Raw genomic sequence first — 72,089 nt, 5'->3', positions numbered from 1 at the left:
AATGTGGCTACCCCCACACCTGTGATTACTAGCAAATAATAAAATTCAGCAAACACTGACTAACTTCCAGTTCAGTTAATATTCCTGCAACACAGTTAAAATCAATTTAAATACTGTATTTATTTTTAAAAAAGTGCAGATAAAGGTACTTAAATTCTCTTATACATCCAGTTGAATACAGCTAGTTCTTAGCCGGCCAAAGCTGAGGTTTTTAAGCAGAAAATATTTCACATTGTACCACTTAAATAGGCAAGGACAGGAAATCAAAGAATGTGGCTACCCCTACACCTGTAATTACTAGCAAATAATAACATTCAGCAAACACTGACTTACTTCCAATTCAGTTAATATTCCTGCAACACATTTAAAATCAATTTAAATACTGCATTTTTTTTTAAAAATGTGCAGATAAAGGTACTTAAATTCTCTTATACGTCCAGTTGAATACAGCTAGTTCTTAGCCGGCCAAAGCTGAGGTTTTTAAGCAGAAAATATTTCACACTGTACCGCTTAAATAGGCAAGGACAGGAAATCAAAGAATGTGGCTACCCCCACGCCTGTAATTACTAGCAAATAATAAAATTCAGCAAACACTGACTAACTTCCAGTTCAGTTAATATTCCTGCAACACAGTTAAAATCAATTTAAATACTGTATTTTTAAAAAAAAAAATTGCAGATAAATGTACTTAAATTCTCTTATACGTCCAGTTGAATACAGCTAGTTCTTAGCCGGCCAAAGCTGAGGTTTTTAAGCAGAAAATATTTCACATTGTACCACTTAAATAGGCAAGGACAGGAAATCAAAGAATGTGGCTACCCCTACACCTGTAATTACTAGCAAATAATAACATTCAGCAAACACTGACTTACTTCCAGTTCAGTTAATATTCCTGCAACACATTTAAAATCAATTTAAATACTGCATTTTTTTTTAAAAACGTGCAGATAAAGGTACTTAAATTCTCTTATACGTCCAGTTGAATACAGCTAGTTCTTAGCCGGCCAAAGCTGAGGTTTTAAGCAGAAAATATTTCACACTGTACCACTTAAATAGGCAAGGACAGGAAATCAAAGAATGTGGCTACCCCCACGCCTGTAATTACTAGCAAATAATAAAATTCAGCAAACACTGACTAACTTCCAGTTCAGTTAATATTCCTGCAACACAGTTAAAATCAATTTAAATACTGTATTTTTTGAAAAAAAAAGTGCAGATAAAGGTACTTGAATTCTCTTATATGTCCAGATGAATACAGCTAGTTCTTAGCCGGCCAAAGCTGAGGTTTTTAAGCAGAAAATATTTCACACTGTACCACTTAAATAGGCAAGGACAGGAAATCAAAGAATGTGGCTACCCCCACACCTGTAATTACTAGCAAATAATAAAATTCAGCAAACACTGACTAACTTCCAGTTCAGTTAATATTCCTGCAACACAGTTAAAATCAATTTAAATATTGTATTTTTTTTTAAAAAAGTGCAGATAAAGGTACTTAAATTCTCTTATACGTCCAGTTGAATACAGCTAGTTCTTAGCCGGCCAAAGCTGAGGTTTTTAAGCAGAAAATATTTCACACTGTACCACTTAAATAGGCAAGGAGAGGAAATCAAAGAATGTGGCTACCCCCACACCTGTGATTACTAGCAAATAATAAAATTCAGCAAACACTGACTAACTTCCAGTTCAGTTAATATTCCTGCAACACAGTTAAAATCAATTTAAATACTGTATTTATTTTTAAAAAAGTGCAGATAAAGGTACTTAAATTCTCTTATACATCCAGTTGAATACAGCTAGTTCTTAGCCGGCCAAAGCTGAGGTTTTTAAGCAGAAAATATTTCATATTGTACCACTTAAATAGGCAAGGACAGGAAATCAAAGAATGTGGCTACCCCTTCACCTGTAATTACTAGCAAATAATAACATTCAGCAAACACTGACTTACTTCCAGTTCAGTTAATATTCCTGCAACACATTTAAAATCAATTTAAATACTGCATTTTTTTTTTAAAACGTGCAGATAAAGGTACTTAAATACTCTTATACGTCCAGTTGAATACAGCTAGTTCTTAGCCGGCCAAAGCTGAGGTTTTTAAGCAGAAAATATTTCACACTGTACCACTTAAATAGGCAAGGACAGGAAATCTAAGAATGTGGCTACCCCCACACCTGTATTTACTAGCCAATAATAAAATTCGGCAAACACTGACTAACTTCCAGTTCAGTTAATATTCCTGCCACACAGTTAAAATCAATTTAAATACTGTATTTTTTTAAAAAAAAAGTGCAGATAAAGGTACTTAAATTCTCTTATACGTCCAGTTGAATACAGCTAGTTCTTAGCCGGCCAAAGCTGAGGTTTTTAAGCAAAAAATATTTCACACTGTACCACTTAAATAGGCAAGGACAGGAAATCAAAGAATGTGGCTACCCCCACACCTGTAATTACTAGCAAATAATAAAATTCAGCAAACACTGACTAACTTCCAGTTCAGTTAATATTCCTGCAACACAGTTAAAATCAATTTAAATACTGTATTTTTTTTAAAAAAAAAAGTGCAGATAAAGGTACTTAAATTCTCTTATACGTCCAGTTGAATACAGCTAGTTCTTAGCCAGCCAAAGCTGAGGTTTACATAGTTTTTATCCTTACCTTCTGCATGGGGAACATGTAGCTCCACCCACACGTAACACCTGGCCATTATAACCTTGGTTACCTGGGCTTGCTGCATTTCCTCCACTTCTGTAAGGAACATGCCTTGCACTAATTTGCACCCACTGTTCAGGGCAGATCCCAGATCTCTCTCCTTGGGCTGGTCCCTCAAGTCTCTCACATTTGCCTGACTTTCTTTGATTAACAACCCACAACATTTACATTTGCTCCTATGTCAGCTGCATCTCTTCCTAGTTGCCTTCACACCCCAGCAGGAATGCTCCAGCATGTCTTTTAGCTTCTAGGAATATCTCAGTCTCCTGTTGGTGAACATTATTTTCCACTTCCTGCCTTTCACTATACATAATACATGAAAGGATAACAGTTGACATGCAGAAGGTACACACAGCTAGTCCATATGATGTCTATTAATATATAATGCAATACAGTGTGCATACTGTTATGACAGAATATATAAAGTCAACAACCAATAATGTTGCAATGAATCCAAACACACACTGTTTGCAACATTAGCATTTGATGCTGCACAGAACAATTGTGATGGATGCATGCAAATTATTTTTAACTATGTTTTTGGCATCCATTCATGCATGTATCCACAGTGATTTATTGTAGCCAAAATGTTCATGAAATACATACAAATCACACCATTCACTATGCATGTGCCACCAAGCACTATCATCAATGGCAATGCATAAAGCAATGTACTTTTTCACAGTTTATAGACAAATATCATAAAATATTGAATGCCACAATGCACACATGGACTGGGCAAGCAACTGCGTGTGGTATTGTACACAGTAGCGTGATTGGTAGGTGATCAGTATTACTGTACCATTATATGTCAATGTGTGTCACATATTTCCACCACAATATTCAGCAAAATGGTAAACATCAGAGAGGTAATGACACTGCTGCAGTGAAGAAGAGAAAGAGATATGTTCATAGGATTATTTATCATTTTCTAGAATATCTTAACTTATCACTTCCTTATGTACGTGCAGGGCAAACACATAGGCTCTCATAGGACACCAGTAGTTATGCACCACTTTGAGACCACTCTTTAGGGACCAATGTTAGCATGGAGTGAAATGTCAAGGCTGGGTGGACTAGATATCCAGAGGCTGAAATGGGAAGAATAAATGCAATGTACTCCAAACTCTGCACCGAATATATTATTCACCTTTATACTTTGCATTGCTGCTAACGCTAGGCAGCTAACTAATTTGATGATCCAATGCCAACACTTGATGAGCAATGCCATTTTGCAGAGAATTCTTACCAAGAGTGGGACCAGTAACTTCAGCAATGGAGAGTTCATATGTAGAAGTTCTACTTAAGCAATAATGCACAGCTGGGTGTGGGTAATGCTGTATTTACCCACAGTTGGCGTGGTTTGGTCACAAGGGCAAAGCCCGAGTGACCAACAAAGCCAAACGTGGGTAAATCCAGCATTACCCGCACTCACCCGTGGGTTATTGCTATTTTACAATGGTGTTAGTTTTGTGTTGTGTTATGTTTGTGTTGTTTAGGTTTTTGTTTGCTTTAGTTTGTACTCTTCCACTTTTTGTGAGATAAAATAGTCCACACTTCGTGTTTAGTGTTTATTTTATTTGTCTTTTAATTTAAATACAAGCTATTAATTTTTCAGGAGATCATAGGAAATAATTATATAAGTAAATGTAGTTTTTAAAGATTTTGGTATGTTTTTAGAATTCACAGCGAGAACGTGCTGTAATTGCTTTTTCATTACGTGTAGTTATTTATGTTCTTTACCTTACTCACTGTGTATGAAGGTACAGTGAGTATTTAAACTGTATTTTTGAAATTGTTAGTTATTATGTGAAGACAGACTTAGAGACATATCGAGGTTTACAGTCCAGGGTGATATGTTTTCCAGTAATGCTTTTAAGTTAGTTTTGAATAGCAATGAAAGGGTACTTATGTATTATCGCAACCACATTAGAACCAACACGCAATTAACAGGTCACTAAGCTTCCTGGCTGAAGTCACTGGTGAGTGCTCCAGATTTTGACCTTTGGTTCCAACCATTTTACAAGAAGTGGTGTTCTACATTTTGGAGACCGACTGTATATACCTGGAAAACTAATAGACTCACAGGTTTTTGTATTAGCATGCATCTTCTGGAGTATATAAAGTCCGTAACTGAAATATGTGTCATTATTTAATGACTGAAATCATCAGCGATTTGCCAGAAAAACATAAATTTTATGAGGAGCAGACCAAAATATGAAACAAATCATCAGCAATTTGCCAGAAAACCATTTTTCCATGTATTATGTTTGTTTTTATTTTTTTTTATAGTGAAATACACTTTGCAGGTGGACCGGAGCTTGATGTCTACTGGTAAGGTGTTTTCCATTGGGTTGTCTTCATTAGAATCCCTCACAACATGATACGTTAGTGTCCAGACTTCTTTCTTGGTTATGTTCAATTTACAATGTGCATGCTGGTGGGATTAGTGAATCAGCATACACGTTCCTCGGCTTTGCAAAGTTTCCATTGTATAATGTGCTATAGCATATATTGTTACAGGGAGTATTAGTGGCACAGGTGTTTTCAAAAGCTGTGGACATGCAAATTGTTTGGCTTCATATGTTGTACGAACTGTAAGAGAATGGTGAGACCATGCTGGTAATGTGGCATGGTTTGTTTACATATATATGAATACATATATATGTGTATATGAATGTGTGGGTTTGTGTATGTATGCAAGTGTAAGTGTGAGCATTTGTCTGTCTGCATGTCTCTGTGTGACATTATATATACTAAGGGTTTCTTTTGCAGGCACTAGTGCTGAAACCTGCTGTGTGTCTGCATGATAACTGTTATGTCATAATACTATCTATATATAATGACTGGCAGTGTGCTGGATACACCTATGCTGCTTTAACTGAATGTCACACCACATGTATGTGTATCATAAAATAATGAGATAATATAATATAATATAATATAATATAATATAATATAATATAATATAATATAATATAATATAATCTTCTTCTTCTTCTTTCGGTTGCTCCCATTAGGGGTCGCCACAGCAGATCAATTGTTTCCATTTCTTCCTGTCTTCTGCATCTTGCTCTGTCACACCGACCACCTGCATGTCCTCTCTCACCACATCCATAAACCTTATCTTAGGCCTCCCTCTTTTCCTGTTACCTGGCAGCTTCATCCTTAACCTCCTATTCCCACTATACTGAGCATCCCTCCTCAGCACATGTCCAAACCAATGTAATCTTGTCTCTCTGGCTTTGTCTCCAAACCTTCCAACCTGGGCTGACCCTCTAATATACTTATTCCTAATCCTGTCCATCCTCATCACACCCAGTGCAGAACTTAACATCTTCAACTCTACCATGTCAAGCTCTGACTCCTGCCTTTTTGTCAATGCCACTGTCTCCAACTCATATAACATAGCTGGTCTCACTACCCTCTCGTAGACCTTCCTTTTCACTCTTACTGGTACTTGTCTGTCAAAAATCACTCCTGACACTCTTCTCCACCCACTCCATTCTGCCTGTACTCTCTTCTTCACCTCTCTTCCACACTCACCATTACTCTGAACTGTTGATCCCCAGTACTTAAACTCATCCACCTTCGCCACCTCTACTGCCTGCAACCTCACCATTCCTCTATCCTCCCTCTCATTCACACACATATATTCTGTCTTAGCCCTGCTGACCTTCATCCCTCTTCTCTCTAGAGCATATCTCCACCTCTCCAGGGTCTCCTCCACTTGTTCCCTACTCTCACTACAGATCACAATGTCATCTGTAAACATCATAGTCCACGGGGACTCCTGTCTGATCTCGTCTGTCAATCTGTCCATCACCATTGCAAATGGGGGATGCACAAGCCAGTGCATTTCTTTGTGCCGGTCTCAAGCCCGTATAAATGGGGAGGGTTGTGTCAGGAAGGGCATCCGGTGTAAAATTTTGCCAAATCATACATGCAGACAACAGTACAGAAATATAATATAATATAATATAATATAATATAATATAATATAATATAATATAATATAATATAATACAATATTAGTATAGTATAGTATAATATAATATAATATAATATAATATAATATAATATAATATAATATAATATAATACAATATAATACTACTCAGGACTCTAGTCATGGGGGATTCAATTGTATGACATATTGATGCCCCCCTCACCACCTGGGCAAGTGAAAATAATGGTCAATTGCCTATCCACCAAGTTATGCATACATTCAAGTCATTGTACCACTGGTAACAGTATGATTCATGTGTAGGTGTAAATGACCCGAGACGGACCTCCATAGACTATATGAAGAGAGACATTATGGATCTTTCAGACTATGTGTCATAGGCAGAACAGGTCTAACATGAAGCAGTATTCTACCATCACCAAGGATGATGTCACAATATGAACAGAAGATGATTGACCTTAATAATTGGCTTAATTTTTCATGTCATTCTGAGGGGACACAATATTTATTCACATGGGAGGACATGATTAATAAACCATGTTGTTTGCCGATGATGGTCTTCACTTGTCCCCTCTAAGCTTTCAAATATTGGTTAAAACATTGTCCTCCCCCCATATAGACTTTTTTAGGCAATACCAAATTGACAAACTTTCCAAAATAGCAAAATCTATCCAAGTAACTGCTCAATGCCAGGAGTCAAAGCAAGAAGCTCCACTCCATCCAAACTCCCCTCACCTTGGCGAAAGCGGACATCTGTGCAGTTACCAAGACATGGTTTAAAGCCATACAGAGTACTCCAGCTGAGCAAAGCTTCAGTGCCTTCCACACATTTAGACTAGCAACTGCACAGACAGGGACTAAAAGTGAAGGTGTCTCAGGCTACGTTAATAACAAGCATATCTCTAGGTTGGTTAAACAGGATGATGCACTGGAGTTCCTCCATGTCCAGATTATCATAGATGAAGTTCCATACCATATTCTAGCAAGCAAAAGGCCACCCTCAATGTTCCATGAAATCCATAGCTCATAATTAGACCTATTGAAGACACTCACTAATCAACCAAATGCCAAACTCATACAGGGCTTAAATAATCCCTCTATAAACTGTGAATCTTGCATAAACACAATTTGCAACTGCAGAGATTTCAAGACTTTGTAAACACAAATATCCTGGACCAGTTAATGCAGATGACTACTAGAGGTACAAACATATTCAACCTGATACTCACAAATATGGAGAACACTGCCCTCGCAAGTGTCCTGTCCTCTCTGATAATGTCAGACCACAAAGCAGTGTACTTCAACATAAGAATCTATTGTCTAACCCCAGCAATACTCCAAGGCAAACTATATTTTATTAAGTTATAACCTGTCAAACTTTCAAGCCCCTGCATACCCTGATAACACAGCAGCCTATGTGGAATTATTCACAGAAGTTCTGTACAACCATGTCAATGACCACATAGAGGCTGCTGTGCCTACTAGAAGTAAGTCCAAAACATACTGAAAAAAAAAAACACCCTGGTACAATCCAAAATTAAACAGGTTGTACAAAAAAAGTAAAAAAAAGTCTTAGATAAAACTATGAAGTATAACAACAAGCAAGGTAAAAGCTCTTTCATCAAACTAAATTGACAACTTAGAGGACCAATTAAGTCCAACAAAGCAAATGTTTATATAAAGGAGCATCCAAAGCCAAGGACAATAATAAGACCTACTTTAGCTATGACTGAAACTTCAAATGCAGCCCACAACAGTGTGTCAAACTGCTGGTAGATGGAGCCACATTCACAGAATCGTGAGCTATAGCTAATCTAGTTGACAAATTCAACTCCAACTCTGCCCTGTCTCTCACCCCTGCTGCCGCCCAGAAAATACCATCTAACAAAATTCAACTATCAGCAGGAAGAAGGTCTTAGACACAGACTCTAAGGCTAATAATACAGCTTCAAAGGGCCCTGATAATATCTCAGCATGCCTCGTACGTCACTTGAAATATGACTAATCAGGGCAACTGGTGTCACTACTCAACGATCGTGTCTGCACAAGCTTCATGTCTCATGAATGGAAGACTGCAACACTCATCCCACTGCACAATGGTGAACTATTAGCAGATCCCAGGTGTAGATCAAAGTGTGTATTTTCCTTTAAGAACTATTCCAATCTATGGGCATCTGCATATAAGTACTGAGTACGTGCAAGCAAGAGTGTCATTTTGTAGTGAGTAGTCAAGGTCTAAGCATGCATGTGTGTACTAGTCAGTCAGTTAGTTCATTTAACTTTAATCTTACCATTCTCCATCTTGATGTGTTTGTGTGTAATAAACTTCTTAAATGAACACCCAGCCTCATTGTCTTATTGAATATACATAAGATGAGTGACATGGTGTCAGAATGGGATCCAAAGTAAAACTTTTTCTTCAAGACCATGAGGCAGGCAGTTACTTTTGGAGGAATATACAGGAGTGGATCATCCCTGCTCAAACGACTCGCAAACATGTCAGAAAGACAAATCCAATTACTAAAATGCATTTAAATGTTTTTTTTACTCAACAAATCTAAAACAAAGCATAAAAACCTTTCAAAACAATGTTCTAATCAAATGAAATGTTTGAAATTATGATATATTGATAAAAATGCTCAAAATGCTTATAAAGGTGCTTGAAATAACTTCTGAATCACATAAAATGTACAAAAAGGGGAAACAACCATATTTGTTTTGCTATGTACTTCTTTTTCATATTAACTAAAGCTATCCAAGATATCTGAAGTGTGCAAAGTGTGTGTGGTATTACAGTACAGTTATTTTGCAGAAAATGATCATTTCAAAGAGTTTATGGAAGAGATTAATTATTTTTGAGTACTTGGTGTATATATATGTGTGTGTGTGTTTATACATAATTACAAAAGCATTTTGTTGGCATAGCAGAAGGCTTTTGTAGACTTGTTCCACTTGTATTTGGTAATAATGTTGCTGAAAACTGGAGAGTGTTTGAGCAAGAGTATGATATTCTCAGTCAGGCTTCTTTTTCTAATGAATCCGAAAAACAAATGCTTGGTGCTGATACCCCAACCAGAGAACAACGATTGAGAAGCCACAAAAACAAAAGAACTCTGGAACGGTGCTGTTATGTATCCAAAAATTTTAATAAAACTCTGCCATAAAAAACATACAAACTTCTGAGAGGTAAGCGCTTTCGGGTGTTAACCCTTCATCAGACAAAGATAAAATGGTGCAGAACACAATTTAAATAAGAACACACCCAATGAACAATTAGTGAAATCAATTCAGTAGAAAACCCGCCTATTTTTAAGGTGGGTTTAATAGGAACAACATCATTGAGCCCTGGATTCCTATGTGCCATAAACTCTAGGATCTTCCTTGACTCTATCTGTTCTGTGTAGTGTTTTATATCACCTCCCTCTTGTTAAGCCTTACATTGACTATGGCCCTAAAAGTAAAACAATGTGTAGGATGTTCACTAACATGTCTGAACAAAGCATTATGTGTGTCCTTGTTTCTTATACTAGAAAGATGTTGCAATATTCTAACTTTGAACATATTATTGGTATTGCCCACGTAAAACATGGGCAAGACTTACAATTAGCCAGATACACTATATCCTTAGTCCTGCAAGTGGCTTTAGCTTTCAACATATGGGTCCTATTAGTAACAGGATGTATAAAAGAAACATCTTGAGAAATATAAGGGCAGGCCTTGCATCTACCACAAGGCTTGCTGCCTACAGATAAAGCAGGGGTATAAGATAAACTAACATGTTCCCCACATAGAATGTCTTTTAGACTCTTATTCTTCCTATATCCAAATACTGGAGTCGGCCCTACTATGGTGTTGATTCTATCATCACTAGTAAGAATGTTCCAGTTGTCCCTTATAATTCCAGTGATATCTTTTATATCACTACTATAAGTGAACATAACCTTAAATCTAGCATCCTGTTTCATTTCTCTTGAAGGTATAGCTAAGTCCCTAGCAGGCCTAGATAACCAGGGCTTATATTTATGACCCCTTTTATCTCTATGCTTCTCTATAACATCTTTGACCATGGTTTCATTATACCCCCTCTCTACAAAAAGACCCTTCAAACTCTCCAGTTCATTGTTGAAACAAATATCATCCGTGCAGTTCCTAGATAACCTGGCTAGCTGTCCTTGTACAATGTTGGGAAAAGTGTATCGTGGATGCATACTATCAAAAGTTAAAAATGTATTTTTCCAACACTCCTTCCTATACAGACTGGTAGAAAAACCTTGTAAAGTCTGTCCTATTGTGACATCTATAAAGTCTATCTCAGTATAGGATGTTACTTCTGTAAACTTAAAGAAATCTGTTGTGGAGTGTAGAAAATCAATAAATAATTTAAGGGAGATGGTATCACCCTTCCACAAAATAAAAACATCATCCACAAAGCGTTTATAAAAGCCAATATATGGCTTCCATTCTCTATTGTTAAAAATGTACAAATTCTCCCAATAGGCTAGTACCAGGTTAGCATAGGTATTCGCACAGGGTGTGCCCATGGCTACACCCTGTGCTTGCCTATATGTCTGTTCTAGACCCAAAAATACATTATTTTCCAAAACTAACCTAAGTATAGTTGTAACCTGTTTAATATGATGATCTAGGGCTCCATTTTCTCTCAACAATGTATCGATAGCCATTATGCCGTAATCATTGTGTATAACCGTGAAAAGGCTCTGTACGTCCAGTGTAACCATGAGATAATGTGAATCATGAGGGGCCCTAACTAACCCTCCAAGTGCCTTCAAAAAATCTCCTGTGTCTGTTAATATATTTTCCATTTTATTAACATATGGCCTAAGTGTGGTTTCTAACCATATAGAGGCATTTTCTGTGACCCATTTTCTACCTGATACTATGGGTCGTATCGGGGGGTCTGTCAAAGATTTATGTATCTTAGGCAGGCCTTTGAAGAGTGGTATAACAACCCCTTCCATTCTAAGAAAATTGTATAACTCTTCACTTATGACCATGTCATCCAAGAGTTCTTCCAAGGTCTTGTGGACTTTCTCTATCATATGTTTCACCATTAAAGGGTTCATTAATCTATAGGTATGTGTGTCAGATAGTAACTGGCTTAATTTGTTGTGATATACCAATGTATCCATCACAACTATGGCCCCTCCTTTATCAGCCATCTTAATGGTAATATCTCTATTATCACATACATTTTGGAGGGCTTGTCTCTGTAATGCAGTTAAATTATAATATTTCTGAGTACTACCATTATGAAAGTATGCCATAAGGTCCCTTTCACAGGCATTAATAAACAGTTGTAAAGATGGTGTCAATGGAGGAACAAACGTGCTAGGCTGTCTAAGTGTGGAACTACTATTAACAACATTGCCAAACATATTTCTAAGAGCCACTCCCCTGCAAAAAAGCATGAGATCCATGACTACATCTTGATAATTGCAAGTCCTGCTCGGGACAAATGACAAACCCTTGTTCAACACATATAACTCCTCAGCATTCAAAACATTTCACGGGTACTGGTAGAGTTTTCAAAAAATGTCGTTCTGCTGAAGGAAGCTTCCCATCAGGTGGATAATGCCACCACGTCAGAGACACCATTCGCAGTGGATTCTGCAAACACGACAACAGTGAATGATGAACGCTTGGGCGCACGGCCCAAGATTCCTTCGGCAGAACGACATTTTTTGGAAACTCTACCAGTACCCGTGAAAAAGAAGACAGGGGCGTGGAAACGCTCCTTAAGCGAAGGCAGAGACCCGCAAGAAGCGGAGAACATTAGAGTGACTACTTGTGGTAACTGCGACAATGATAACATTGTATATAATTTGCCCTCATATGTTTTGAATGCTGAGGAGTTATATGTGTTGAACAAGGGTTTGTCATTTGTCCCGAGCAGGACTTGCAATTATCAAGATGTAGTCATGGATCTCATGCTTTTTTGCAGGGGAGTGGCTCTTAGAAATATGTTTGGCAATGTTGTTAATAGTAGTTCCACACTTAGACAGCCTAGCACGTTTGTTCCTCCATTGACACCATCTTTACAACTGTTTATTAATGCCTGTGAAAGGGACCTTATGGCATACTTTCATAATGGTAGTACTCAGAAATATTATAATTTAACTGCATTACAGAGACAAGCCCTCCAAAATTTATGTGATAATAGAGATATTACCATTAAGATGGCTGATAAAGGAGGGGCCATAGTTGTGATGGATACATTGGTATTTCACAACAAATTAAGCCAGTTACTATCTGACACACATACCTATAGATTAATGAACCCTTTAATGGCGAAACATATGATAGAGAAAGTCCACAAGACCTTGGAAGAACTCTTGGATGACATGGTCATAAGTGAAGAGTTATACAATTTTCTTAGAATGGAAGGGGTTGTTATACCACTCTTCAAAGGCCTGCCTAAGATACATAAATCTTTGACAGACCCCCCGATACGACCCATAGTATCAGGTAGAAAATGGGTCACAGAAAATGCCTCTATATGGTTAGAAACCACACTTAGGCCATATGTTAATAAAATGGAAAATATATTAACAGACACAGGAGATTTTTTGAAGGCACTTGGAGGGTTAGTTAGGGCCCCTCATGATTCACATTATCTCATGGTTACACTGGACGTACAGAGCCTTTTCACGGTTATACACAATGATTACGGCATAATGGCTATCGATACATTGTTGAGAGAAAATGGAGCCCTAGATCATCATATTAAACAGGTTACAACTATACTTAGGTTAGTTTTGGAAAATAATGTATTTTTGGGTCTAGAACAGACATATAGGCAAGCACAGGGTGTAGCCATGGGCACACCCTGTGCGAATACCTATGCTAACCTGGTACTAGCCTATTGGGAGAATTTGTACATTTTTAACAATAGAGAATGGAAGTCATATATTGGCTTTTATAAATGCTTTGTGGATGATGTTTTTATTTTGTGGAAGGGTGATACCATCTCCCTTAAATTATTTATTGATTTTCTACACTCCACAACAGATTTCTTTAAGTTTACAGAAGTAACATTCTATACTGAGATAGACTTCTTAGATGCCACAATAGGACAGACTTTACAAGGTTTTTCTACTAGTCTGTATAGGAAGGAGTGTTGGAAAAATACATTTTTAACTTTTGATAGTATGCATCCACGATACACTTTTCCCAACATTGTACAAGGACAGCTAGCCAGGTTATCTAGGAACTGCACGGATGATATTTGTTTCAACAATGAATTGGAGAGTTTGAAGGGTCTTTTTGTAGAGAGGGGGTATAATGAAACCATGGTCAAAGATGTTATAGAGAAGCATAGAGATAAAAGGGGTCATAAATATAAGCCCTGGTTATCTAGGCCTGCTAGGGACTTAGCTATACCTTCAAGAGAAATGAAACAGGATGCTAGATTTAAGGTTATGTTCACTTATAGTAGTGATATAAAAGATATCACTGGAATTATAAGGGACAACTGGAACATTCTTACTAGTGATGATAGAATCAACACCATAGTAGGGCCGACTCCAGTATTTGGATATAGGAAGAATAAGAGTCTAAAAGACATTCTATGTGGGGAACATGTTAGTTTATCTTATACCCCTGCTTTATCTGTAGGCAGCAAGCCTTGTGGTAGATGCAAGGCCTGCCCTTATATTTCTCAAGATGTTTCTTTTATACATCCTGTTACTAATAGGACCCATCTGTTGAAGGCTAAAGCCACTTGCAGGACTAAGGATATAGTGTATCTGGTATTGTAAGTCTTGCCCATGTTTTACGTGGGCAAGACAAATAATATGTTCAAAGTTAGAATATTGCAACATCTTTCTAGTATAAGAAACAAGGACACACATAATGCTTTGTTCAGACATGTTAGTGAACATCCTACACATTGTTTTACTTTTAGGGCCATAGTCAATGTAAGGCTTAACAAGAGGGGAGGTGATATAAAACACTACACAGAACAGATAGAGTCAAGGAAGATCCTAGAGTTTATGGCACATAGGAATCCAGGGCTCAATGATGTTGTTCCTATTAAACCCACCTTAAAAAATAGGCGGGTTTTCTACTGAATTGATTTCACTAATTGTTCATTGGGTGTGTTCTTATTTAAATTGTGTTCTGCACCATTTTATCTTTGTCTGATGAAGGGTTAACACCCGAAAGCGCTTACCTCTCAGAAGTTTGTATGTTTTTTATGGCAGAGTTTTATTAAAATTTTTGGATACATAACAGCATCGTTCCAGAGTTCTTTTGTTTTTGTGGCTTTTTCTAATGAAGATGCACATACAAAGGCATTTATTCTGCTTAATTTAGCTGGTTCAGACATCATTGAAAGGGAGCATTCATTCGTGTATGCCCCAGCTGTGTATGCGGGGAGGGGGAACTGCCATATAGTGGTACTGGCTAAAACCTGGGAAGACCCTGACTGCTAAAAATGTAAATTTAGAGAAATATGCAACCCCCAAATGGTTATTACAATGGAATGGCACATATTTTACACAAGAGATCAAAATCCTGGAGAAACTTTTGCAGCATATATAACTGACTTGAGAAACAACGCAAAAACATGCAGGTTTGGTGATTTGAGAGATGAGTTGATAAAAGACAGGCTTGTATGTGGTATTAAAGATTATGCAGTGAGAAAGATTTTGCTTCAAGACAGTGATTTAACTTTGAATAAGGCCATAGAGATTTGTCAGACATATGAGCTCACAGAAAAGCACACAAATATGCTTGTGAATGTGAAATGCATGGTTCCAGTGCCTTCCAGTGCTAATGTTGATAGTATGCAGCACGTGGTTAAAAGATACAGGCCTAGGGGCATGGCCCCACCTAGAGTCTTTCTAGCAAATTCCAGGGTGGCACCAGCAAAATCCAGAGCATGCTTAGTGAAGCAGAGGTGAGGCAGCAAACTCAAAAGGGCTTGCGGTTGCTTCCAAATCTAACACCATAAAACAATGACGTTAGCTGCATTACTAAACTTTATTGTGAATTGTTAAAGTTGTGGGGGAAATCACCAGCCCAAAATAGAAAAGTGCTTAGCTTTGGTCAGCAGTGACACACATGTAAAAAGTGGAATTGTTTTAATAGGTTCTGTAAATCAAAAGGGGCACATTCTTTTATTAAAAGAGAGCATTCAAAGACGTAAGTTGATCAACCAGAAAGCTGCTGCCCTACTTTTTATGTTGATGGTATGTCAGTGCTTGGTGAAACAATCAATGCAGTAGATTTACAGGCACAAAATGAAGTATTTTGTACTTTTCTGATTAATGGGAGACCTGTAGAGCTCAAACTTGATACTGGTTCAAGTGTCAGCAGAAATTTTTGCCAAAGTAAGTGCTAGTGAGAAGCTTGATCTGAAAAAGTGTGTGAAGCTTGTTGCTTATGGTGGTGAAGAAATTCAAACTGAAGGCTCAGCAGTGCTTTCATGTTACTTTGCTGGGAACAGCTATGACTTGCAATTTTACCTAGTCAGAAGGCATGTACAGTCACTGTTAGGCCTCAGAGACAGTTTGAAAATGGGACTGCTTTCATCTAATGAAGAAGTCCACCATGTAAGCACGTGTAACAATGACAATTTCACACAAACTATTTTTCTGACTATGCTGATCTTTTCAAAGGCAAACTCCCAGTTGTGTACTCTATGAAGTTATACCCTGAAGTAAGCCCAGTTATCAGACCAGCAAAGAATGTTCCAGTAGCCTTGCAAGGCAGAGTTAAAGCTGAGCTAGACAGAATGGTACATCTAAGAGTAGACGAACCAACTGAATGGGTATCCTCCATGGTGGTAGCTCATAAGAAAAGCTCAGATGATATTAGAATATGTATTGATCCAAGGGATTTGAACAAAGCATTAAACCGACCTCATCATCCAATGTGTAAAGTCAAAGCAGTTGCTGCTCTTATACCAAATGCCACTGTTTTTTTCTGTCTTAGATGTAAAAAGTTCATTTTGGCATATTTTGCTTGACCGAAAACATTCATTGCTAACCACTTTCAGTACATCATTTGGAAGGTACAGGTTTTTAAGAATGCTACTTGGGATAAATTCTACCAGTGACAACATTCGATGGAACAAATTTTTTCTGGCTACCCATGTGCTATTATAGTAGATGATATTCTTGTAAGAGGGAATGGTGAAGTTGAACATGATAGAAACCTCAGGAAAGTTCTGGAATGTGCTCATGCAGTGAATCTTAAGCTAAATCCTCAGAAATGCAAGTTCAGGCTACAAGAAGTTATTTATGTGGGCCATTTGTTTACCAGTTCAAGATTACAACCAGATCCTTCCAAGCAAACTGCAATTCTTGAGATGCCAGCTCCAGACAATGTCACTTTCTTACAACAATTTCTTGGCACATTCAACTATTTGGGCAAGTTCATTGCAGATTTAAGTGAACTTTCAGCACTGCTAAGAGAGGTGACATGCAAATATATAACTTGGTCTTGGACAGAACAACACTAAAGAGCATTTGAAGTCCTGAAACAGAGAATTGCCAGTCCACCTACTTTAAGATATTATTATGTTCACAAACCTGTGACTCTTCCTTGTGATGCTTCAGAATTTGGTCTTGGTGCAGTCATTCTTCAAGAGGGTAGACCAGTAGCCTATGTATAACCCAAACTGAGATACAGTATGCTCAGATAGAGAAAGAGCTCTTGGCAATTGTTTTTGCATGTTCGAAGTTCCATGATTATATGTATGGCCAACCTATTCAAACTGAGACAGACCCCCAGACTTTGGTCAATATTTTGAAAAAGCCAATGCACACAGCTCCTGCAAGATTGCAATGCATGATGTTAAAACTGCAAAAGTACAATTTTCACTTGGTTTACACAAAACGTAACCTCTTCTATCTTGCTGATACTTTATTCAGATCGCCCAGAAAAAACACTGAACAGCATGAACATGCAAAACCTGATTTTGAAGTCATGGAAGTGAGAAATGTTTCTTCAACATGTCTTGATGAGCTTAGAACTCACACAGCTTCAGATCCAATTCTCCAGAAGCTTGACCACTTTATCAGTTGAGGATGGCCATCAAAGTAATGTTGTTTACCACCAGATTTGCATGAATATTTTCCTTACAGAGACAAGATTTTGATGGAAGATGGACTCATCATGAAAGGTCCAAATCTGATAGTTCGAAAATCCTTGCAACAAGAGTATATTTGGATCTTGCATCATGGCCTCCCAATAACTTATTCTACCAAAAGAAGGGCAAGAGGACTAGTATTTTGGCCTTCTATGTCAAAAGATATTAAGAAAGAACTTTCAGCTTGTTCTGTTTGTAACAGTACTAAATGCATAAACAAAAAGAACCACTTCAGCTAAGCCAGATTTCTGAACTACCTTGGTTGACAGTAGCTACAGACATTTTCAAATGGAATGGTCAACATTATTTGGTATTAGTAGACTCATTCAAACTGGTTTGTGATTGACCTACTTCCTAATCTCACACCCAATACTGTCATTATGAAGTTGAAGAGACATTTTTCTGTCCATGCTAGCCCACACAAACTCATTTCTGATAATGGTGCATAGTTTACAAGTCAGCAGTTCAAACGACTTGCTGAAGCGTGGGACTTTGTTCATGTTATGAGTAGTCCTGAATATCCACAGTCAAATGGCTTGACAGAACTCGCAGTTCAAAAAGTCTAAATGTGACAATACTGATGTTTTTCTAAATCTCCTAAATCTCAGAAACATACCTTGTGACAATCTTTTTGGTTTACCTGCCCCAGAGATTAATGTTGAGACAAACCAGAACCACACTGCCAATCAGTAAGAATTCGCTGATTCCAAGTGATAAAACCAGCAAATCTCTGAATCCATTAAAAGAAGGAGAGATAGTGAGGATGCATACAGCAAAAGGATTTGATCGAATAGGACTTGTGAAACATGTGTGTGAAGAACTAAGATCATACATTATTGAGTCATAAGGCATGAAATTCAGACGGAATCCGAAACATTTACTACTGGTGTATGAGCCAGTGTTACAACATTTTGCTTGTAACAAAGACTCTAATTCTAAGAGTGATCTGTCCAATGTTTCTGTTCCTGAGAACATTTCATCATCTATTCCTGTTCCTGAAACTATCCCCGAAAGTTCTCAAGAAGAACATTCCCCAGTGACTGTTCCTGTTGCTAAACCTGGTTCTAGTTATTACATTATGAGGTCAGGTCGTATCTCAACACCTAATCCCAAGTACACAGCAACCTAGACGTGACTGTTATTTGTATATATCTGCATAATTTGCATGCTCATATGATTGTCATTGTTTATTTGCATAACCAACTAGTCAAAGAGGGAGGATGTAGAGCAGAGTGCATATGTTCCTTTAAGAGCTATTCCACTCTATGGGCAGTTGCATATAAGTATTGAGAATGTGCAAGCAACAGTGACATTTTATAGTGAGTAGCCAAGGTGTAAGCATGCATGTGTGTACTAGTCAGCCAGTTAGTTCATTTAAGTTAAAAGTTACCCTCTCCATCCTAATATGATTCTGTGTAATAAACTACTTAAATGAGCACCCAGCTTTATTACCTTAGTGAATATACACAAGGCGAGCAACATCAGCAACTACAGACCCATTAGGCTGACTAGCCTCACATGCAAAGCCATGGAAAAAGTTATCAAGAAAACGATTAACAATGACATAGGAAACATTCAGACACTGGACCCAACCCAGATTAGTTTTGTCAAAGGCAGGTCATGCCTACTGAGTCTGATGGACTTCTTTAAGAAAGTCACAAAGGCAATGGATAAAATCAAAATGATGCAAACTAACTACCTTAACCCAGCTAAGGTATCTGATACAGTACCCAATCTAGCATTGTAAACAAACTCACAGAAATAGGCATAACCCCTGTATAATTTGCTGGATAGCTAGATGGCTTACAGACAGGACCTAGTAAATTCGGATTAGAGAGACAAGTTCCACAGAGAGGTCAGTCACTGGTGCCATCCCCCAGGGCTCTGTACTGGATACGCTTCTGTTTGGCATCTATTTTTCAGAATTCAAGGCCAATGTCAAGGCCCTATAACTTGCCAAGTTTGTAAATGACTACAAGCTCTGAGCAATCAAAGAACCCCAAGATACTAACAATACTAACATCTTATAGGAAGGTAAAACACAGGCAATTGACTGGTGTCAATGCACAGCTTACAACTCAACGTGAAGAAATGAATAACAGTATCTTCTGGGACATTGGCCCCCCAGGGGAAACTAACTCATTGATAAAACACCTCCTAAAAGTAGATACAATAGTCAGGGATTTGGGAACTCAGATAGTGACCTGGCATTCAACCAACATGTGTATGTGTCTAAATTTGTAAAGAGATCAGTCAATGTCACCCAACTTATAAGTAAGGGCATGGCACCTAGCTCCTGGGAAGTCACTGTACTTCTTTACTCAGCCATCAGCCATTCAGACCCATCACTGAGTATAATTCCCCTTTCTGTAAGTGCCTGACCAGGCACATGCAACAACTGGAGGATCCACAGAGGCTTCTCACAAAAAGAATACTGCATATAAACACAATATTTGTGAAACATATTTAAAGAACAATGACTGCAAAACAGTTCTGTCAGGGTATAACATTTTTAATGTAACAAGCATTCTAACAAAAAAAAGGTGAAGGTATTATGATAGGGATAAAAGATGACTATAAGACCTGTGATTATTACATGTTCAGTGTTTATTTTATTTATTTTATTTTATTTTACATTTGTTAACCAGGAAAGTCTGACTGGACACAGGTCCATTTTCAGTGGAGGCCCGAGGAGATAAGCTCCAAACAACACATACATTGAATAACAGGCAATTACATGGAACATTCCTTCATGTTATGAGAGTTTTCATTGCATACATACCGTATGGAATACATTAAATTAACAGTTCATACAAAAGCCAAACACTGAGGTATAGAGTATCAAAAGACATCTACTCAAAAGGCCTAAAAAGAAGCAGTATTTCATATTCATGAAACAGACTGTCTGAGAGTAGTTGGGGTACAAAGGAATTACCTTTTTATGGGTTAGCCTGGTGAATGGCATGAGCATAACAAACAACAGTAGTGTAAATTGTGTATCTGTGACAATAAAGACAACCCTGGAACAGATAACAGTTGTTGGTATGTATATACCACCAAAAACAAATCTGATGACTTAGGGGATTTTATATATTTCTTGCATGAAACTCATGAAGAAAGAATAATAGTGGCTGGGGACTTAAATTTACCATTAACAGACTGGAATAATATTGATTCAACAACATTAGTAAGGAAAATATTTACAATATATATTCAGAAGCAACAATTGCTTCAGATTGTAGAAATACCTGCCAGGAAATTGAACATACTAGACCTTGTTCCTGTTCCTAAAGAAATTACTGTTACCTTTGTGTCAAGTTTTACCACTATTCATTCACAGTGATCATGGGTTTTAAAGGTTAATTTGTTGCTAGCTAATTTTTCCAAATTGAAATCTAAACCATGCACATAAGATTAATTACAGATTATATTGAAGCAAAAGAGTCACTATGTAAAACTAGTTGGATAGATGTATTCAGTGGAAAAACTGCAGAAGGAATGTGGAAAGTTTTGAAAGATAAATTGAATACAAAAAAAAAAAAATCAAAAAACATATTTAACACCAGGATCTAGGCACACAGTTTCAGGAGGCTAAGAAGAGAGACAGAAAATATAAGAAATGGAAAAGAGTTTGAACTATGACTTTGAAAACTGAAAAAAAAACAAGCTGGACAGACAAATTAAACGTACCCCATGATTCAATAACCTTCATGCAAGAATAGTGCTATTCCTGCATGTAGTGAAAGGTGTCCTTTTCCACTAGCCTTAACAGCAGCGTACCTTACATAATCATGAAGGCACACTGCTGCTAAAGCTAAACAGACACAAACACTACTGAGTGCATGGGGAGTGTTTTAGTTGTGCTTGCACATCCAATACACCCCCTGCACTCCGAAAGTGACGTACAACACTTTCTAAGTGTTTCAATGTCTACAGACACTGAAAGCAGCTATTTAGATAGCAAGCAATGCAGGGGGTGTGCGACAGATAATGTCACACCTCCTCCTGCAATGCAAAAGTGCCATATGGCACCTATAACATGTCCCAACCTCTCAGAGCAAAAAATGGCCAAAGACTAAAATGATGGGGGAACAAATAGGGACAGATCATAAATATTGCCCTTACAAACTTAGAAAGTTGATAGAGGAACAGGGTTTATATTAACATAACAACATGTAGAAAAGGATTATTAGAAAGTTGATAGAGGAACAGGGTTTGTATTAACATAACAACATGTAGAGAAGGATTAGAAGTCTGAAAATCAAATGTATGCCATTATGTAGTGACTTAAATCCTGATATGTCCCATACAGACTTTGACAGTTGATACAATGACAGGTAGTACATTACCAAACATGACTTACAAGTAGTATTGATACGTGTAATTAAAGTGCTTTTATTGTTTTTTTTTTCAGTTCTAAGTTAAGTTTAAGTGTAGCTGAGCTGGTTTGCATGTTACTGTCCTCTGCTCAGCATTGCTTAAACATCTCATAGGAGCTAAATAAAATATATAGCTGAAATTATTAAAGACAAGGTAGCATAGTGGTTAGAGTCACGGCTTTGCATGGAAGGAGTATGTAGTTCAAGTACCAACCCAGGCACTTTATTTTTACATGGGAAAGCATTGTTAAAAATATTTTTTTATGTTAAATTATGTACTAATTTATATTTGTTACCCAGGGTAGTGTAGCTGGTTCAAAATGGAAGTATGAGTGCATATAACGTGAAATCACCCATGTGTACACAAGGGTCCCATACAGTATAGTCACACCCCAAGGTAATGTAAAGAAAGCACATAGGAGGATGTTGTGTAAAGTAAATCAGATACACTTAATAATGTCTCAGTAATGATGACTTAATCTACAATCCTGATATTGTTTTTAAAATGAGAACTGAGCTATGCTAAGCAGCTATGCTTAGTCAGTTTAATCATTGCTTAGACAGAATTTCTAAGCAGTAGTTAGCTCAGCTAAGTAGATTTACACACTGTTAAGCAGTGCTCAGCATTTACCCCTGTAAGCACTGTCCAACTCATCTTAGTGGAATTGCACATTGCTTAGCTGAGCTTAGTATTTTCAAAATGGTCCAATGACAAAAAAGGGTGGGAATATAGTCTTATTTAAACCACACAGGTGGGAATACAGCCATAACCAGTTGTATTCTGATCTCTGCAGGAACCATGTCTGGCGTTGGTGAGGGAGCATGCTTTTGGACACAGCACTGGGGCATTCAGGAGTCCAGGGTCATGGTTGGGCTCCTTGTAAAAAACCATGATGACAGACTGCTGCAGGGCCAGTACCAGGGCTCTCAGTACAAAGTGGAAGCCTGGGACTCTCTGGCATGTGACCTCACCAGTGCCACAGGAATCCCTCAAACTGGTGAGGAGGTACGGCATCACTATGCTGACCTAAAGTGGAGGAAGGAGGAGCTCTTGGTCTAGTGGATCCAAGATGCTCAGCCATGGAATGCTCCAGTAGTTAGTAAGCATCTCATCCATAGCTGTACCAAATCCTAGCCTATGTGATAGACAGGTATGCATAATGTTTATTTCCTCCTCCTACAGCTGCAGCAGAGAGAGCTAGCAATGCCAAGACCCATGCCAACAGACTGACAAGGCTGCTCCAACAGGCTGGTGAGTACAGACCTACCTTGCAGTATATAGTGAAATAAATAAGAAGGAGTAAATCATTTACTGCCAGTAGATGTAGCGTGTTCTATGACTAACGATTAAATAAACCACCAACTGTTGTGTTTACTCTGGCATGTTGTTTTACAAATAGAATGTGTACAGGTTCTTCACAGAAAATATAGCTTTGACAGCATGAATTTACTGAGGTTGTTCTGAGAACCAGCTATTATGAAAAACAGTAGATTTTGGAGCTGTAAAACAGGATATAAATGAAATATGACATATGTTATGCACTAAGATCTGAACCCTGAATAGTAATGTCTAATGTATTATTGTGTGTACCCTGCAGCATTGCCTTGTGTTAACCTTTGCTTTTCAGATTGTATTATTTCAAAGGATTAATACCCAGTACACTATCTGTCATGCATGAATCTCAGGATTACAAGGTCAGACAGTCTAACCTATGCAGTATTAGGCAGAAATCAATCAAACAAGTGACAGCAGTTTCCCAGTAGCTCACTGCGATGTGAAATACCCTTGTTGTGCATTTTAGCACACCCAGACATGGTTCAAATCCAAGGAGAGGTACTGAGATGTGTGAATATATACATCCAAACATTCTTCAATATTTGTAGAAACAGTCAGATAGTGGATACAGATATTTTCCCCACAGGTCATACAGGTGTAGAAATGTTTGTAGAAGCTGTAGGAAGGGTATACCAATACACCATGTACAACTGTCCTACTGTCCATCCTCATGATGGCAAATGACAGCAGGATAGGTACATACACCATCCACTCTTCCTGATACGTCTCTCAAGTGTCACGCTGTCATGGCTAGTGGTTACTGCTGCCAATCACCTTGGACACAGGAATGAGGGTGAAGTATGCCAGTACCAGACTCTCACAAAATCAGTGCAGAGTACCCCTTCTATATCAAGTATGTAATCCTGAAATGTACAACCCCCCCACCAGTAATGCAGCCGTAGTTCACCCAGTCTGCCCCATACCATTATAGGTTGACAGTTTAATGGGTATATATGTCCTACAGAAGCTATGGGCCATAGGTTGATGTTAAGTGAGGGCAGACCTTTAGAGTATTGAGCAGTACTGTTGTGAAAAATAATAGCCTATACAGTTGCTAATGGACTCGCTCCCCACTCCTCATCTGCATCAGTAATTATTATTCATTTACAATGGGTATGTTGTTCTCAAAATCTATTGTTGGGACATATGTCCTATTATTGTTCATATATTTAACTGGTTGCATATTAATATACCTTGTTCAAATATCATTATTGGTGGCCTGTTGCTGTCAATGTAACTTGCATGCTGCTAAAATGCTTACTGCTGTTCCATTTATGCATGTGCTCTGTTTGCTATGCAACTGTTTCAAATCTTTGGTTTGGGTGAATTGGAACACCCATGCATGCTGTTATAACTAGTTTTGAAATGTTTTGTTCATGACTAACCAATATATATTGGAAAACCACAACACTGTAGCATGTTTGGGAAGGCAGATCCTGGTAGATCCGGGTGATCTGGCTGTGGCACCAGGCCCCAGCATATTTGGGACCCAACTTACAACATTCTTCTCCACTGGTCCTGCACAACTTTTGGGTGGAACCGCCTCAGGGGATGGGGCCCATCTTCCCCCCGGGCCTGGGTGCGGAGAGGAGCCCGTCACCTGCAGCATGTTCTGGGCTATGGTGTGCAGCATCATTTGCTCCAAGTTGGATGGACAGCTGCACCAGATGGAGGGCCACCTGGTGCACATGGAGGGGCAGGCTGCCCCTATTGTCCAGCCCCCAGCACAGCCACCTTTGGGGCCGTGAAGGTGCAGTGGTGACTGCCAATGGGTGGGGATGTCAGTCCCAGTGTATCCATTTGGGGACTCATGAGCCTCTGATTCCCAACCACCCTCCCCATCCAAGGTGCTTACCCCCTCATGTGTCATATACCGCCCCTGTATGCTGTCTTGTGTGTCTTATCTGTCGGCAAATGCAACCTATCCTACCCAACCTACCTCCCCAAACATACCTACAGCCCTTCCCCAACATCCCACTCTCACCTTAAAAAATGGGCATCTGTGCCACTAAGAAATCATTGCCACATACATAGCTCTACATTTTGCCACCATGTGCAGTGACGTAAAGCAATCTACAACCAAATTATATTAATAGATGCACAGAGTCCTCTCTAGGCACAAAACTGTCAGTGGAAAATAAGGAACTACAAATGTAAAGAAGCACCAACAGTACCACTAGTACATATACTCATTGGTATCAAGTCAGATGTATTTTGTACACATTTTTTCATGTTTTTTTGTATGTATTTTTTCTATGCATGTTTTAACAGAGTTATTAGCTTAAATAAGGAATGTGTGATATTTGATATTTTTATTGCATTATTTAGTTTTATATTTCCATTCTGCATTGGCAACTGTGTTTCTTTTTAATTGACAGTGATTAGGGTAATTGCTTGTATCATCATATGACGTTTCAAGTATTTAAGGAAGTGAAGAATTTCAATAGTTGTCTTATGAAGGGGTAGATCCCTGAAAGTGCTAACCTGTGTACTGTTTGTACTGTTCAACTTAAATAAATCTCCTAGCTGTAGTACTATCGGTGCTTCTTTACATTTGTACAACCAAATTATACTCTACAAATGTATGTTGCCAGCATACCTCCCTCTGGGGAGTGAGGCTGTAAATTCCAAATTTTCCACATCAGACACAGCTGTTGCTGCAGAAAAAAATGTAGAGCTATAGTCTTTTCCTACACTAGTCCTGCAAATCCCTAGCTACTTTTCCTAATGCTTTATTCCCTGCTTGCCCCCATTTCACCACTTTCCTATCACCCTTTTTTCTTTTCATTATTTAAAATTAGCACGTGTGTAAGCGGGAGTAAGGGCTGCTAAGAGAAGCTAAGAGGACTTAACCATCTGTTAGCATCACTTAGCTTTGCGCAAAACCACACAAACCCACTTACAACTGCATAAAAGTGCTTTAATCACTATGTCTCCATCAGCCCTTGTTCTGCCCAGCAACAAAAGCATCACTGCTGCCAAGTCTTGAACCCAGGACCTGGTGCACTACAATCACAGCAATGTACCACTACACCATCTTAGTTGTGGGCGTTAGTAATACTTTTACACACATATCATGCATTATGGTCATTTAACATGAATGAAAAAAAAAGTCATCACTATCAAGGCTTGAACCCAGGACCCTGTGCAGTATAATCACAGCAACATATCTCAACACCATTTGCACTGTGAGAATTTGCGCTACTTTTACAAACATATAATGCACTTCAATCATTAAACATAAGGGAAAAACAGACATCCCTGGCAAGCCTTAAATTCAGGACCCTATGCACTCCAGTCACAGCAGCAACCACTACTCCACATGAGCTCTGAGAATTGAAAATGCTTCAGTAAATATATCATGCAGGATGGTCATCCAACATTAGGGAAATACCTGTGGAATTAGTACTGTTATATACATATATATGTTTACACACACACACACACACACACACATATATATATATATATATATATATATATATATATATATATATAGATAGATAGATGTATACATACTCAACCACTTACTGCAAGACAGCTGCAAAATGCCTGACAAAGTGTGGGGATAAAGGCCAAACAATAGTGACATATTTGAAATATGGATGTTATAAGCTTAGAAGTGTGCTAGAATATCATGGTTTGTTTTAACATATATTTTCTGATAAATTTCAGGTCTGAAACACAAATGAATGTCATCATGTAGTGATGTCAATGTTCACATCATCCCAATGATTTGTTGGACACCCATAACTGTTATGGGGAACAGACCACAAATATGAACTACGCATCTGAACAGTGTATAGAAATCTGGACAGTGGAGAGGTATGATTGCAGTCATGTAACAGAAGTGAAAAAACACTGAGAGCTGCCAACCGTGTCACCCAGCACCTTCTGAACTACAGTCAGACCAACCCAACACCACCCCAGATCAGCTCTGGGGAATTACTCATGATAGAATGCATTGGGAACTGCTGATTGAGGGCTCAGTGTCTGTTATTCTAAAAGTGTATTAATTCTGGTTTAAGCACTTGGGCTTTCAGGCCAGTTATTTTACATTAAGAGGGTTTGTGGTCTGCACTCTTGTGGGAGGAGAGGCTGGACTCTGCCCTTCTGAGCTGGGAATTTCTGGTTAAAGGCTTATAGTGCATGCATATCTGAACTGCTTCTTACAAGTTGGTGCGCCTTGTTTGCTGTGGCATAGACTGGATTCGGGCCTGCTGGATCTAGCTTTGTTTGTGTAACTTGAGCACTAATCCAGGCATTCTCTAAAGTATTCAATTGTATTTATTACTGCTTGGTAGTAACTTGATTAAAGTGTAGCTATCATTCTAAGTCTTTTGGATTAAGCACTTGGGCTTCAGACCAGTTGTTTTACATTAGGAAGGTTTGTGGCATGCACTGTGGTGGCAGGACAGGTAGCTTTCATCCTTCTAAGTTGGGAACTGCTGATTGAGAGCCCAGTGTCTGTTATTCTTAAAGTGTATTAGTTCTGGTTTAAGCACTTGGGCTTCAGGCCAGTTATTTTACATTAAGAAGGTTCGTGGTCTGCACTCTTGTGGGAGAAGAGGCTGGACACTGCCCTTCTGAGCTGGGAATTTCTGGTTAAAGGTTTATAGTGCCTGAATATTTGAACTGTTTCTTACTGAAATTGGTACACCTTGTTTGCTGTAGCATAGACTAGATCCAGGCCTGCTGAATCTAGCTTTGTTTATATGCTTGTTGTTTGTTTGCTTGTTATTTCCCTGGAATGCTAATTCCACCTAATACGTGGCTTCTCAGCGCTTCTGTGGATCACTAGTGATATCTGCATTGCTTACTGTACTTATTTCCTTGTTTCACTTGAAAGAAAGTTACTGTTCATCGTTTTTGCATTTAAGTTACCTGTAACACATTGCACTTAAGTTACCTGGCACTTGCTCACTAAAGCAATTATATAAGTCAGCACTAAAATTTAAAAGCACTACACCCTCACTCCCCACTGGCCCTTGTTTTCAATTATAAAGGAATTCCCAATATTATTCTAGCATGTCCAAAGGTCAATTGTCAATCTCCTCTCCGGTCCAGCTGGTGAATCTGGGAATCTTGAGACAATGTTACAACTGCCTCATGTACACAGACAACCCTCTCCTCCTCCCAACAAATTCCAACACATGTGAGAGATGCAACCATATAGCCAAACTGGAGGCTAAGCTCTCTCAACTCAGTACTGGCATAGCCAGTCAAGAGGAGAAGGAAACCACACTCACTACAATTCCAGTCTCACATAGCCCTACCATGACAGCAAACCAAACACATATTCACACAAAAACATACTCAGAGGCTCTAAATAAAGATCTGCCTAAGCAGCAGAGACCTCCAAAGCAGACACCCAAGCAACCTCTACCCCAAAACAAAACACATGCAACACATATCTCACAAAGCCAGTGTGCCGAACAGTCACAGCCCTTAAGACTAAACAACACACCTGATACACTTGTAATAGGTGACTCTATCGTCAGGCACACTGACATCCCACTCACCAGGCTGAACAAGGAGAGGGTCACGGTTAGCAGCCTGTCGGGCGCTATGATCCACCACATAACACAAGCACTCAGGTCACTCCAAGGCAAGTACAAATATGACTCAGTCATTGTCCATGCTGGTGTGAATGACCTGAGACGTACCTCCCTGGACTACATGAAAAGAGACATAGAGGAGCTCTCTGAGCATGTAGCCCGGGCCGGTATGACCCTGACCTTCAGTAGCATCTTACCCTCACCAAGAATGATGCCACAATATGAAGACAAGATGATCAATTTCAACAATTGGCTTAAGTACTGGTGTCATTCAAAGGGGATCCAATGCCTGTCAGCTTGGGATGATATGCTTGACAAGCCATGATGCTTCGCTAGGGACGGCTTGCACCTGTCACCCCTGGGCTTTTGGATATTGGCAAAGGCTCTTGCTACCCCCATAGTGCCTTTTTTAGGCAAGGCTCAAAAGACAAACCCACCTCCATAGGTATCACAAGGGATAAGAAACTAAGAGCAATGCTACTCAACGCCAGAAGTCTAAACCTCAAGATGCACGCACTCAAAACTCTCCTTAGCATGGAGAACATCGATATCTGTGCAGTAACAGAAACCTGGTTCAGGGCTCCCGAGAGCACCCCAGCACTACCAGGTTATACCTCATACCATGCTTTTTGGCCCCAAAACTTGGACTGAACCAAAAAAGGAGGGGGAGTATCGATATTCATCAAAGATACCCACACCTCCAGGTTGGTGGCAAAGCACGAAGCATCAAAGACTATCCATGTGCAACTAACAGTGGGTAAAACTGCCTTCCAGTTTATAGCCTGCTACAGACCACCCTCCCATACCCAGGAACCCCACTCGGCCTTCCTGAGAACACTGGAAAATATGAAGGTCTCTCCAAACACCATTATATTGGGTGATTTCAACTACCCAAACATAGACTGGGAGCATTACTCTAGCTCCAACACCCTAGCCCAAAGGTTCCTAGAATTTATAAACTCAAATGCTATGGAACAATTTGTTACCACTCCCACAAGAGGGGAAAACATACTGGACCTGATCATCACCAACATGGGGACTCTATGCTCCAGACCAGAAGTGTATCCCTCACTTGTAAGATCAGACCATAAACATATCTCACTGGATATTCACATCCCGACCCCACCCTCTGCCCAGAAAACCACAGTGAAAAACTTCTCTAAAGCAAATTTCACACTCCTCAAAACCAAGGTGGAATCCTTCAAAGCCCCCGGGTCTGTGGAAAATACAGCCCAGACTGCAGAATCCTTTATAAATGCATTCTATGAACACCTTCAGGAATGCATGGATCATGCGATCCCAAATAAAACCAAGACCCAATCCTCCAAAGGCAGACGTCCTGTCTGGTGGACCCCAGCCATAAACAAACTATACAATAGAAGGAGGAAGCTACTAAATGATAGAGCAAAATCCCAAAAAGGGAAGGCATCACTGATCAGTATTAGCAAAAAACTACGGGCACTCATAACATTGTCTAAGGCCAGCTTCGAGAGAAAAATTGCACAGGACACTAAGGATAATCACAAGGCTTTCTTTAGTTATGTTAGGAACCTGGGTGGTAATTCCCAGATATGCTCAGAATTAGTCCAAAATGACAAAAAATACACCAAACCCACAGACATTGCCAACATCCTAGCTGACAGGTTCAGTGCAAACATCTCCCCCCCTCCCTACCAAAAGGGCAAATATCTATCCCAGCAGATTGCTGCCCCCCTGACATCTCAGATGCTCAGGTAAGAGCCGCCCTCTCCAAAGCAATAAACACAGCATCAATGGGACCAGACGGTGTCCCGGGCTGCATCCTACATGAACTCCAAGAAGAGCTAAACCCAAACATAAAACTACTGTTCAATCTCAGCCTTACTACACAATATGTGCTCAAAGAGTGGCATACAGCAACAGTGGTCCCTCTCCATAAAGGTGGTGCCTCAACGGATCCTGGAAACTATTGCCCCATAAGCCTGACTAGCTTGGTCTGCAAAGCTATGGAAAGGATCATCATGGACCTCATAAATAAAGATATTGGGGACCTACAGACACTGGATCCTACCCAGTTCGGCTTTGTTAAGGGCAGATCCTGCCTCTTAAACCTGGTTGATTTCTTTGAAACAGTCACCAAGGCCATTGACGAGGGGAAGGTGGTCCACACAGCCTACCTGGACCTTGCAAAAGCCTTCGATACAATACCCCACTCGGGCATTATAGATAAGCTCACCAGCTTAAATATAAACCCCTATGTCACTAGATGGATTGCAAACTGGCTCAAGGACAGAACCCACATGGTTAGAATTGCTGGAGCCATGTCAGACTCCAAATCTGTTACATGTGGTGTCCCACAAGGCTCAGTCCTGGGACCTCTCTTGTTCGGTATATATTTCTCGGAGGTACAGGCCAACACGGAAGGACTGTGGCTGACCAAGTTCGCAGATGACTGCAAACTGGGCGCCATAATCGACTCTCCAGCCGGCACAAGTATCCTCCAAAAGGGCCTCATAGAAACAGACAACTGGTGCCAGAGCCATGGCCTCAAGCTAAATGCCAAAAAGTGTATAGTCATCCCCTTTGGCAAAAACAAAGTGCCCACAAATTACCACATAGGTGGTAATCCATTAAGTACAGAAGAAGTAATTAGGGACCTGGGGACCCAAGTTGATAGCAATCTCTCATTTGACAACCACGTGGCCAAAGTGGTTAGTAAAACATTTTATATAGCCCACCTAATCATGAAGGGATTCACATCTAGATCAGGGGAGGTCATCGTGCCTCTTTACTCATCCCTCATCAGGCCCATAATTGAGTACAATGCCCCTTTTGGGATGTACCTTACCAGACACCTGCAGCAACTGGAAAGACCCCAAAAGTACCTCACCAAGAGGATCAAAGGGCTCAAACAGATGCCATATGCTGCCCGATTAAAGAAACTCCAGCTCTACTCAGTGGCATACCGCCTGTTCAGAGGCGATCTGTGCCTGACATATAAAGCCATGTCCAACCCGAATTAATGGACACGCTGCACCTCAGAAAATCCAAATCCCATCGAGCTACGCTCGAGAGACTTGAACCTCAGCACTGAAATAAATAGGACATGTTGGAGGGACAGATTCATAACCCAGAGGCTCCCTTCACTCTGGAATAAAATCCCAGTCCAGGTTAGGCAGAGTCCCTCATTGACTCTCTTCAAGAGGAATCTTGATGAGTGGATGGGAGATTGTAGGTTTACCCCGGGTATCACTTCTGTGTCACTGTTAGACAGAGGCACAGTATACTAACCTCGAAAAAGGTCATAGCAAAATAAATTTAAAATGGGTGGCGAAAGCCAAACACATTCTGGCTAGGCTTATAAATGCCCTAGGGCAGATAGCCTAGTATGAACCTATGAACCTATTTGCAAATATAGCATGCACTGCAGGGATGTAACCATAGGGAAAAGCAAACATCAGTGGGAAATTGTCCACCCACAACCATTTGCACCACAGTTACAGCAACATACCAGTACCCCAACAGAACTCTTGAATATAACGACTGTTTGAACAATCATATCCTGATTGCCAGTCACACACTAACCTACATATACTGCCCCAAGTCACAATGTACAGGGAGTCCTGAGGTGTTACAGGACATTTCTTAGACTGCCCCTACAAACATATACAGCTGATAGACCACCAGCAGCTGCAGCAGCATGCACAGTCAGATAGAAAAGGATATATGATGCTCACATTTTCCCCTCTCCCTACCCAGCCCACGAAACATTTACACACTACACTGCTATACAATCTTGACAGTCTGGTAACAATGGCCAGACATACATGCTGTTCTGCATGCAAATAGCAAGTGGAGGACACCAGTTAGTGCACAGGCTGTGATGACCATGCTCTGGCCCGGCAATCAAGGATCCTCAATCCTCACCATTAACACCAGGGATGTTGTCTCCTAGAAGAGAGGAAAGGATAACTAATACACACAGTAAAGTGCAATTTCCCTTAAATGCACAAAGAGATAACAGTCAGTCTGGGGCTGGTTGCTCCGTTGCTCACTGGGTCCCCAATAAGACTCCCCACTGGCACATCTATAGGGTCCAGGTCTCAGGGTAGCTGGGCAAGCTAAAACCTCCAGTACTCTCTCTGTCCAACCAGTGCTTTGTGCCCCTGCCAAGTAGCTGACACACCACACATACACACACACACACACACACACACACACACACACACACACACACACACACACACACACACACACACACAGAAACACACACTTTGAGATAAATATTTATACAACTTCACAGACACTCCTGGGAAAGGCTGACATAGATTCTTCAGCTGTGCCCATTTACCCAGACCATATGCTGGTACTCCCTGCCACTACCCCAGCTAATAATATCAGCTACTAAAAGGCCCTTAAAAAGGGGTCCAATTATTACTGTCCAATATTATTATCCAATGGTAATGTGACTTTCAGTCTAGGCATATTGGAAGGGTTTAGACAGTAAACTCTATAAATATATAATGTACTCTAAAGTATAATTTATCTCTACATAAACCAGCCACAGGTAGAAGGTTTTAAAACTATTTAATAATAAATAATTAAAACACAAGACAAAACTACTACACCACAGAGATATTGAAGAGTTCAGAGATTACACAGCAACTTAAAATAATACAGTAGGACAGGTCTGATTTCAAAGAAAAATACCTAATTAATCTTTATTAGCTTTAACTAGCCCTACAAGAAATCACAGTGCTAAAACTTACATGTGAGCATAAGGCAGAGTGCTGAGTTAGATATCCGAGATCAAAATGCCTCCAGTCTCTAGTGAGAAATAGTATTTAAATATTACTAACAAACATGTCTCTAAGGTCCTCCCAAATTACATCATTTTTGACACTTAGTTTTTCCCAGTATTCATATTGCATCATCTTAACACCTGGTCTGAGTGCTCAGGCCACAAACTGCATTATTTAGCAATCTAACACCTGCTCAGAAACTTACAGCAATACAAGGCCATTTCACATATGCACTCTAGCAGAAACCAGAGCAATAAAGCACATTCCACATCTAAATTCTGGCCATAAACTTTAGCCTTAAAACAATGGGCACGAAACCTTCATCCAGAATCACTGGAGCCAAATTCTAACATGAAAGGGTCACAACATGCTTCACCTGGCCAGTAGAGTGCAATGTTGTCACATGTTTTGCAGTTCCAAATTTCACAGTATTCTTTTACACTCAAGAAACATGCCTGTATTTTACATTTATTTACAAATGCCAGAATTATATATCAAATCCTATTTGACTAGGCTGGCAGCCTTCGCCCATCTCTCCTCAGTCATCACACAGGCCATCACCTGTTCATGAGCATTATCTACAAAAGGCAAGTTGCTGCTTATGCAAGACAGGTCTTTTCCTGTACATGGTAAGACACAGAGAAAGTGAGAAATGTCAAGAATACTGGGAAAAAAACAGGTATGTCAAACAAATAAGCATGTAATGAAATGCAGAAGGGGGTATTCAATTATGGAAAATAGGAAGTTAAACAATATGTTTCAACAAGACTTGCTGTACTGATATATTGCTGTTCAATACCTATGGCCATCACATCTGGCACTGTCTGCAGAGACACAGATCACAGCTCTGGCCCTGAGTCTCCCCAGGAAAGGTCAGCTCACATATGACTACTACTGGAGGGTCTGTTGCACAATACTGACTGTGACACTGCCAGGCCAGCTACTGGGATGTTGTAAATTTCCATATGTCACCTGTGAATGCCACTATGATACATATACTTGTCTTACAAATCTAAGAGACTTATCCAGGTATAGTAAACAACTGACACAGAAGTGTGTGTTGAACTGCATGTGATATACTGAACTCATACTATTCAACTATCCAGTGTTCTGCACACTTGCCACATGTGTGCCTCATATGTGTAGTCATTTTCTCATAGGGTTGTGTTATATCTGGCAAATCATTGGCAAATCTGGGAAGACTGACATCAGAACATAATAACATACACATGAATGTCAGATGACATATCCTCCAGGGTTTTTCTGTGAAAGCAAAACCTACTGCGCTATCAACTGGCGTAAGTGCATTACAGCAATATTAGTAAAGTTTCACTATTTTTGGGTCATTGTCCCCCATATATGTGTGCCATCATCCAGATGTCCTGCTCTAACAGGTTGAGAGGTATGACTTTGCCATAGTGACACAGAACAGAAATGTATATCAGGTATTAGCTGTGCACATGTATGTATTAGTAGGTGTAGCCAGAAGCCTCAAAACAACAGACATGAGTTGCAAAATGTCAGATAAATAAGCTGTACATGCTGTACATGTGTGTAATCTTAGTTTCAATGCATCAAACAGACTTAAATGTCTACGGCTACAGGTTGTTTCATTGCCATGACACAGAAATGAGTATTAGAATAAGTATGATTACCAGGTTGAAATTGGATAAGTGTCCAACTGTGTTATGACTTCGTATCCATGCCCACAACAAACATGTATATGACCACCTACATAGCTGTATAGACTCAGCAATACCTGACTCATAAAACCTGCCTCCACTAAGGTAGACTAATCCACTTTGGTGGATAGCAGCAATACACAAACCAGATAATAGGTCAATATAGTGGCTGTGCAGGGCCAGGTAGGCACAGGCACCAAATAGGAAGCAATTCCACCTTTGTCTGAACAAGCATATAAGGTCACAGGTGAATCACTGTAAGGCTAACTATTAGTACAAATTGGACACATCCACCAAGACCAATCACAAGGCCTTCTTCACAAATTACTTCAATCTCGGAGGCAACAACCCAACCCAGCCTCTACTGGTGGTCAAACACACTACATACACATATGCCATAGCTATAGCCAACCTGCTACAGACAGGTTAAGTGAAAAGATCACCCCCCTGTCCCCCCATAAGTATAGGTGGATATGCACAGCACCCCCCCCTCCTCATCATCAGGGAGCAGGTCTGTAATGCCGACTCAATGGCAACAAATTTAAGTTGCCATGGGACCTGATAACATCCTCGTCTGCATCCTACAGGAATTCAGGCATGTGCTCTCAACTCCATTACACACTGTAGTCAAACAAAAGCCTGAGCACCAGCAACATCCCATCTGCACGGAAGATGGCCACTGTCATCCTGCTACACAAATGTGAATGATGAATGGAGGATTATGCAAATTACTGACCCTCACTGGGGGAACATGACACATCAGGACCAGGAGTGCAATGCAAGCTCATACTGTGCTGATAGATGACAGGGGTATGATGTGGTCATAAGTGGTGGTTAGTGCTAGTCAATGTTGATGTGCAGGTTCTGTAAATAATGTTGATTAATCTATGAGGTCCTGTGATGTATTTCCCTGTCTATGTCTTCCAGGTGGAATGCAGCATAGTAGACATCCACCTTACAGAGAGGCTGAGACTACGGAAACCACTGAAAACATTATACAGCACCACGGGGTCATGTTTGGCTATAGCTGACAGCAGTTGCATGAGTGGACTGCCCTGTGGGATGACCTTGTCACCAAGATAAACTACATGCATCAGCATGACTGCACCTATGAGCAGGTCAGACACAGGGCAACTGACCTACTCCACCATGCCCGGTGAAGGGCTGCTGCCATGGCCAGGGACGGTTGAGCCACAGGTGGGGGTCCTGCTACTCAGGCCTCACTGAAACCTACTGAGGACCTCGATGCCAACCTTGGGACAGCCATTGCACACCAGCCAACTCAACACACCCATGTTGTGGAGGTGGGTGGCACCCAGACAACAGGTGAGGAGTGTCCAGGTAAGGCCCCAATGGACATCAATTGACTACTGTAGCCATATTGGTATCTGTAGAGTATCTAGACACATATGTCAGGTCAAACCACAGCTGTGGATAGGGTTTTGTAATGCACAGAAGTGCACATCTATGGTGAAGGACAGCAAATTGTGTATTATCCGAGCTTATACTGTACATGTGCAGAAATGCAGCATTCATCTTGTACCAATGCCACATGTGAATCTGTTGATAATACCTCCCTCCCACAACTACATAGGTCCCTCTGGTCTGGATGTGGAACAGCATCCTGAAGCTGGTGAGTATGGAATTGTTCTGTTGTGGCTCACCAATACCCCAGACATGTTAAGGGCATGCATTTTACCATGCACACAACTGTTATTCTTAGCCTTATTGGGATATGTACATGTTCACTTGTGGTGGGGTTAACTACATTGCATCACAGTGGTCAACACAGGGGGCTATTTGCAGGACATGTAACATTTCTGTAGCGTACCTCACAACCTGTCAATGCAAGACATCTGGACAAAGAATAACAAAATGGGGGAACAAAGGCCCAACAATAGGGACATATTTTAAATATTATTCTTATAAGCTTAGAAAGTTGCTAGAGTAACAGGATTTGTTTTAATATACATTTACTGCAGGTTTTCAGGTCTGCACCTCAAATGTATGTCATTATTTAGTGACTTCAATCCTCAGAGCATCCCAGTAATGTGTCAGACAAACACAGAATTTATGAGGAACAGACCAAACATATAAGCCAGAAATGTAGACATTCTACAAAAATCTGTACAGTTGAGAGGTATGTTTTGTAGGGGTTGCCACTGTGCTGTACAGGTGAGCAGCAATAATGTATACATGGGTACAGTGTGTGCTAGGTGAAGGCCCTTCACCTACTAACATTACTCACATATCCCAGAGGTGAATATCGGTAGTAACATTAAGTGAAAAAGGCTGCACTACATGATGTTGAGGGCCTGTCCAGAGTGTGTATGTTGTGGTCTGACTGTATGTCGTGCATGTCACCATTCAGTTATTATGAGGTCCGTGTAATGTCTTTGTGCCACCTCACCTGTATGTCTCTGTGTGTGTGTTTGTGTGCGCATGTGTGTGTATGCGTGTGTGTCTATGTGTGTGTGTGTGTATGTGTGTGTGTGTGTGTGTGTGTGTGTGTGTGTGTGTGTGTGTGTGTGTGTGTGTGTGTGTGTGTGTGTGTGTGTGTGTGTGTGTGTGTGTGTGTGTGTGTGTGCATGTGTGTGTGTGTGTATGTGTGTGTGTGTGTGTGTGTGTGTGTGTGTGTGCATAGGTTCATAGGTTCATAGGTTGGTACTAGGCTATCGGCCCTAGGGCCTATACAAGCCTAGCCATAATCCCCTGGCTATTTCTTCCCACACTATTTACTTCCCTGGACCCCTGTCTAGCAGGGCAACTGATGTGATCCCCGGGGTGAATTTCCTTTCTCCCATCCAATCATCAAAGTTCCTTTTGAAGAGGGCCAAAAAGGCGCTCTGCTTGACATGTATAGGCAGTCTATTTCAGAGTCTGGGGAGTCTCTGGGTCAGGAACCTATCCCTCCAGCATGTTTTGTTTATTGTGATGACAAGATTTAGATCTCTGGAGCATGTGGCTCTGAAGGATTGGGATTTCTTTAAGTGTAGCATGTCCAACAGCTCTGGGTTTGACATGGCCTTGTATGTTAAGCAGAGATCGCCTCGGAGTAGACAATATGCGACAGAGTGTAGCTGGAGTTGTTTAAAGCGGTCAGCTTAGCGCATCTGCTTTAGGCCTGAGTTTCTTTTAGTGAGGTATTTCTGCGGCCTTTCCAGTTGTTGCAGATGTCTTGAGAGGTACATGCCAAATGGGGCATTGTATTCTATAATGGGTCTAATGAGGGAGGAGCACAGTGGGACAATGACCTCCTTTTTTTCTGGATAAAAAGCCCTTAGTGATGAGGTGTGCCACATAGAAGGATTTCCTGACTGTTGTGGCGATGTGGTTATTGAAGGTGAGACCACTGTCCACCTGTGTCCCTAAGTCTCTTATCACACTTTTGGTGTTTAGTGTACTGCCACCTATGTGATAATTCACGGGTACATGTTTTTTCCCAAAGGGGATAACTATACATTTCTTGGCATTGAGCTTGAGCCCATGGCTCTGGCACAAAGCATCTGTTTCTGTAAGGCCCTTTTGTAAAGTATCCACATCATTTGGGAATTCAATAATGGCTCCCATTTTGCAGTCATCTGCGAACTTTGTTAGCCGGAGTCCCTTAGTGTTGGCCTTTACTTCAGAGAAGTAGATGCCAAACAAGAGTGGTCCCAGGACTGAACCCTGAGGTACTCCACTTGTCACTTGTCTGGAGCTGGATTTGGAGTCATTACTTTCACAGTGTGGGTTCTGTCAGGAAGCCAGTTGGCAACCCATCGAGTGACATAGGGATTAATTCCCAGCTTTAGTTGGCAACCCATCGAGTGACATAGGGATTAATTCCCAGCTTAGTAAGTTTATCTATGATTCCAGAGTGGGGGATGGTGTCAAAGGCCTTGGCGATGTCCAGATAGGCTGTGTGGACTGCCTTACCCTCATCCGCCGCTCTGGAGACTGATTTGAAGAAATCAATAAGGTTCAGGAGACAAGATCAGCCCTTCACAAACCCAAACTGGGTGGGGTCATTTGTAGTTCATGTAGTACACAGCCCGGTATGTCACCTGGTCCCATGGATGCTGTATTCTTAGCTTTGGAGAGTGCATTTTTTTACCTGTGTGGCCGTTATTACCAAAATTTGGAAATCTTCCAGTATTGAGATGGACCATTTAGGGGGTGAGAGGGGGGTGAAGTTGGTACTGAATCGATCTGCCAGGATATTGGCAATATCCTTGGGATCAGTATATTTAATGCCATTCTGTTGTAGCTCAGAGCAGACCTGAGCATTGCTTTACCATAAAGGGTAAATCCTCACAGTATAACCACAATGGGTTAAAAAACAGCAACACCGTCCACTGGAATCAAACGACAGTATTTAATATGACAACACAAAGAACACAAAACAGGACTGAGCACGCTTTCTTCTTGTCACCAAGACTTCATCAGAATCCATTACAAGTTGCTTTTCACACCCTTAAATACTCTCCAAGCATTGGATAATTAATTAATTAATTGCCACTTAAGTTGCAATTATATTAAAAACATATATATATATATATATATATATGTATATTTCTTTTACTTACAGCAACAACAAAACTTAATATCCAAACTCTACAACTGTATCATTACTACTCTAATTAAATAATTGTGTTAAAAAATACTTATATATATTACGTATATTGAAAATATACAACTATATATTGCATGTTAAAAACAAAATAAAAGCTGAAAGGGATAATATTTTTCAAAATTTAGGGTTATTGGCTAAGAGTTTTAGTGCTGGCTTGATAGAAAGGTAATCGTTCATCCCACTAGGACCACAGGTGTCCAGCCTAAGCTGCCACATCAATTCCCTGTATTCAAGTAGGGACTGCCAGTCACCTCCCCTAACTCCCACCTTTACTTCTTCTAAAACCCAAAATTTTATATTAGCATTTCTACAAATCTGGGTATGCCTATATAGTGCATTATTATAATTCCCTCTATTAATGTCCCTCATATGTTCATAAATTCGTTGTTTTAACCTACGTTCAGTCGTACCAACATAATATTTTTTACATGCTAAACAATATGCCAAATAAACTACTCCTTTAGTTTGACAGGTATAATACCCTTTACTTCTTAATTTCCTACCTAGTCCACTTAATACAAGTTCTTTTTCCCCAGATATAAATGAACACTGCCCACATCTCCCACATTTATGTGTCCCCATTTTTTGCTGTGCTCCACTTGGATTAAGTACCTTTTTATATTCGAAAAGCTTTTTGAAGTTAGTATTTTTCCTGTAACTAAATTTTAAAGTCTGCTTAAAATATTCTGTGCTTGTATTTAACTTCGAAAACATAATCCAAATCTCATTAATACCTTTCTGTATCCAGTTTATTCCCTTGTAGTAAGTAAGTATTAACCTAGGTAGCTCATTCCCTTTAATTAATTCATTGTTACCTTTCCTAAAATCTCTTACACCTCTTCCATTATTATTTGTTGAATTAATCAGAAGTGGTGGGAAGTCACTCTCTCTCCTCTTCAAAATTCCTTTTTTGACATTTTTTACAAGTTTAGATGGATATCCTCTTTCCAAAAATAATTTTTCAATAGTTTTCATTTCCTCAACACACTTGTCATCTTCACTTGTCATGCGTGATGCCCTGATCATCTGACCCTTAATAATATTTCTTTTCAGAAAAAAGGGGTGATCACTCTCAAAGTGTACATATGAGTTAGAAAAGCACCCTTTCCTAAAAATTCTTGACTCATAACAGTTCCTAATCTCATTTTTTTATAATTGTAACATCCAAGTAATTAACTTTTATAGTATCGTGTTGAGATGTAAACCTTAGAAAGTTAGTGGTTGTATGTAAATATTCAAGAAATTCCTCTATCTTGTCTTGGGTACCATTCCAGACAATAAAAATATCGTCCAGGAAACGAAAATATTTTATGATATAATCCCAATAGCTGGATTTGAATAAATATTCAAGCTCCCAATAGAGCATTATTATGTTGGCATATATAGGGGCACAGGATGACCCCATAGCCACCCCCCCCCACTTGATGGTATATATCCCCTTGAAAATATATAAAGTTATTCTTTAACACTAATTCCATGCTCTCAAGTACCAATCTATAGTCATTACTACTCAAAAACCCAAATTCAGTTAACATATGTTCAAACCATGATAGACCTATATCATGTGGTATAACTGAAAATAGGTCTACCACATCAACTGTTAAAAAAATTTAATTATCATGATATACAACTGTATTAAATTTTGTAAGAAAATCCCAGGAATCAATAAGAATATGTGGATAATTATTGTAGAATTCTTTTAATTTTTTATCCACATAAATGGCTAAAGTCTGTGTCTTTGAACACTGTGATGTTACAATCGGCCTCAGGGGAGGGTTATTTACATCCTTATGTATTTTAGGGATGCCGAAAATCTCTGGGATTACCGGCCTACTTACTTTTAAATAGTTATATAACTCCAAATCGATACTTCCTTGTAGTAAGTTGTCTTCTAAATAGTAATCAATTTTACTGTAACATATATTCATTTCATTTCTCGAAGCTATTTGATATCTATCTCCTAAATGTAATATTTCCAGCATCCTACGTGTGTAGTCCCACACATCCATCAGGACTACCCCTCCCCCTTTATCAGGCTTCATAATTCTTATCTTTTCATTATTTTGTAACATCTTTAACACTTCAACCTCTTCTTTCTCTAAATTACTATATTCCTTAGTCTCATCTTTATGTTTAAAACCTTCCCTCACCATATTAGTAACTTGCGTCTCAAAATGGTAAATATCTTGCTGTAAAGGGGGGTTAAACAAACTTCTTCTTCTAAATTTTTCTACCACTTCATTCTCATCTTTCTTAAGCATGGATTTTAGATTTAACTTCCTTGCAAACAACTTTATATCTAACAAAATTTGCTCAATATTTGGTTTTTTGACAGGTATAAAGGAAAATCCCTTTGTAAATAAACCAAAAAATCCCGAAGTAACTTCAAGTTCTGTAAAGTTGTAAATATAGAAGTTCCCTTCAGTATTAATTTTACAATTCCCTTGAAAACTAATAATTTCCATATTCTCATCATTCTGCTGTTCTTCCAATATACCACCCTGAGAATCCACTATTTCTTCCATATTCGCCATATTGTTGCCAAAATCATAGTCAATATTATCATTATTAATGGTTCCCACCAAGAATATTTCTTCTAAATTATCCCTTGTCACAGTATCAGAACTATCTAAAAGTGTAGACCCTGATTCTATCTGTATGCGTTTCCTCCATATTGCTTCGTCTGGTGGTATTTCCCTGTTATTTCTGCATATGAGGAGGGTCTGTTCTGTTTCTTTAGTCTCTCCGACCTCCGCGGAGCTTCCTCTCCTTCCCCCAAAGGGTCAAACTGATCTAATTCACTGTTACCCATTAAACTATTGTGTTCACCTTCATAGTCATTATATAAAGGTGGGACTTCATGAAAAAATACCTTGTCATTACTAAAATTATGTTGGTATTCGAAGGACCTTCCCCCACCCCTACCCCCGGGGGAACGGAATCCATGAAAATATGATTTCTTGGGGTATTTAATAGGGTTTACATAGGCCCTACCATCTTTGTAGTCCCTTAAGTCACGTTCAAGCTTCCCCAGTTTTCTTTTATAATTCTTGTTCACACTAAAATCAACTTCATGTAACACTTTACAATACATACTTTTATACTCACATACTTTAAAAAGCATATCATTACTGATATCATGCTGTAATTTATCTATATTCTTTTTACTATTTTTCAAAATTTCTATATTGCTATTAATCATGGCTTTCAATATAGCAATACCACATTCATTTAAAATATCTGAAACAATTTTAAATAACTGTTCATTCCCCCTGATGTTATTGGGGTACTTGTTTAGTCTTAGTCCTTTTGGTACAATATTCTTCTCAATGCATTGCGTGAGGTACCAGTTATCAAGACATACATTCTGGTACTTAAAAAGTTCAATTTCTAATTGCTTACATTTGTCCTTAAAAGTGCTATTGTCCTTATGTACTTCGTCTGCTTCCTTTGTCGACCAAGAAAAAGATTTGTGCAACCACTCGTCAAATGTGATGTTATTGTATGTTTCAAACACCTTATTCCCCTCCAAAGATGTTGTGGATTTAGTTGCCTTTGCCCGTACTACGTTCCCGGAGCGCTCGCCATTACTGCCACTCGCCACACCATTATCGTCATCCGGCGCAGTGCGTGTCGTCATCACTGGTCTCCGGTTTACCTCGCCGTTGCCTTGGCCACAGGGAATGGAGTCATCAAGTTCTAACGATTGTTCGACAATACCGTTACTTTGCGAATGTTGCTGTATAAGCTTAATCAACTGACTAAGCAAAGTGTTACCACCTTCCATGGGTTCCCCTCGTAACGCCAGCGGATAAAACAGATAACCAAACTCTTCCACCTCTCACCAACGAAAACCACTTGTTACACAGACCACCGCTTGCTTTACCATAAAGGGTAAATCCTCACAGTATAACCACAATGGGTTAAAAAACAGCAACACCGTCCACTGGAATCAAACGACAGTATTTAATATGACAACACAAAGAACACAAAACAGGATTGAGCGCACTTTCTTCTTGTCAACAAGACTTCATCAGAATCCATTACAAGTTGCTTTTCACACCCTTAAATACTCTCCAAGCATTGGATAATTAATTAATTAATTGCCACTTAAGTTGCAATTATATTAAAAACATATATATATATATATGTATATTTCTTTTACTTACAGCAACAACAAAACTTAATATCCAAACTCTACAACTGTATCATTACTACTCTAATTAAATAATTGTGTTAAAAAATACTTATATATATTACGTATATTGAAAATATACAACTATATATTGCATGTTAAAAACAAAATAAAAGCTGAAAGGGATAATATTTTTCAAAATTTAGGGTTATTGGCTAAGAGTTTTAGTGCTGGCTTGATAGAAAGGTAATCGTTCATCCCACTAGGACCACAGGTGTCCAGCCTAAGCTGCCACATCAATTCCCTGTATTCAAGTAGGGACTGCCAGTCACCTCCCCTAACTCCCACCTTTACTTCTTCTAAAACCCAAAATTTTATATTAGCATTTCTACAAATCTGGGTATGCCTATATAGTGCATTATTATCATTCCCTCTATTAATGTCCCTCATATGTTCATAAATTCGTTGTTTTAACCTACGTTCAGTCTTACCAACATAATATTTTTTACATGCTAAACAATATGCCAAATAAACTACTCCTTTAGTTTGACAGGTATAATACCCTTTACTTCTTAATTTCCTACCTAGTCCACTTAATACAAGTTCTTTTTCCCCAGATATAAATGAACACTGCCCACATCTCCCACATTTATGTGTCCCCATTTTTTGCTGTGCTCCACTTGGATTAAGTACCTTTTTATATTCGAAAAGCTTTTTGAAGTTAGTATTTTTCCTGTAACTAAATTTTAAAGTCTGCTTAAAATATTCTGTGCTTGTATTTAACTTCGAAAACATAATCCAAATCTCATTAATACCTTTCTGTATCCAGTTTATTCCCTTGTAGTAAGTAAGTATTAACCTAGGTAGCTCATTCCCTTCAATTAATTCATTGTTACCTTTCCTAAAATCTCTTACACCTCTTCCATTATTATTTGTTGAATTAATCAGAAGTGGTGGGAAGTCACTCTCTCTCCTCTTCAAAATTCCTTTTTTGACATTTTTTACAAGTTTAGATGGATATCCTCTTTCCAAAAATAATTTTTCAATAGTTTTCATTTCCTCAACACACTTGTCATCTTCACTTGTCATGCGTGATGCCCTGATCATCTGACCCTTAATAATATTTCTTTTCAGAAAAAAGGGGTGATCACTCTCAAAGTGTACATATGAGTTAGAAAAGCACCCTTTCCTAAAAATTCTTGACTCATAACAGTTCCTAATCTCATTTTTTATAATTGTAACATCCAAGTAATTAACTTTTATAGTATCGTGTTGAGATGTAAACCTTAGAAAGTTAGTGGTTGTATGTAAATATTCAAGAAATTCCTCTATCTTGTCTTGGGTACCATTCCAGACAATAAAAATATCGTCCAGGAAACGAAAATATTTTATGATATAATCCCAATAGCTGGATTTGAATAAATATTCAAGCTCCCAATAGAGCATTATTATGTTGGCATATATAGGGGCACAGGATGACCCCATAGCCACCCCCCCCACTTGATGGTATATATCCCCTTGAAAATATATAAAGTTATTCTTTAACACTAATTCCATGCTCTCAAGTACCAATCTATAGTCATTACTACTCAAAAACCCAAATTCAGTTAACATATGTTCAAACCATGATAGACCTATATCATGTGGTATAACTGAAAATAGGTCTACCACATCAACTGTTAAAAAAATGTAATTATCATGATATACAACTGTATTAAATTTTGTAAGAAAATCCCAGGAATCAATAAGAATATGTGGATAATTATTGTAGAATTCTTTTAATTTTTTATCCACATAAATGGCTAAAGTCTGTGTCTTTGAACACTGTGATGTTACAATCGGCCTCAGGGGAGGGTTATTTACATCCTTATGTATTTTAGGGATGCCGAAAATCTCTGGGATTACCGGCCTACTTACTTTTAAATAGTTATATAACTCCAAATCGATACTTCCTTGTAGTAAGTTGTCTTCTAAATAGTAATCAATTTTACTGTAACATATATTCATTTCATTTCTCGAAGCTATTTGATATCTATCTCCTAAATGTAATATTTCCAGCATCCTACGTGTGTAGTCCCACACATCCATCAGGACTACCCCTCCCCCTTTATCAGGCTTCATAATTCTTATCTATATATGTTTTTAATATAATTGCAACTTAAGTGGCAATTAATTAATTAATTATCCAATGCTTGGAGAGTATTTAAGGGTGTGAAAAGCAACTTGTAATGGATTCTGATGAAGTCTTGGTGACAAGAAGAAAGCGCGCTCAATCCTGTTTTGTGTTCTTTGTGTTGTCATATTAAATACTGTCATTTGATTCCAGTGGACGGTGTTGCTGTTTTTTAACCCATTGTGGTTATACTGTGAGGATTTACCCTTTATGGTAAAGCAAGCGGTGGTCTGTGTAACAAGTGGTTTTCGTTGGTGAGAGGTGGAAGAGTTTAGACCTGAGCATTGCCATTTATATTCTTGACATAGTTTTAGAATGCCTTGTGGTCGTCTTTGGAATCTTTGGCAATTTTATTTTCGTAACTAGCTTTGGAGGATTTTATGAGGGATCTCAGCTTCTTAGTGAGGCTGGTAAGGGAGTTTTTTGCATCCTGGGATTTTCCTCTTTTCTACAACAGTTTTGTCCTTTTGTTGCAAAGTTTGTTTATGGCAGGGGACCACCAGATTGGCTTCCTTTTTTTGGAGGAGAGCATCTTGGTTCTATTTGGGATGGCACGATTCATGCATGAGTGGATGTGCTCGTACAGTGCCTTAGTGTAGGACTCAGCAGTCGAACTTTCAGTTCCCGTCTGCATGGGTGTCATAAAGTTTGTAACTTCTGACTTGAGTAGCATGAAGTTGGCCTTGGAGAAGTTTTTATGGAGGTTTCCTTACTGGGTGGTGGGGGTGGGATGTGGATGTTAAGGGTGATTAGCTTATGGTCTGTCCTGACCAACGAGGGGGTGACCATAGGTGTGGAGCATCGATTTCCCATGTTGGTAATGACCAGGTCTAGGATATTAGAGCCCCTGGTGGGACTATGGATTAGTTGATCCAGGGCATTGGAATTTATGAATTCCAACAACCGTTGGGCAAAGGTTAATGGCAGGGTAGTTGAAATCACCCAGTATTAGGGTATTTGGTTGTATATTAATATTTTCCAGTATGTTTAGAAAAGTTTAGTGAGAATCTTGGGGTATGGTGGGGGAACTGTAGCAAGCTACAATTTGGATTGCAGTCTTACCTAGTGTTAGTTGCACCTGGAGAATTTCAGACGCATTGTGTTGGGCAACTAACCTGGTGGTGTGAATATTCTTGGTGAATATGGACACTCCTCCACCTTTAGTATTTCGATCCTGGTTTGGTAGCCGAAAAGTGTTGTAAGAGATTTAGCCTGGTATTGTAGGAGTGCTCTCTGGAGCCTTGAACCAGGTCTCAGTTACTGCACAGATATCGATGTTCTCCATTTTTAGGAGTGCCTCGAGAGAGTGCATTTTGAGGTTTAGACTTCTAGCATTGAGTAGCATTACCTTCAGATTTTGCATGCTTGCACCTGTTACGGTGGTGGTTTTATCCTTTGAACTTTGCCTAAAAAAGGCACTATAGGGGTGGCAAGAGCCTTAGCCAGTAACCTGAATCCCAGGGGTGACAGGTGCAGACCATCTCTGGCAAAGCATCGTGGTCTGTCAATCATGTCATCCCAGGCAGACAGATACTGGATCCCCTTTGAATGACACCCAAAGCTTAGTCAATTGTTGAAGTCAATCATTTTGTCCTTATATTGTGGTATCATTCTGGGCGAAGGCAGGATGCTACTCAGGGCTAGGGTCATACCTGTCTGGGCCACATGATCTGAGAGCTCTTCCATGTCTCTTTTCATGTAGTCCAGGGAGTTATGTCTCAAGTCATTCACTCCAACATGGACAATGACAGAGTCATATTTGTACTTGTTGTGGAGTGACTTAAGTGTATGAGTTATATGGTGGATCCTGGCACCTGACAGGCAGCTCAATGTAATTTTCTCCTTGCTCAGCCTGGTGAGTGGGACATCAGTGTGCCTGACTATAGAGTCACCTATGACTAAAGTGTTAGATACGTTGTCTTGCTTTAGGGGCTGTTGCTGGGTGGCACACTGGTGTTGTAAGCTATGTGACACTTTGGTTGTGATTGGTGCTTGTTTGCGTTTCAGCTTCAGAGGTCCTTGTTGCTTGGGCAGGTTACAGTTAAGGGCCTCCACATATGTGGATTTAGTGTTGCTATGTGTGGGTGTTGGTGGTGCGAGTTTAGAAGGGCTATGTGTTGCTTGAGGTGTAGTGCGGGTGTTAACCTTCTCCTCTTGACTGTCTAGCACAATCTTGGGTGGAGGCAGCGTTGCTTCCAGTTTGGCGTGTGTGTGTGTGTGTGTGTGTGTGTGTGTGTGTGTGTGTGTGTGTGTGTGTGTGTGTGTGTGTGTGTGTGTGTGTGTGTGTGTGTTTGTGTGTGTGCTTGCATGTGTGTGTGTGTGTGTGTGTGTGTGTGTGTGTGTGTGTGTGTGTGTGTGTGTGTGTGTGTGTGTACCAGTAAACCTTATAGTGCAGGTATTAATTTACATATGCTGTCTTCTCCTCACAGGTGGATATGGGGGTCGGGGTCCCACCCCCTCAGAACCTGATGTCTGTGTCTCTGTGGACTCTGAAAATGATGGTGGATATGATGGTGGCCATAGTGAGGCACAGGTGGGGTTGTCAGGGGCTGAATCTGTGCCATTTGGTTGGCATCCCACTGTCGACCACAATGTCACTGCACACAGTGACAGTGCCCACACATACATAGTCCCCAGCAGCTACAGATAATGGACAGTTGGTGGGTGGTGGCATGGAATAGGCTAGTGTGGTGACTATGGCAAGTGTGAGTGTAGACATTAGCCATAGCCAGAGAGCAGGATAAGTCCCACACAAACAGATGGACAGGAATGCTCAAAGGAGGACTCCTCTCCATCAAGCCACTTTTGCAAGTGCCGCAGCAGGTGTCACCAGACACATGTTTTGGACTATCATGGAGGCACAGGCACATATTGAGCGCAACACCAGACAGATACTCAGGGTCTTGGATGCAACTTTTTCTGTCATGTGTGGTGACCTACATGCCCTTGCTGGGGCAACACGTTACAATAGTGAGGTCATGGATAGACGATGGGGTGAGACACTGGCAATCCTTGACCATGGAATGTCTGTGCTGGAGCATGTGGTGGGAGATGGGTGTCAGCCACATGAACGTAGGTCAGCACCAAAATCAGTTGAGGGTCCACTGGGCCATGCACATTCACACTCCCGTAGTGGCATTGCCACCATCACTACCAAAGGGGGGGTGCTATCTACAGCACAAAGGAGCAGGCCATGGGCATGTGGTCCTGGCCAGTCCCATCAGGGACAGAGATCCAGCAACCAGCACCATCAAGGAGTAGTACTGCATCTGGCCTTGGGCATGGTGGTGCTAGTGAGATTTCTGGAAGGACCAGTTCCCATGTCTGTGGCTGGATATGGTGAACTGTACACCCTGCCATGTATGGTCCACAGCTGTCCCACATACCCCTGTGTAGGGCAGCCATATGGCATGACTGTGTGCATACAAACACATACACATCTCTATCACAGGCAGGTAACCACCAGACACACACACAGCACTTCTGCACAGCCCATTTAAAGAACACCCCTCCAAACACACACACACACACATGATGTCAACCGTATGGCCCAGCCTAGGCCTCTGGCAAACCCACACCACAGCCTATGCATATGAAGATACCTGTGACACATCTCTGTTACCCATACCATTGATGCAAGGACATGCTAATATGGGTCTGATGCACAGGGTGAATGTAGTACAGTGTAGCTCTGTAATGCTGTATAAGGTGCTGTCTGCTTGCATTTGCTATAGGTACGCATCAAAGTGTATGTAACTCTTTAGCCATGATGCAGTATTGTTGTCAGTACCACTGACTGAATGTAGTCTGACATGTTGTATACTGTTTGTGTTCCAGTTGTCTGTGTGTCTGCAGGCTGTGGCCCTGCAGGCATTATCAACATGGAGTATGGCAGAGTAGAAACACATTGACTGTTCCATAACCAAGGTACAGCTGTATATGTACATGTTTACCAGGTGTGTATGCATGCAACAGTGTGTGAGGGGACACTGTTGGCAGACAGCGTGTCCTTGCATACATACCCCTTGTCACAGCCAGCTAGTCTTCATACATGTCACCTCAGTGCTCTGTAGTACCACAGGGTCATACATACAGAGGAGGTTACTGGAGTACTGGCACTAGGTCCCTCACAAGCCTAGCCATGACTGTAACCCCAACAGATTCACCTATCTTGTGGGAAGACAGTAGCCACAGGGACTTTTCATGTCTACATATTGCACACACACAGGGAACATGCAATGTGTGCATAACATTATCAGTTGTAGAGTGTGGGACACAAGTTGTAGTAATGTGACAGTTGGCAGCACATAGTATGCCCACGGCAAGTGCGACACACAGGGTGTCCTCTGGTATGCTAGTATGAAACCTTTCTTGTGTGACATTACTTTCACTTACAGTATTTCTCATGATATTAAGGTGCTTCTGATGTACAATCACTTCTTTATGCAATCAGTACAGAACTGTATGACATGTTTCTTGTGTACAGTTCTGGGACCTCTTTTAACTGTTTCAGTTGTCATCACAGGTCACACCTTGCCAAACATGAACTGCAACCAGCAGGGTGGTTCAGACATACCTCTCAACTGTACAGTTTACATAGATTATCCTAATGCATGCCACATATCAGTAGGCCATTTTCATATACACCTGTGTCTGTCTGGCAGATCATTACCAAACCATTGCAGGCTGAAGTCATAACATAATGGCAGACATTATGAGTTGCAAACTTCATACAATTCAGACCATCTATGCTAATGAAAACCCTGTTATGCTATCACCGTTATATGTTTGTAGGAACAATATTTGACAGGTGTCCTTTTTATGTGGCCTTTGCCACCCCATTATATATGGCTTTGTAAACATTCCTTGCACCAACAACTTGGGAGGTATGGGTTCAGATGGTGGCCATACCTCTGACCTCTGCATATGTGTGCAGATTATCCTGATCTCTGACACATGATTTCTTTACATTGGTCACAAACGTGGTTTTCTGGTCAACATCTGGTAAAATCATAACAGACTGACATTGTGGATTAATGACAGCTATTGTCATGTAACAATGCATACCCTTTGGAAGGTGCTTTCGATCGCATGACTGTTCCACTATCCATCTCCCATGTGTGTCACAGCAATATATAATAACAGATGTGCCCAATGTTTGCTGTTTGCCCAAGCTTCACATATGGCATTCACCTGATGTCTGTCTGTGAGTGGTTGGAAGGTATGTTGGTAATCGTAACACAGGTAGACTGCTGCAAGGTGATATGATACAGTGATAGAGTAACAGACTGTTTGTCAGCATTATGTGCCAGACAGGTACAAGGTCTGCTGCTGCCATGTCTGTCCGTACAGTAACTGTGACATATTTGGAAATACGTCTCATAAATGCCCATTGTTAGGGGACACAGACAACACATCAGTTGCAAACATCTGGATATTTCATATACAAATGTGCAGATGGCTGGTATGGCCTGTACAGTTTAACATGGTGCATGTACAGCAGATGCCATTAACTGGCTCATTAAAGTAATTCCAGGGGGAGGGGGTCAACAGGCCATAAAATGGTATAACCAACACACACAACAGGCACAGGGTTTATGCTTCACACACAAACACACACAATACTATAGTTGCCAGTACTGTGATTAGAATCCATGCCTATCTAATTGTGCTGTAGTATTACACAGTTATTGCACATGCCACAGAGCTTATAGGGAATAGGAGTGTATACATGTACTTCTATGGTGGATGACATCAGCAGCCCTTGTAAAGAGGGCAATGGGAAGTTTATTGGGTGGAACACACCTCAAAATGGTAAAACCCTCACCCCAAGAAGATATAGCCTCAGCCAAACACACACACACACACACACACACACACACACACACACACACACACACACACACACACACAGAATACTGTTCACACACAGCATCCCAGTTTCCAGTATTTAGGTTTCGACCTCTACCTATCCATTTGTTGGCACTACAGTGTTATGCAGTTATCACACATGCCACAGAGCTTATAGAGCTGAAGAGTGTCCCAAGGTACTTCTAAGGTGTATAACATCAGCAGCCCTTGTAAAGGTATGGCAATGGGAAGTGTACTGGGGAGAAAGTCCTCAAAATACTGTATCCTACAGATATACACACACACACACACACACTTACATTTGCCAGGACTGAGATTAGAGCCCCTACCTATCTAGTTATTTGTACTATACTGTTATGTGGTTATTCCACATGCCATAGAACTTATAGGGCTGAGAGTTATCCAAGAGTATTTCTAAGGTGAATGACATCAACAGCCCTTGTAAACTAGGGCACTGGGACATGTTATGGATGGGAAGGTCTGCAAAATACTTTATCCTACAAACAAACACACACACACACACACACACACACACACGCACACACGCACACACTCACACACACACACACACACACACACACACACACACACACACACACACACACACACACACACACATACACACACACAAACACATTTGCCAGAACTGAGAGTAGAACCCCTGCCTATCTAGTTATTTGTTCTATAGTGTTATGCAGTTATCACGTGCACCATACAGCTTATAGGGCTGAGGCCTGTCCAAAGGTGCTTCTAAGGTGAATGACATCAGCAGATATTGTAAATCAGGGTAATGAGAAGTGTTCTGGGTGGGAAAGGCACACACACACTTACATTTGCAGGATTGAGATTAGAACACCTATCTATCTAGTTATTTGTACTATACTATTATGCAGTTATCACACACACTACAGAACTTAGAGGGCTAACAAGTGTCCAAAGGTACTACTAAGGTGATGGGAAGTGTACTGGTTGGAAAAGGCCTAACAAACACATACATACACTTGCATATGCTGGGACTGGAATTAGAACCCCTACCTATCTAGTTATTTGTACTATCGTGTTACACAGTTGTCACACATGCCATAGAGCTTATAGGGCTGATACGTATCTAAAACCACTTCTAAGGTGAATGACATTAGCAGGATTGCCTTGGACATGTTGTGGGTGGGAACGTCCTCAAAATACTTTATCCTACAAACGTACACATTTACACACACATTTGACAGAACTGAGAATAGAACCCCGGTCTGTCTAGTTACTTTATACTATACTGTTATACAATTATTGCACGAGTTACAGAGCTTATAGGGCTGACAAGTGTCTAAAGGTACTTCTAAGGTGAATGACATCAGCATATCTTGTGAAGTAGGGCAATGCAAATTGTACTAAGTGAGGACGGCCTCTTAATAATTAAACTTACAGAGACAGACACACACACACACACACACACACACACACACACACACACACACACACACACACACACACACACACACACACACACACACACACACACACACACACACACACACACACACACACACACACACACACACACACACACACACACACACACACACACACACACACACACACACACACACACACACACACACACACACACACACACACAAACACACACATAGGCAGGTGATGTGATATTACAACCCCCACCTCAGTACTATTACACAATGGAGATCACCTTCATGCTGGCACATGCCACTGGTTATGACCAGTATGTCACTGTCCACAGCAGGACATCACTCTATGCCATTCAGGGTATCCCTGTGTATGACTCACTCTGTGTGTGTATCTCCCTGTGTGTGTGTCTCTCTCTCTCTCGCTATCACTGTCTGTCACTCTCTTCCCCATGTCTATATGTGTGTGTGTGTGTGTGTGTGTGTGTGTGTGTGTGTGTGTGTGTGTGTGTGTGTGTGTGTGTGTGTCTGTGTGTGTGTGTTTGTGTGTGTGTGTACTTGACATATTGTTATATGTTACCCATATATATGTCTGTGTGTCACACATAACAGATGCAGATATATCACATATGGGCCACCTACAGCTAGCTGAGAGTAATCCTGTCTGATGGGTGTGCGTAGAGACAGTTAAGGTGTACTCAGCTGTCTGTATGCAAAGGCATATATGCACAATACAATTATATAGTCCAATGTGGGTTCCGACATGGGCTGTGGTTCTCTAATTGTAGGAACATGCCCAGTATGACCTCCTATAGTAAGAGTGTGACTCCATTCCAGAGATAGTTCTAGTCCAGTCTGGGGTTTTGTGTGCTGCAGCTATACCTCTCAAAGGTAAACAGGACGTTGCTAGAGGTACAGGGTTTGTTTTAGCAGACATTTTCTGACATACCTGATGTCTGACACTAGAATGTATTGTGTCATTACCAGTGACAGATATCCTCAGATCATCACAGTGCTTTACCAGAGAAATACAAGATGTATGAGGCACAGACCGATATTATGAGCCCAACTATAGACATTCTTGCACAAAACACCCAGTTGAGAGGCATGGCTACAGCTGATTGACTGATGAAGCTGTGGAAATAGTCCAGCAACTTGGTGATATACTGGCTGGGGATCTCCTGCTTGTGTGGTATTCTTCTTACCTGAAAAGTCATATCCTGGTGTGGCCATACCTCTCAACTGTACAGTTTTTGACAGATTGTTCAGATGTTTGTCTAGAACTTTTGTCCAGTCTACATAAACTTGTGTTTTTATGGCAAGTTAGTTGCAAATAATTAAAGACAGACATTACAAAGTAGTTATAGACACTAGTGTTTCAGACTTCATAACTTTCAGACAATTCATGCTAATGGAAACCCCATTATTCTACCAACTTTCTCAGTTTGTAAGAGCAATATTTACAACACGTGCCTATCATTGGGCCTTTATCCCACTTTTATTTATGACCTTGTCCAGATATCTTGCTGTCAGAGCTTGAGAGGTATGGGTGTGGGTATAGAGTATATTCTACTGTGCAGAAATGTCCAGTATGTGTGTAGTATATTCGACATAGCACTGTGATTCTAGATATGTCAGTGTCAGAGCAATACAGAATAATGTGGTGAACCACTGAGAGACAGTTGTGTAAAGGTTGATAGGTTGATATGATGTTAGTAGGGTATTGGCGCTGAAGCCCTTATAACCAGAGTGTAGCTCATGTTAAGACATGCCAGCACACAGAGCCCCTGTCCAGCAGGGACACAGGTGGAATCACAGGACTGTATATTGTGTTTCCCATGCACTTATACAGGGAGCACTTCATTAGGGGTATTGAAGTACTTATCTTCATGTGGACAGGGAGTGTATTCCACAGATGGAAGAGTCTGTAGGACACATATCTGTCACACCAACAAGCTGTACTGGTATCACAAACCAGGTTGATGCTGCGCCTACAGGATGATTGAGTGTGCCTTGATTTCCAAATGTGCAACGGTCTCATCAAGTCAAGGTCTGGATTGCTTTCTATGCCAGACAGGGGTCACCTCAGCAGAATCTGTATAGAATGGGGTAGAGGGACAGTGCTATTAGCCTATCTGTGTAGAGTAGGTATTTGGTGTTTGGGGTAAGGCCTTAGTGTTTGCTAGACCCTGGTGTGTGGACTCTGCATGGTCTGTGGTGTGTAGGTTTGTAGAGTTCTCATGTTTTTTTGCCTCTGATGTGTTCACTGTTTGTGTTTTTATTTTGTTGCGGACCTCCACTTACATGGGTGTTTGTTGTGTATTTGCAGGTGATGTTTACTGACTCCACACACTGCATGGCACCTATGTTACTGCATAATTTATTCTGGGGTGCACATTCTCCATTTGTCTGGCCAGTGGTTCCCTTTCCCCTTATGTGTGTCTCTTTGTCCTTCTGTAGTCCAGTCACAGGCTTTGCCCACAGTGGCTGCTATGTATTTGTAATTCTGGTGTGAGTGGGGTACATACTGTAACATCACACACAAGGTTGTGAACTTCACACCTCTGAGTGTACCTATTTAGTAGGTTGTCCGTCATTGCACCACTACATTTGCTGTGGTCCTCAGACGGTTTCTGTTGCTATATGTTATTATGAGGCTACATATTCGCTTAGCTGTCAAACTGTCACAGACTGACATCTGGGCAGTCCCATATATGACAGTCAGACAAAGGCCCACACATGAGGACAGGGTGTTAATACTGTTTTGGCAAACATCGACAGTTGGGAAACCAGTTTGGTATTTGCTTGCTTTCTCTTATGGGTATGACATCTGCTTCCCCAGTGTCTGTCATTGCTGTTTTGACATGACCCTTTCTTGTTTTGCAAATAGTTGGCAGGTAAATGCAATGTTAGGACAAGCAGAACAGATACACAAGGCATACCTTTGCTCCTTCTGTGACAACCTGTCATTGCATGGGTATGGATGTTGGCCAGTGACATGCTGTCATTGCTGACACAGTAAGTTGGCAGCCCTTTATAACCTGGCAGCACACTGACCTTCAGTTACCTGCTGTCCTACTAGGCAGCAATACCTCCTGTATTTTTAGAACTAGACATCAGGACAAATCCATAAGTAATTTGGGGACAAAGGCCTACATATAGGAACCATTGTTAACTACTGGCCTTATAAACCTAGAGTGGTAATACAATAACAGGTTTTGCATTAGCATGCATTTTCCTAAAGGGTATGAAGTCTGAAACTGCAATCTGTCATTATTGTCTGACTTTAGTCTTTTGTGATCTGCCAAAGATTTGCCAGAAAACAACAATTTCATGATAAAGAGACCATAAATATGATGCAAACCTCTGAACATTCTGCAAAAAGTCTGTATATTTGAGGGGTATGCCAGGCACTGTGTAGATTACTCTGAACTATGTACTGTTCATATGTGTGGCCCCCTGTCCCTGACCTGTCCAGCTTTTCTCCAGTAACAGATATTGATGACTGGACAGTGTGTACAACTCCTACCGTAGCTGTAGTTGACATGCAGAATAGTTGGCACTGCAGTTCTTGGAACATGGACCCTGTCAACCACAGTACTGTACCTAGGCCACTAAGACATTACAGCCAGGAGTAAGGGCTGGCTACATACTGACAGCATTGACCACACATATACATAGCTCTTTGGCCCCTGCATATTGTGGACGTGCAACAAGTTAACAAGTTGACTGGGACAGCCCTGGGAATGTGTGCACTGCTGCTAATACCTTACAAACATTACTGTTACTGCGTTTTTATGAGAACATGGGAGTGTGTGGGGGGCGGAGGGCACACCTGTCAGCTGTCCACATTTGCACAGACTGTGCTGACATTCCCTTTACATTTTGGTTCCATTTAGCATAGTTTTGTGCCTGTCCTGGAGACTACAAGGCATATCACTAAAGACCACAGATTAGATTGTAATGGCAGACATTTGGGTTTTAGACTTCTTACCCTTCAGAGCCTTACTGCAACTGCAAGATCTGCTGTGATATCATTGTGTAAGTCTGTATGGGCATATTTCATCATTGGCCCCATTCGTGGGCCTTTGCCAGACATTTCTTTATGGTTTTCTATGACTGACTTACTGAGTGAGGCTGAGGGAAGAGTATGGGAACCCCACACTGACGTCCATGCATGTGACCTATGACACGCCCCATTTGTTAGCCCCCCCCACACACATATACTGCAGTGAGATTTGTCACCTAGGGGACTACTGCATTCTCTGGGAAAGCCAGCATTGTGTGACTATTTCCTGTTGTTTCACATAGCTGTCAGTTGTCTGCTGCTATCCCGGTAGGCCACCCCATTCCCTTGCATGCATGCAGCGATAATATAGCTATGCTACGACAATGTCTTACTCCATTCATTTATTGTTAAGAAGACTGACTTACCTTGTACCTGCGGCAATTGTGAGAATGGTGCTTGAGGTCAGATGCACACAGAACACAGCCTATACATGATAAGATACAGGTAGTGTGATGTGTGTGGCATCCATTTTACTGTGTGTGCAAATCATAGAGAGGTGTCAGTCCCTGAGCCCATATAGTGTCAGTGTCTGTGCTATGCATTGCCTCTTTGCCAAGGCCTGGGCATACTGGGCATGCCTCTGTCTGCCTACAGGAGCAGGCTCAGGGGGTTCCTCCTCCAAGTCCCCCTGTGCCTGTGGAGGCCTTGGCAATGGTGGGGGGCTGTGTGGCCCTTCTCTGTGATGTTCCTGCTGCAGCTGTTTCCACAGGATCATATTGTGTATCATGGTCCTCTCCTCACAGGTGTGGAGAAATATATATGCTCACCAGCATGTGTTCGCATGACATCCAGTAACTGGTGGAGTACCCTGGATGCAGATGGCTGTGAGACCCCCATGCTGTCCTCAGTAGCTCTTTGGAAAGTACATGTAGCTAGTATTCTTAAGGCTACACATAACTTGATTTCAACTGGGATGGGTACCCTTTTGTTGGTTCTCGGTCTGTGGTGAGGCTAGCACAGCTCACTGAGTTGCTGAAGTAAGTCCCTGTTCACCCTGTAGCACTTTAGTATCTCCAGATCATGTGGCCCCTGGTAGGTTGCCCTGGGTCTGAGCACTCTTCTCCTCCTCCTCAGTCTGGGACAGTTGTCAGCATTATCCTCCTCTTTGCCCTCAGCCTCTAGCACATACTGATGTATCAAAGTGACAGCAGCAGCTAACATTTTGTCAGTTAAAATTCCTCTGAGTGTGTACACCAATGGTGCAGAGTTTGTGGAAAAAAACAGACTGAAAGGTGTTTGCATAGTTTATACTGGTGTGCTTCAGATGCTGTCTGTGTGATTGGCTGACTATTATGCAGTCCACCTGCCAGCTATATTATTTGTACTGGAGTGCCTTTATTCTGTTATTTCCCCCCTTTTTTTATTCCCATTTCTGCTCCTTCTACGCCCCATGGTGCGCTGCGCATACCCGGTGCTCAAATATAAACACTTCTGCTACTTCCTGTGTTTTTTTTTTGTTTTTTTTATATTTCTGTTGTGTTTAACCCCTGTGGCATGCCACACAAACCTCTGTAGCTATAGTAAACAGTATTGAGCAGAAAGGACCCTCCCAGGGACGCAAACATGCTCAGCATTTCTTGAACTAGTTCAGACACATACTCTTGCTTAGCTGTGCTTAGCTGAGCGCAAATAGAGGCAGCAAAGCTCCAATGTGATTACAATAACCATGACACACCCCCTTTTCATATCAGCTGCTTCTCCTGCTTACACTACAGCATTATAGCTCCTACACGGTTAAGTGCAGGTAGACATGGTCTCCCATTTTGCTATTCAATAAATTTAGCTAATTTGGAAATCCTCATTGCCTCAATGCCCTGTTACACCACTATACTGGAGCCTATCTCCTTAGCTACCAGTGTTACCTGTTATTGTTTTGGTTCTGCATGTTACCCACTACAATGAAAAAATTCATATTTCACAAAAAAATTGTCTTTTTACTTTTTTATTTTCAGCATGATCTCGTTTATGCACTGCTGCACTATGCTTAAATTGCCGAAATTGCCAAAAAAAAACTTTGATTTTTATAATTTTGAAACTGTTTTCCATGCCAATGGCCATATTTTTGGCTATTGGTATGCCTAATAGTCATAATGCATGCTTTACTTTGAGCTGTCATGGCCCCGTTTTGATTTTTGCTGAAATGTACACGGTTAGTAACTGAATACATTTCTGCAGTGGACACTGCTCTGACACGAATGCCTGCCTGCTTACTGAATCATTAATTCAACTCATTTGCATGGTTTTCACCAGTAAATGAGGTAATTAGCATTATTAAGTGGTGTCCGTGTCAGAATAATACTGGCGGGCTCATGCACGCCCCCAGCCTTGTTTACTGGATCACTCGGCAACCATATTCCGTACAATAGCTGCTACACTATTCTGACGCAGAGATTTGGCTTTATTGAATCCCAGCCATAGTGTGAGACAAGATCAAGAAAAAAAAAACTGAGCAAAATTTAAATAAAGGTAATGAGTGTAATAGTAAATTTATATAAAAATAATGAACATAATAGTAAAGCATTTAATAAATACATAAGATGTGGTATGAGTAAGGATATACAAAACTGACGAACTGTGTAGATTCCAAAATGTATTCTCAGACACAACAGATTACAGATACTTACAAAATCTTATGCAAAGCAGTTTAATTCCACAAAGAGGATGATACATTGTCCTAGTGACATTCAGGTAACCGCAGATACTGAAATCAAATTAGATTATATTAAAAAAGAACTATGCAAATCCGGGTCTATATTATAACATCGATGTTCAAAAACTTCAAATGTTATAATATCGAACCCAGTAGAACGAACGCTTGAAATAATGAAGCTGCAGATTTCCTAGGGAAAGTATTCAGTGGGCCGTTATAGCAGCTTTGCTATTTCCTCAACTGTGGAGCGAAGGTTACAGACTGGGTTAAGGTAAGTGTGCGAATGAGGTGAGTGTGCGATTGGGCATGGGTTAGGTGAGTTAGGGTTAGGGTGCGGGTCAGGTAAATGTGCGATTGTGTGGACGTGAGGGTTAGGGTGGGGTAGGTGAGTTAGAGTTAGGGAGCGGGTAAGGTGAATGTACAATAGTTAGGGACCTTAGGGTTAGGGTTGGGTTAAGGTAAGTGGGTAGCTAGTGGTGTATGTCTGGTTTAGTGTAGGGTTTCGTGAAGTGTATGTGTGTGGATTATTTATTTTGGTGCACTTGAGTTGTGTGTATGTTTGTCGGAACAGCAAATTTTTTCCCTGGGAAAACAATCGCTATTCTGACTGTTCGGTTTTCTGGTGTTTCGATTGAATGGGTTCGATATTATAACATTCAAAGTTTTTAGACTTCAATGTTATAATATAGACCCACAAATCCATACATAATACAGCAGGTGACAGAATTTGTAATAATGACCTGTAGATGAAGAATATCTGTTATTTGCTAGGTCATATGGATATGGGGAGATTCCTCAAGACTGGAGAGGGGCATACACTTGTTAAACCTGTCTTTAAGGGAAAGGGGAGTAGGACATACTCAGAATCATACAGACCCGTATGTTTACTTTCATGTTGTGGAAAAATAATGAAGAAGGTTATATTGGATAAGTTAGTCAGAACTGAAAAGGTTGGGTCCTGAAACCATATATCAGCATGTATATGTTAAAAATAGATGTGTCACCACTCGTAACATGATGTTCTATAACAATAAAATAATAGCTATGAATGAAAAATTGAACTGTGATGTAATTTATATAGGTTCAACTTCAGCATTTCATAAGATCATACAGAAAACACTGATCAATAAATTAAAACAACTAGGTATTGATTTACTCTTGATAAGATGGATAACTGCCTGGCTTACAAATAGGGCATGGCAAGTATCATACAGCAATTGGACAGATGAAATTCAAGGTTACAGTCAGGGTGTCCGACAGGGCTCTATCCTTGGTTCATACTTGTGTAGATTGTATCTTTCAGCTCTATCTTTTTCATTTGAGGTGTTCTACAGTCTGTCTGCAGATGGCTTCAAAATGGAAAAAACTGATAACACGTGTTACAGATAGGGCATACCTGCAACACAACTTGACTAAATTGACCATTTGGGAACAGAAGAATAATATGCTGAAAAACACATCAAAAACTAAACATATGAGATTTGGGAAACATGAACTGAAAGATTGAATATTTAAGACAGCACACAGTGATTGAAACTGTAGATTCATTTAAAGACCTGGGTATATGGGTAGATCCATATTTGAGTTTTTCTAATATCAACCAATGAGTTAATGATAATTATAGAACTATAGGCTTTATAAATTGATTTATAAAGTCTAGTAAATCAGGAAGGATTAAATCATTTTTGCTAGTTATATTAGACTCAAATTTGAGCATTGAATAACAACATAGAAACCTTATAAGAAAACAAGCATGAGTAAACTGGACAGAGTACAGCAAAAATGCACCAAGGGCATCCAAGGATGTGAAAATTTAAGTTATTAAGAAAGGCTAAAATATCTGAACTTGTACAGAGTGTCATGTAGCTATTTAAGAGGAGACCTTATTAAGGTATATAGGACATTTACAGACAACTACCTCAGAGAATGTTTGGGGTTATCAAGAATTAGTTGATAATCATCAGACAACCTACGGTATGCAGAAGATTCTATAGGAATGAGAAGTGCACTAATTGGTCCTCTGAGACATTAGCTTATGCAAAGAATAGACTACCAAATTACATTAAAACAGCACTAGTTTAGATATTTTTAAGAACTGCCTGGACACATTATCGGAAAAACTGTTTTGTATATTGACTCATCAAAGCAATACAACTCTGTCCAGGCCCAGAATACAGTGTGATTGAATCCATCTATTTTTTGCTAGTCAGAATTATCTGTTTGTCTACTTGAAAAGGCAATACAAGCACTTGCCAGACCCCTATAAACATTTTCTCTCCTTTTTTAAATCTTCCTGGTGCACACTGACTCTCTTTTGATGGAGAATTTTCTCTATGAAAGTAACATTTTTTGTAGCAACATTGGTTTCCAATGGCTGACAAGCCATTGCTACCAGAGCCTCTTCTTATCACCCAGGTCTGCCAGACCCAATCAAGCTGCTCTTAGACTTTTTAGGGCTATTCAGAATATTGAAGCTACCTCGGGATAGCATCATAAAAATGTCAAGGAGAGTTTTCTCATAAGGTATAATCTTGTCACCTATGCATACTCTTCGTGTCCCAGGGCAAAGTATGCATTTGCCTTTGCTATGCATCATCAACAGGACCTCATGTGACTTAGTCATAGCCCTGCCACCAGTATGGATGACACCTTTTGTGGTATAGTATTTTTATGTGCCACCAACAATCTCCTCCATCCTGCCCAGGGTAGCCACACCAATCCTCTCTGCCTGTACCATCAAGTGCCTTAGGCACTAACTGAACTTGAGTCACCTTGACAATATTTATGACTTTATTCTTCTTTTTCACAGGTGCAGCCAAAACACTGATGCAGACTCTAAAGTTACTTGGTAAGGAGAATCTGTAACATAGCATTGCTATGTATGGATATTTTACAATAAATCACTCAACAATCAAAATGTTTGAATTAATGAAGTCATCACAGGCAGTAATCAACAAATGTAGGTCTCTTTGTAATATTAAAGAGGAGTTGCATCTTCTAGTAGATACATTAATTGCTGATGCAGAAACTGTTGGCACATCTGTGCCAACACTGAATGGTCTGTGTGTTGCACACTCACCCTTTTCATTCTTCTCCCTTTCAGGCTCTGAACCACTTGGTGAACTATTTTGCTTCTTTTTATTTTATGGCAGAACACACTTCTAGTATGTGGCTTTATGTCAGTCATATTTTCACATCTAATGCCTAGTTACAATTAAGGTAGATATGGGCTGGTCTACTAGTGCATAATGATAATTCAGGTAGATATGGGCTAGTCTGCTAGTATATAGTGATAATTCAGGTAGATACTGGCTGATTTGCTAGTACATAGTGATAATTCAGGTAGATATGGGCTGGTCTAATAGTGCATAGGTTCATAGATTCATAGGCAGATACTAGGCTATCTGTCTGAGGGCATTTATAAGCCTAGCCAGAATGTGTCAGCTTTCGCTGGCCCATTGATTGATTAACTGAGCCTCTGTCAAGAAGAGCCAATGAAGTGATCCCAGGAGTGTATTTTCTGTTACCCATCCACTCGTCAAGGTTTCTCTTGAAGAGTGTTAGTGAGGGGCTCTGACTAATGTAGTTAGGAATTTTGTTCCAAAGCATGGGGAGTCTCTGTGACAGGAATATATCCCTCCAGCATGTTCTATTTATTGTTGTGGCAAGATTTAGCTCACTAGAGCACGTGGCTCGCAGTGACTTGGATTTCTTTAGGTGGAGTATGTCCATCAATTCTGAGTCTGACATGGCTTTGTAAGTCAGGCAGAGATCACCTCTGAGTAAGCGATATGCCACTGAGTACAGCTGGAGTTTTTCCAGTCGGGCTGCATAGGACATATGTTTGAGACCAGTAATCCTCTTGGTGAGGTACTTTTGTGGTCTTTCCAGCTGTTGGAAGTGTCTTGTGAGGTACATCCCAAATGGGGCATTGTACTCTATGGTGGGTCTGATGAGTGATGAGTAGAGGGGCACTATAACCTCTTTATTCCTAGATGTAAACCCTTTAGTAATTAGATGGGATACATAGAAGGATTTCCTAACTACTTTGGCAATATAATTGTCAAAGGAGAGATTACTATCTACCTGGGTCCCCAGATCTTTTATTACCTCTTCTGTATTAATGGGGCTGTCACCTATGTGGTAATTCATGGGTGTTTTGTTTTTCCCAAATGGGATGACTATGCATTTTTTGGCATTTCGCTTGAGACCATGACTTTGACACCAGGTGTCCGTCTCAGTAAGGCCCTTTTGGAGAATGTCCGTGTCAGCTGGAGAGTCAATTATGGCTCCCAGTTTGCAGTCATTGGCGAGCTTGGTTAGCCATAATCCTCCTGTGTTTGCCTGTACTTCGAGAAGTATATGCCAAACAGTAGGGGTCCCAGGACTGAGCCTTGTGGGACACCACTTGTGACTGGTTTAGAGTCAGACCTGGAGCCCACTATTCTTACCGTGTGAGTTCTGTCTGTAAGCCAGTTGGCAACCCTTCTCGTGACATAGGGGTTTATGTTCAAGCTGGTGAGTTTTTCTATAATTCCCGAGTGGGGAATGGTGTCAAAAGCCTTAGCGAGGTCAAGGTAGGCTATGTGAACTACCTTCCCCTCATCTATGGCCTTAGTAACTGTTTCAAAGAAGTCAACCAGGTTTAGTAGGCATGATCTGCCCTTAACAAAGCCGAATTGGGTTGGGTCAAGTGTTTGGAGTTTCCTAATGTCTTTGTTAATGAGTTCCATGATGATGCGCTCCATAGCCTTGCATACCAGGCTAGTCAGGCTTATGGGGCAATAGTTACCAGGGTCAGTTGTGGCTCCTCCTTTGTGGAGTGGAATAACCATTGCTGTGCACCATTCTATGGGCATGCAGCCTGTGGAGAGGCTGAGGTTGAACAGTGTGTTTAGGTGGGGGGTTAGTTTGTTCTGTAGTTCATGCCAGATGCAGCCTGGGACACCATCTTGCCCCACTGATGCTGTGCTTTTGGCTTTTGAAAGGGCTGTTTTCACCTGTGTGTCTGTGATTTCCAGGAAACTACACTTTTCCAGTATTGTTGTGGGCCCTTTTGGGAGTGAGAGGGGGTGAAGTTTGCACTGAATCTATTTGCCAGGATGTTGGCAATATCAGTGCGTTTAGTATATTTTGTGCTATTTTGCACTAGCTCAGAGCATATCAGTGAGTTGCCACTTAGATTCTTGACATAGCTAAAGAAGGCTTTCTGGTTATCTTTCGAATCTTTGGCTATTTGTCTTTCGAAGTTAGCCTTATAGGATTTTATGAGGGACCTTCATTTCTTACTGATACTGATCAGGGATGTCTTTCCTTCTTGGGATTTGCTTTTTTGCTGAACTAGTTTCCTCCTTCTATTGTATAGCCTGTTTATGGCAGGGGCCCACCAGACTGGTTTCCTTCTCTTAGGGGAGTGAGTCTTGGTTTTGCTAGGGATGGTATGATCCCTGCATCCTTGTAGGTGCTCATAGAGTGCATTTGTAAAGGTTCCTGCATCTTGGACACTGTTATCCTTTAACGTGGGGACTGTGAAACTTACCACCTCTGTCTTAAGTAAGGTGAAGTTTGCTATAGAAAAGTTCTTCACTGTGGTTTCCTTGCTTGGAGGTGGTGGTGTGATGCGGACATCCAGAGTGATTATTTATGGTCTGATCTAACCAGTGACGGGTTGACCTCTGGTGTGGAACACCTGTCGCCCATGTTGGTGATGACCAGGTCCAATATGTTTTCACCTCTGGTAGGGGAGTTTACCAGCTGATCCAGGGCATTTGAGTTGATAAATTCCAGTAAGGGCTGGACCTGGGAGTTTGTACTTGAGTAGTTTTCCCAGTTAATGGTAGGGTAATTGAAATCGCCCAATATCAGGGTGTTCGGTAGGACCTTCATGTTTTCCAGTGTCTCCAGAAAGGCGGAGTGGTGGTCCTGGGTCATGGAGGGTGATCTGTAGCAGGCTACAATTTGCATTGCAGATTTGCCTGATGTTAGTTGCACATGAATGATCTCGGAGGTATCCTGCTGCACCACTAACCTGGAGGTGTAGGTATCCTTGATGAATATGGAAACACCCCCCTCGTTTTGTGTTTCGGTCCATGTTCTGTGGCCGAAATGTGTGGCATGAGTTGTATCCCGGTAGTGCTGGGGTGCTCTGTGAAGCCTTGAACCAAATTTCAGTTACTGCACAGATGTCAACGTTCTCCATACTGAGGAGTGATTTGAGCGCATGCATTTTGAGATTTAAACTCCTGGCGTTGAGTAACATAACCCTCATTTTTTTATTTGTGCTGTTTACGGAGGTGGGTTTGACTTTTGAGCCTTGCCTATAAAAGGCACTATGGGGGCAGCAAGAGCCTTGGTCAGTATTCAAAAGCCTAGGGGTGACAAGTGCAAGTCATCTCTTGTGAAGCATCGAGGCCTGTTGAGCATGTTGTCCCAGGCTGACAGACACTGGATCCCCTTTGAATGACACCAGAAGCTTAGCCAATTGTTGAAATTGATCATTTTTTCTTTATACTGCGGTATCATTCTTGGTGAGGGCAGGATGCTACTCAGGGTCAGGGTCACACCTGCCTGGGCTACATGATCAGAGAGCTCTTCCATGTCTCTTTTCATGTAGTCCAGGGAGGTACGTCTCTGGTCATTCACACCAACATGAACAATGACAGAGTCATATTTGCACTTGTTCTGGAGTTACCTGAGTACTTGGGTTATGTGGCGGATTCTGGCTCCCGACAGGCAGCTAACAGTAACCTTCTCCTTGTCCAGCCTAGTGAGTGGTATGCCAGTATGCCTGACTATAGAGTCACCTATTACTTGTGTGTTAGGTATGTTATTTCGCCTTAAGGGCTGTGATTGTGTGGAACACTGATTTTGTGTTTTATGTGTTGTCTGGTTTGTGACGGGAGGTGCAGGTTTCTTGGGTGTCTGCTTTAGAAGTCTGTGATGCTTTTGCAGGTTTTTATTTTATTGCCTCCAAGTATGATTTTGTGTATTTATGTGTATTTTTTGCCAGTGCTGGTTTAGTATGTCTATGTGAGGCTGGAGGTGTGGTATAAGTGCTAACCTTCTCCTCATGACTGCCTGTTCCAGTCTTGGGTGGAGAGAGCTTAGCCTCCAATTTAACTATATAATTGCATCTCTTGCATATGTTAATGTTTTGTGGTAGGAGAGGGTTGTCTGTGTACATGAGGCAGGTGTAACATTGCCTCAGGATACCCAAATTTACCAGCTGGACTGGAGAGTATACCTGAAATTGCCCTTTGGTCATGCCTGAATAGTAGGGTGAGCTGCTTAGTCACTTGGTTGGTGAGGGGTGAATGATGAGCCTTGCCTTGCTGGGCAATCAAGTGTCGGGGTATAATTAGGTCTGAGCAAGTGCTGGACTGTAGGATGCTTTTTAAGTGCTTAGGTTGAAAGTTAGACTACTTTCAAGAGAAAGACTGAAGAGGAGACTTGGTGGAGCCGGGATAAATTTAGCCCTAGCTAACTGGTGCTGCCCGGACGTGCAAAACCATGCAAACATGGTTTTTACAGCAGGAAAATGAAAGAGATAGAAATTAGCCCAAAATGGACTATAAACTACTAACTTCTGGGCTGGGACCACTCCTCCAGGGACAGATGGCTGCTCAAAGCTCCCTCTATCACAGGTGAACAGAAAAACCTCCCTCTATCCAAGTAAGGTATGGGCAACTCAGAAAATTATAACACAGCCCTGAATTCAGCACTAGCCTGAAAACTGGACTATACTAGCTTAGAAAGGTGGGAAACAAGGAAGATTTTTTTTGAAAAGATAAGGTAAAAACAGTAAAAAAATACACTTAAAACAGCTTTAACTGACTATAAACAGTAAAAATACACTTAAAACAGCTTTAGATGACTACAAGCAATCAGAAAAGGCTTTTAAACAAATTACTCAATTAACCAGTAAAACATCTCAAAACTGAGCCCTGTTCCTGTAGTCTTCAATCAGACAAGTTGTAACTGCACACTCCTGCCACTGGGGTGCAGGGGAACCTTTTCCAAAAAAGAAGGCCTGGATTAGTGCTCAAGTTATACAAACAAAGCTAGCTTCAGCAGGCCTTGATCTAGTCTATGCTACAGCAAACAAGGCACACCAATTTCAGTAAGAAACAGTTCAAATATGCAGGCACTATAAGCCTTTAACCAGAAATTCCCAGCTCAGAAGGGCAGAGTCCAGCCTCTCCTCCCACAAGAGTGCAGACCACGAACCTACTTAATGTAAAATAACTGGCCTGAAGCCCAAGTGCTTAAACCAGAACTAATACAATTTTAGAATAACAGACAATGAGCCTTCAATCAGCAGTTCCCAACTTAGAGGATGTAAGCTACCTGTCCTGCCACAACAGTGCAGCCCACAAACCTTCTTAATGTAAAACAACTGGTCTGAAGCCCAAGTGCTTAAACCAAAAAGCTTAGAATAATAGTTACACCAAGCAGTAATAAATACAATTGAGTACTTTTAAGATTACGCAAAAGCAAAATAAAGTAGGAAGAAACACAAATACAGTAAAAGCAGATGAACAAAAGTGCATATTTTTTTTTTGAGTGAGCAAATGAGATGGGCCCATGAGGAGTATCCAAATGCAAATTTACAAGAGGGGTGGGCAGTTTCAAAGCCACCTAGATTAACACCAAAACAAAAGCAGAGAGAGTGGATGGGGAACTAACTGAAAAAACAGAGCCACAACTTCCAGCTAGATAGTATTCAGTGCAACACAAATAAATCAATTTAAATGCTGTATTATTTGAAAAAAGTGCAGATAATTATTTACTTAAATTCACTTATGCATCCAGTTGATTTGATTTCATGTAGGTCTTAGCTGGCCAAAGCTCAGAGTTTAAGCAGAAAATAATCCAAAATGTACCACTTATATAAGGCAGAAACTGAATACCAATGAAGTAAACTACTCCCACTTATCACTGGCTATTCAAGAATTCTAACAAGCATTAACTGAAAAAAACAGAGCCACAACTTCCAGCTAGATAGTATTCAATGCAACACAAATAAATCAATTTAAATGCTGTATTATTTGAAAAAAGTACAGATAAAGATTTACTTAAATTCACTTATATGTCCAGTTGATTTGATTTCATGTAGGTCTTAGCTGGCCAAAGCTTAGAGTTTAAGCAGAAAATAATCCAAAATGTACCACTTATATAAGGCAGAAACCGAATAACAATTAAGTAAACTACCCCCACTTATCACTGGCTATTCAAGAATTCTAACAAGCATTAACTAAAAAAACAGAGCCACAACTTCCAGCTTGATAGTATTCAATGCAACACAAATAAATCAATTTAAATGCTGTATTATTTGAAAAAAGTGCAGATACCTCCACTTATCACTGGCTATTCAAGAATTCTAACAAGCAGTAACTGAAAAAACAGAGCCACAACTTCCAGCTAGATAGTATTCAATACAACACAAATAAATCAATTTAAATGCTGTATTATTTGAAAAAAAGTGCAGATACCCCACTTATCACTGGCTATTCAAGAATTCTAACAAGCATTAACCGAAAAAACAGAGCCACAACTTCTAGCTAGATAGTATTCAATGCAACACAAATAAATCAATTTAAATGCTGTATTATTTGAAAAAAGTGCAGATAAAGATTTACTTAAATTCACTTATACGTCCAGTTGATTTGATTTCATGTAGGTCTTAGCTGGCCAAAGCTCAGAGTTTAAGCATAGTGATAATTCAGGTAGATATGTGCTGGTTTGCAAGTACATAGTGATAATTCAGGTAGATATGGGCTGGTCTACTAGTGCATAGTGATAATTCAGGTAGATATGGGTTGGTCTACTAGTGCATAGTGATAATTCAGGTATATATGGGCTGGTCTGCTAGTACATAGTGATAATTCTGGTAGATGTGTGCTGGTCTACTAGTGCATTGTGATAATTCAGGTAGATATGGGCTGGTCTAATAGTGCATAGTGATAATTTAGGTGATAATTCAGGTAGATATGGGCTGGTCTACTAGTGCATACTGATAATGCAGGTAGATATGGGCTGGTCTACTAGTACACAGTGATAATTCAGGCAGATATGGGCTGGTCTACTAGTGCATAGTGATAATTCAGGTAGATATGGGCTGGTCTGCTAGTACATAGTGATAATTCTGGTAGATGTGCGCTAGGCTCCTTGTCCATCGTGATAATTCAGATAGATATGGGGTAATCTCCTAGTGCATAGTGATAATTCAGGCAGACATGGCCTGGTGTACTAGTGCATAGTGATAATTCAGGTAGAGATGTGCTAGTTAGTCTCCTAGTACATAGCAATAATTCAGGTAGATATGAGATGGTCTACTAGTGCATAGTAATACTTTAGGTAGATACGGGTTGGTCCACTGTGGCTGGAAATATACTGCTAAAGTTCAAAGAAGTGAAGGGCTTTGGAAATTCTCTGTGTATAATTAGCCAGATATCATCAGAATTTTTGTGTGTAAGATTTTAATTTCTAGCATTAGTTTACTGTATAATATGCAGCAGGCATTATCCAGTCTACCTGTATTTCAAATTAAAATGGTCTGTAAAATTAGGGAAGGGATTTATATGCATGGTGTTTCCTTTTATAACTATGTGTTAACTGCTATTTCATATTTCCTGTAATTCTGTTTCATACACCTTGCCTGATACACTAGTAATAGGTGACTCCATAATCAGACACACTGATGTCCCACTGACCAGGCTGAACAAGGAGAAGGTGACTGTGAGCTGTCTATCGGGAGCTAGGATCCGCCACATAACACACGCACTCAGGTCACTCCAAAGCAAGTACAAATATGACTCCATCATTGTCCATGCTGGTGTGAATGACCTGAGACGTACCTCCCTGGACTACATTAAAAGAGACATAGAGGAGCTCTCCGATTATGTAGCCCAGGCTGGTATGACCCTGACCCTGAGCAGCATCTTGCCCTTACCAAGAATGATACCACAATACAAAGACAAGATGATCAGCTTTAACAACTGGCTCAAGTACTGGTGTCATTCTAAGGGGATCCAATGTCTGTCTGCCTGGGATGATATATTGGACAAGCCACGCTGCTTCGCAAGGGATGGCTTACACCTGTCACCACTGGGCTTCCGGATATTGGCTAAGGCTCTTGCCACCCTCATAGTGCCTTTTTTAGGCAAGGCTCAAAAGACAAACTCACCTCCTTAGAAAACAAAAATGGAAAAAAACTAAGGGTAATGCTGCTCAATGCCAGAAGTCTAAATCTCAAGATGCAGGCACTTGATGCACTCCTCAGCATGGAGAACATTGACGTCTGTGCAGTAACTGAAACCTGGTTCAAGGCTCCTGAGAGCACCCCAGCACTACCAGGCTATACCTCGTATCATGCTTTTCGGCCCCAAAACCTGGGCTGAACCACAAAGGGAGGGGGAGTGTCCATATTCATAAAGGACACCCACACCTCCAGGTTAGTAGCAACACATGAAGCATCAGAGACCATACAGGTGCAACTAACCATAGGCAAAACTGCTATACAACTGATAGCATGTTACAGACCACCCTCCCAATCTCAAGAACCCCACTCAGCCTTCCTGAAGACATTGGAGGATATGAATGTATCACAAAATACCATCATACTGGGAGAC

Source organism: Protopterus annectens, chromosome 2.part2 (genome assembly GCF_019279795.1).
Source record: "Protopterus annectens isolate FY-2018-M chromosome 2.part2, PAN1.0, whole genome shotgun sequence".
Classification (NCBI taxonomy): Eukaryota; Metazoa; Chordata; order Ceratodontiformes; family Protopteridae; genus Protopterus; species Protopterus annectens.
Note: the sequence above shows the minus strand (reverse complement) of the source record.